The 70,566-nt window shown below is 43.7% G+C and overlaps 6 protein-coding genes and 1 long non-coding RNA gene across 12 annotated transcripts in view; 4 read left to right on the top strand and 3 right to left on the bottom strand.

The window, feature by feature from the left end:
* The window catches only part of LOC119449755 (A-kinase anchor protein 17A), a 17,427-nt gene extending 13,665 nt beyond the window's left edge, over window positions 1–3,762 (top strand). Inside the window, exons 5-6 of the mRNA XM_037713009.2 lie at window positions 1–68; window positions 3,175–3,762. The exon at window positions 1–68 is cut by the window's left edge and continues 698 nt beyond it. Coding sequence (XP_037568937.1) covers window positions 1–68; window positions 3,175–3,381 — 275 coding nt within the window. The 3' untranslated portion in view covers window positions 3,382–3,762. The remainder of the gene's footprint in view (window positions 69–3,174) is intronic.
* Window positions 3,763–12,668: 8,906 nt separating this feature from the next.
* On the bottom strand, window positions 12,669–22,061 carry LOC119449754 (membrane-associated progesterone receptor component 1). Its single transcript, XM_037713008.2, has 3 exons — window positions 21,672–22,061; window positions 18,771–18,920; window positions 12,669–12,932 (listed from the first exon to the last, which is right to left on the bottom strand). Exons 1-3 carry the CDS (start codon window positions 22,000–22,002, stop codon window positions 12,772–12,774), a joined length of 642 nt encoding a protein of 213 aa, XP_037568936.1. The 5' UTR covers window positions 22,003–22,061; the 3' UTR covers window positions 12,669–12,771.
* Window positions 22,062–24,562: 2,501 nt separating this feature from the next.
* On the top strand, window positions 24,563–26,886 carry LOC119449753 (uncharacterized). Its single transcript, XM_037713007.2, has 2 exons — window positions 24,563–24,790; window positions 26,722–26,886. Exons 1-2 carry the CDS (start codon window positions 24,563–24,565, stop codon window positions 26,884–26,886), a joined length of 393 nt encoding a protein of 130 aa, XP_037568935.2.
* A 1,335-nt stretch (window positions 26,887–28,221) lies between these two features.
* LOC119449752 (transcription factor IIIA) lies at window positions 28,222–50,801 on the bottom strand. The gene is made up of 9 exons (XM_037713004.2): window positions 50,576–50,801; window positions 48,655–48,770; window positions 48,495–48,585; window positions 48,290–48,372; window positions 46,206–46,279; window positions 45,282–45,368; window positions 40,081–40,304; window positions 33,195–33,251; window positions 28,222–30,749 (listed from the first exon to the last, which is right to left on the bottom strand). The coding sequence occupies exons 1-9, from the start codon at window positions 50,705–50,707 to the stop codon at window positions 30,117–30,119; spliced, it is 1,497 nt and encodes a 498-aa protein (XP_037568932.1). The 5' UTR covers window positions 50,708–50,801; the 3' UTR covers window positions 28,222–30,116.
* A 388-nt stretch (window positions 50,802–51,189) lies between these two features.
* Window positions 51,190–51,550, top strand: LOC125944676 (uncharacterized). Its single transcript, XR_007466351.1, has 2 exons — window positions 51,190–51,293; window positions 51,424–51,550. It is a non-coding gene; the product is annotated as an uncharacterized LOC125944676 (long non-coding RNA).
* Window positions 51,551–54,900: 3,350 nt separating this feature from the next.
* On the bottom strand, window positions 54,901–67,121 carry LOC119449750 (short coiled-coil protein A). 3 transcript variants are annotated; one of them, XM_037713001.2, is made up of 5 exons: window positions 66,983–67,121; window positions 64,645–64,720; window positions 63,408–63,512; window positions 61,758–61,844; window positions 54,901–58,426 (listed from the first exon to the last, which is right to left on the bottom strand). In XM_037713001.2, the coding sequence occupies exons 2-5, from the start codon at window positions 64,718–64,720 to the stop codon at window positions 58,284–58,286; spliced, it is 411 nt and encodes a 136-aa protein (XP_037568929.1). In that variant the 5' UTR covers window positions 66,983–67,121; the 3' UTR covers window positions 54,901–58,283. The 3 variants fall into 3 exon arrangements, with proteins under 3 accessions (XP_037568929.1, XP_037568928.1, XP_049521379.1); XM_037713000.2 differs by lacking the exon at window positions 66,983–67,121 and adding an exon at window positions 64,980–65,176; XM_049665422.1 differs by lacking the exon at window positions 66,983–67,121 and adding an exon at window positions 64,796–64,970.
* LOC119449743 (uncharacterized) overlaps window positions 65,819–70,566 on the top strand; it is a 392,329-nt gene continuing 387,581 nt past the window's right edge. For 3 of the 4 annotated variants that reach the window (XM_049665418.1, XM_037712988.2, XM_049665417.1), the window contains exon 1: window positions 65,819–65,976. The gene's annotated coding sequence lies outside the window, so the exon portion shown is untranslated. The remainder of the gene's footprint in view (window positions 65,977–70,566) is intronic. The other variant, XM_049665419.1, reaches the window with a different exon arrangement.

Below are 70,566 nucleotides of genomic sequence, written 5' to 3'. Positions count from 1 at the left end.
GTGCTGCTGAGGCAACACGCAAGCTCCAGGCAACTCACTTGCTTCAGGAACTTTTTGATCTTGTTCGGGTGAGCATGTTCTGTGTAGTGTGATGCTCATTGAAGTTGAATTGTATTTGGAGTTGTAGATGTTAGAAAATGCTTCTTTTTTTCCTCACTTCATTACAAGCCATATCTGGAACAGAATTGAAACTCTTAGCTTACACAAAGATATTGTAGCAAGTAGATTGTATGATTGCCTTTAGAAAGTTGTCTGTTATTATATGAAGCAATGAGCAAGCAGTAAAAATGAGCTTGTTTGGGCTATCTGCTGTAAAAGGCTTGTGATGCTATGGCATAAGCAGTTATTTAGCATCAAGCTGTGCTTTTGCATGCATTACATAGAGCCCAAAACCTAGAAGCTGGCCTACAATGACCCCTGTTCATTCATGGCAAGTGAAGTTTGAAAGTAAATGCTTAAGAAAAGTGGCATCCTTTCCATTATCAAATTGTTTCTTTAGCAGACAAGGAGGTGAACATGCTTGCATACTCGGATAGCAATTGCTGAACGCCTCTTGCTTTCTTTCACCACCCTAATTACTTTATTTTTAAATGGCCCAGCTGTTTGGTACAATTTTCCTTCAATGTCACTGTTGTAGGCATGATTTTCAGTCATTCCCATTTGTTCAGAAGGAGCCAAGTGTGTCCTTTAAGAGCTCAGTATGAAGTGCTGAACGCTAAAAATCAATGCCTGTATCTTTTTCCACACTATTGCACATGAGTGCAGTTTTAACCAGCGTTGGTGGTGCTCTATTGTGATTAGTATTCTATATTAGCTTTGTTGGCTGGGTACACATTTACTAATATCAAATATTGGAGTAGTTGGTTTTGCATAATGTAAAATGTAGGAGCGTGACTTGGGACAAGAACAAAAACTAAAGAACAGACATAGACGAGCACCAACTTTCAGAAACAATAACTTTCAGCACACGACAACGGGACAGGCACAAACATGCATACAATGCTGACTCAGTGCTGTATGTATGTTTGTGGGTCTCTTTGTCCCATTGTCGTGCACTGCAATTTATTGATCATGAACCAATGAACCCAACAGTCTATTCTTGCGACAGCACTAAATCAACATTGTATGTATGTTCGTGTCTCTCTTTGTCCCATTGTCCGGCACTGCAAGTTGGACCAATGAGCCCAACAGTCTATTTTTGTGAGTTTCAAAAAAAACCTTTGCAGAGGTATGCCAATCCAAGCAACTCATACGTCAAAGACACAGCAAAGCTGTGTAACGGAGTTCCCACACCTTTCGGAAGTCCCAGAAGTCTGTTTTGCCATGCCAAAAATCTATGCAATACTTTGCAAATGCTTCACTGTATCCGCTGCAGTTCCTTTGCTATTGGCCTCGAGGACATGCCGTGGCGCCATCTGCTGGAATTCACGTAATACTGGTCGCAAAGTGTTAGGCATCTCCAACGGGTTAGCCACGGTTAACTCCGGGTGTTTTCAGGTTTTAAGCATTGTACGTTTGGCGTCTTGGCTGCAGAAAAACCTAGCCCCGTCTAGTCTGTAGGGAAGCAAAAGTTTTTAGCGAGCAAACAGCCTGATGCTTTCACATTGGTTATTCAGTTCACATGATCTTTCATAAAAGTAGCCATACGCACTTTTGCCACAAGAACAGTACTGTTCACGACATTCGTTGCGGGGAGTGCGGCTCGCCACTTTTCCCAGAATTATCGCAGGACAATGATTCATCACCGGTCTATTAGAATACAGGGAGCTTCAACCGCTTATATTTATATTTCTAATTATATATATCAAGCGACCGCGCTACAAGCCTTGTGCGCATTGCTTGCTCGACTCTTATGATTACCGTGTTATTTCGTTTTCAGCTACTTTATCAGCCAAGCATCTCGCTGCCGCTGTTTTGGGGTATGCATAAAAACTTGCACCAGGCTCGATCGAATACATCCGGCACTGCAGAACAGAGCAGTAAACCATGCTGCAAAAGTGGGCAGCTAAATTTCTGCATCAGAAATGAAACACGTATTTTAAAATCCTACAATCAAGGCTTCAATCGCCCAGCCAGCAAGCTGCATTGGCTGCGGCAAAGGCGTGAAAGCGAGTCACGTGATGTCACTTTGCACGTCATAGTGTTAGCAGCGCTGGTCTCTCCAGTGGTGGCCCTCGAGGTCAATACCTGAGCCCTTTCAAATGCTTCACTATATCTGAGCTTAGTACTTTTATACTCTCCATTATATCCTACTCACATTCCTGTATAGTGCACTGGCTCTACCGAAGCCGGTGTCTGGCTGTGCGTTCCAACGGCATGGTAGAGCTGTGGGTACATGATGCCCTTTGTGATAGCCAGCTGCAGGTTCTCATTGACGCCCTGGTCTTACGGCTGTTTTGGGACTCTGGCTCAGGCTGTGTTGCTGGCTACTGTTTAATTGACATTTCATACCGACCACTCCACAGCACATGAATCATTGTGGAACACCTCATAAGAGCTTCGCTGCAAAAGTCACTCTTGTCTAAAAAATGCAAAGTTGCCTTTATCTGCACTGCTTGTGGTGTCCACACTGCATCCATTGTGATGGTTCCTTTAGAGTAATGGAAACTATTCTCAAAGGCCATGCTTTGCCATACTGCTCGCACCAAATGCGACCGGTGATGTCATGGCTGCCATTTTTTGGACACGACTTATGGCCGAGGTGTGCAGGTGAAGCCAACTTTGAATTTCTTTTCTAAACAAACCAGGAAAGTAAGTTTAAAGTGTTATATAGTGAATGATCTGGACAATAATAATGTGATTTGCTGCGTAATTTTAGCGATAACAAAGTAAGTGCATTTAGTTTTCTTTTTTTAATTTTATAGATAAAATGCCGGTACATAATTGTACGAACTATGAGCTTCAGCACTGTTGGAGTGCACTTCCCTCATTGCAGTGGAATCTTTGGGGCGTCTCCACTCTTAACCAAATGCTGCTGTAACGAGGTCCATGTTTCTGTCCCAATTGTTATGATGGAGGTTTGCTCTTTACTTTTCAAGAATAATGACCGACACTTTGGAGCCATTAGAAATGCTTTTCTGGGGAAAACTTGTTGTGTAGTAGTGATACAATAATATTCCACTTGATGGCTTTTTCTGCCTCTCAATTTTTTTTATTTTTTGTTTTGTTCTGCAGACACAGAAACATAAAGAGGAGGAGGAGAAGAATGCTGAAGCTGAAGAAGAGGAGAGCAAACTTCGTGAGCACCTTCTGCGGCAAGAGCAGCTGCTGCGAGAGAAGTTGCTGCGAAACCTAGAAGCCAAAAAGCGTCAAAAGGCACTCGAGGCCAAAGTGCAGTCTGGCAAGAATTCCACTGTCCTCATTCGGGCGAGCCAAAGCTGACAGGGGTGCAGCCTGTTCCTCTCAGGACGTTGGTCTGCTTTGTAAATACATGCACATGTGTACGACCATGAGCCGGTGCAGCAGTTGTCGAGTGTTCTGTGATCTCAGCAGTCGTGTGGTCCGTGGCCTTATTTTAGAATGCACGGTGTGGAACAATGCTGTGGGCGGTAGGAAAGAAGAAGGCTTGACAACACAACAAACTGACAGAATCGTGCAGTCCATTAAATGAGTGTCCATACCAAGTTTCCGACACTTCACTTCTGCCATTGTTTGCATCTTCTTTGATTCATCTACCAAAGGAAGTGTGATCTACAAAACGTGGATGAAAACTAGTGAAAAGCTTGCACGACTGGTAGCAAACTAATAAAATCACTTCACGTATGCAGTGGTCCATGTCTTCTCTTGCTCATCTACCAAGGAAATAGCTCTAGCACTTCCAGAACATGCAGGTGAAAACTAATGAAAAGCTTCTTAACTTGTAGCTGATAAGGAAATGTACGCCCGTGAGGAAAAGCCTACGGACCAAAGGCTCGTTGAAAAAAGTGAAGGTATTCATAATTCAGATGCACAAACTGAAATTCATGAGTACACTGGAAAGTTTGAAATGCTAAGTTTGGAGTTATACATTCAAGTTATATTTCAAGTTATACATTCGTAGGCGGAAAAGAAAATCGGCTTTATTGCAGAATCCCTGGTCTGTACATGTATTGCTCGGAGTAGTACAATTGGCAGTAGAAACTTTTTTTGCGTTCTGAACTGAGCCTTGCTTTTTCACCCCACATATATATGGTTTCCCATGCCAAGTGTCTGACTCAGCAGGCCGTTATTCATTTCATTCTGTCTAGTCAATGAAACTATATTTTGCAAATGGCATGCCTAGGCAAGAAAGCATCTGTCAAAAGATGCATTGTTCAAGGTGCCAAACCGTTGGCCCGTTTCCTTTCGAATATTGCATGATTGTAATAGGAAACAGGTCGTTTGAGTGCAGTACCCGTCCGTTTGATCCAGAATGCACTGGAGGTATGCATCGTCTGTGACGATGGCAGGCCAATAAAGATACTAAGAAGCCTTCTCACTTCATTAGTCAACAGTGGCACCGTCTGCAACTACAAAAGCAAGATGCCTGCCACTGAGATGATGGAGCACGAGGCAGTTATGACCTTATAACTGCAGATAGTGCCACCTTTCTTTTCATTGAGTAAATCAACATTTCTTTTGCCATGAATCGCCACAAACTGTGCCTTGCGATTCATTCTGCACAAAAAGGGCAAGCTGTACATCCACATGTGGCATCGTAAAGCAAAAAAGCATAGCAAAATGCCAGCTCTGTGTGAAATTTAAGTGCAAAGAAGCAGCCGTCTAGCCAGGACAGCAATTTACAGCCGTCTTCCTGGGTGATGGCACATTTGGCAAGTAGAGGGGCATCGAATGGGAGGAATGGAGAGTAAAGGATGCCCAATATAACAAGTAACAGCACAGCACAGAGAGCGCAGGTGAAGGTGGAGGGTCCAACAGCACTGATTGTTGTCCCGCTGCTTTCGTGCCCTGTCAATTTTCCACGCTGGACAGTGAATTGTGCTATACCAACCAGCCCAAGTTCTCTACGCTCGCAGAGTGTGTAGAGTGCGACTCCTCTAGTGACTGGTGCCCAGCAGATAGTTGTTTTACACAACACCAATATCCCCCACCTATATTTAGATTGTGGGTTGGAAATATTTGCTGCTGTTTGGGCTAGTTCGTAGGTTTGTAGCAGAAAACCACAGAAGTGAATATGTAGGACAGAACATTGCATTAATGTTGCATCCTACTTGCGGCTTCGCAATACAAGCCTACAAAACGCTCGTACCTCATCAAGGCTGACCCTCCAACTTTATCAAGTGCATGTTACATAAACCAAGAAGCACAAAATGGTTGGCTAAAATGTAGGTGACGGGAGTACCCTTGAATGGAATGTTCTTAACGTAGGCAGAGGACGGAGGTGAGCAAAACAAACGCTACTTTTTAATAATAGGGAGTTTTAGAAATAGTGCATCCAGGCATCTTTGCGTACCCAAAGCCCCATGGCCTACTTGCATTCTTTTGCATGTGTGGCAGTTCGCATCCTTTAAATTTGGGTGCGCAAAACCTAAAACTCCTTAGCGGTGGGCTGGAGAAGGACGTACTGCTCGGTCACTTCGTCTTCTATAGACGAGAGGGTGTGAAAGCCTATATTCTTGTGTCGATATGTAATAATGTTCAACAAAAGGGTAATTTGGCTTGCATAAATCTACAGAATCCATTATAAAGTTTCAGTATTGCAGCATTTATACTGACTGCACTTTTTACTTCTGGTGGCCACTGTGATTCACATTTCCAGAAATGTTTTTACCATGCAGTAAGCAGTTCTTTTGCACCATCAGCTACATATCGGAATCGATACCACAGCCCAGAATCCACTGAAAAGGGACTTGATGGCCAGCTAATGATGCAGTCAGTAATGCTTTTGAGATTTCAGAGGGTAATTAACAATGATCATCATAATAGTGTGATATAGTGAACATCTCCAATGCTGTCACTGAGTCTGAGTAGATTACCCATCTGCCGATGCTTCTGGAAGATGCGCATGTTGGGTTGAAATGCAGAACCTATACTGGGCGTTTTACTTTAATGTTAACAGAATGTGTAATTATCACTTGTGGTATATAGTACAACTCTGCCTTTTGAGCTGGATTACCCAAAGAGGCAGACATTACTTTCACAGAAAACCAAATGCATAATTGACTAATCAACAAAAATTTGATAATTAATGTTTTAACTAATTACTTTGGCGTATATATTGCAATGTATGGACTGAAGCCAGTGAAACAATTTTGAAACTGAGATCCCAAGCCTATGCCTTGGTAATAAGGGATGTCACACTCTAAATTGATTTTAACTGTCTCAGGCTCTGTAACGAGTGCGAATACCTTAGCCCACAAGCATTTTACAGTCACGGCCGCTGGATAAAAAAAAAGGTGCGGCCTGCCGCGTGCATCGAAAACGGTGTGATCCGCCGCGGCGCCACACGCCGGGGTCTGTTGTCTGGCATCGACACAGAAAATGCGTCAGGAACGCGCTTGGAACGCCGTCGCGCGTGCAAGCCGAAGCGTTCCATCCCCCTCAGCTAGCGCCGTTCGGCACAGCCAAGCGGCCGACAATGCAACTACGGCCGTCACGTTCGCTCCCATAGCAGCGCGTCCGACACGGCAGGCCGCACCTTTTTTTTTAACCAGCGGCCGTGTTACAGTGATAGACATCTCTGATGCACTTCTACTGTCGCCATAAAATATTGTTGCTGCAGTAGGCCATAGTGGCAGCTCCCCAATAATCCTAATCTCATCATGCCAACAATGAAGGACTGAAGAAATAAAAGTACCTTACTTAAGCAACAAACCTAGGACCTTCACTACTGAAAATTGGTGCTCTGACCAACTGTGTCGCCAATACACCCAATGACGTGCAAGTGCCATAAACTGATCAAGCAGACAGTTATATGTGTTGGCTCATGGACGATAAGTTCTACAAGTCACTACTTTAATTCATGCATGAGCAGGGCATGTGCCACAGGGCAAGCTGTCCAAATTAAAAAAAAAAAAAATTTTAATGCCAAGAGCAGCTTGCCTTACGAGGCAGTGGTTGCAGTTTATAGTTTGATGCACGAAACACAATGGACTAACCTGCAACAGTGTTATGGGAGTTAAGGCAGCACATAGTTGAATGCAAGATAGAAAAAAGAAGTAAGCAAAAACTATGCAACTCCAATGTACACTGTTTATACATCTCTCTTTAAGCGCTCAATACTATGTGAAATGGTTGAAATTTTTTTGTACTACATTAAATAGTGCGCTAGCTAAATCCATCACTGCCTGATGGAGTTCACATAGTGCCTAAAACACCCAATTGTTTAAGGATGTGTGCAGCCTTTAAAAAGGGCAAAATCTCGGTGTGCACATATACCACGAATAACGGAACAACTGTGATTAGGTTTTTCCTGTAAAACTGCTTAACGGTATCGGCCATAACCAAGGTCGAGGTGCTCATGTAACCATAGAGCTTCCTACAATAAAATTCCTTCAGAACCCATCTCACGATGACTGTCAATGTTAATGCAATTAGCATTCAAGCAATACAGAAACACACTGTGTTGCTGCGGACACCTTTATAATTTGCACTGATCATTCTGAGAATTCTATTGCTTCAGCTATATGGGACATACACTGTCTCCAGTATTGGCCCACTTTACTATGACACTCACTTGCCAGGATCAGCCATGACCATGAAGGCATCACGACTGTATGACAATAACACAGTGACGATAGTGGAACGAAGAAGGAATGACGTCGATAGAACAACAAAGAGCATAGGAATGACGACGACAGCATGGGCATTCTGAAGTGATGACAATGGTATAACAATGATGGGATTGGGTACATCAAACTCGAGGCTCGCCGCTGCAAAAAGTGGTGCACAAACTTCACTGAGTAGCTGCCGTATACCAGCGCCACAACATGGGTGCCAAGAAAAGAGGGACAATGACCTTTATTGGCCCTATAACGTAAAACTATTCCGATCTGTTTTTATGCCAATCTCCTGACGTCAAATTTACATTATCGCCGACGCAATCATCGGGTGGTGACCCGCAGCATTGTCTGAACAGCCCAATCAGACGCTCTCCACATTCATGGGAGATCACCTCTGTTCACTTTCAAAATGAATAACGATTCCTACACTGAGTGGTTTTTCATATCTGATTGGCTGACAAGAGGGAAGCAGCACGCTCAAGCGGAGAGGGTTTCGATAGGGCCAAGCCAGTGCAGTGAAAATAACCGGAAGAAGAGGGTGGTGCTGGCGTCTCCAATTGGTCCGCTTCCCCTTAAAAAAAATTATAAAGAACTCTCTGCAATTATCTCGTCATGTACGCACTTAGCTTGCGGTGGCTGGTCGAAAATCACGGCAGCGTGCAATGGAAGGTTAAGAATGCTGCTAAAACGGATCCTCAGCAAGCAAGAGTTGGCAGAGCGACGTTGTATATGTGCCAAAAGGGTTCGATAACGTTTTACTGCCACGGAAAAAGTTTTATTATACGCAAGTAAATCCATGCTCAACGGCAGGTGTGAGTAGCAAGTGCCTGAGCAACCGTCGGGCAGCCATCTTCTATGCCTTTCGGAACGGGGCAGTCTCTGGCTATTCAGAAAAAAAATCAGTTTTGTTCGGCATATTAATGCATTTTTAACGCGTAAACATAACTTTGACGCGGTGAGTTTTCACAGTTCTGTGACATCGCGTGACAGACAGGGGAAGTGGGCGCAGCCCAAAATCTTTTCACCAATAGCAGAGGGCTAATGGCGAAAAGGCGTCAAATGAGAATAATTATTTTTCTTTTGTTCGGATTGATCATGCGTAATCAATGTGTACACGTCATATTGGATGGGGAGCTATCGGGGGTTTTTGTGACGTCACGTGACAGACAGGCGAAGTTAGGGGTGGCCCGAAACTTTGTTGACCAATCCTGGAGGGCTGATTGCAGAACTGGAATAGAAAAGTTTGGAACAGCTTGACCTTATAGCACCCCATAACTGATGGCTCTTCACCATAGGTCTTGTGATGAAATAAAGCAGCTTTAACACTGGCGATGAGGGAAATGAGACACAAGGAAGACTTCGGAAAGCCTCGCAAGTAATGCCCAAATACAAGATAACAGGATTTGTTCCCGGTGCCAACTGGACATCTTGGGTGGAGCGGCTGGAGTTTTTTTTTGAAGCGAATGACATTGTGGAGTCTTCCAAAAAAACGGGTTGTGCTGCTCTGCGGGTATCAGACGTTCGAGACTTTGAGAGCTCTTTTTTCACCGCAGAAGCCATCAGTGGTCGACTTCACGAAAATAATCAAGCTCCTGGGTCATCACTTTAATCCCAAGCCTTTGGAGCTATTGGGCCGGTATCATTTTCAGAAAGAAGCAATGAAAACACAATGGGGTAATGGAGATGTATGGCATGTCAAACGAAGACAGTAGAAAAGAAGTGTAGTGATGGCTGCAAGCCGTGGCTTGGTGTGGTTATGACAGTGCAACACATTAAAAAGTGATGCAGGCACATTAATTGCAATTTTATCAAGTGCTTTCCAGCTTAATACCACATTATTGAAACACTGCAAGTGAAATAGTTTTGCAAGATCTCCGAGAATACAGTGCGTTACACGACACACATCTCGTAGGGTTATAATTGGGGTTCAGCATTTTCAGTATTTATTCACCCAAAATTCAATCAACTTTCTTCGGTTTTCATTTCCACCAGAAAATTTGTTTTATGGCAAATGTGTTTCTTCAGATGAACTATCACTGCCTTTTTTGAGCAAATTTTTGGTGGATACAAAGCTCCAACGAATAATAGAGAAAAAATTACAATGTAGACAACGCCGCATAACCATCTGTAAATTTGGCCAGTTCATCCACCACAGTGCAATGGCCCGTGCCTGAGCTCGCCTGGGCTCACCTGGTTTAAACCAAAAACCAAACCCCTTTTCAGGTTCGGTTTAACTGAAGTGTTTTCGGTTTAAACCAAAAATGCTGAACCCTAGGTGCGATTTTGGTATGCCGTGAATTTTTTCACTTGCATCTCAAGAGCAGAGATCATCCTGATCCAAATAAATTTTTGGCATCAAAGTTATGGCTCGATAGGAGTGAACCCCTAAACACCCATAGGCATTTGCACACCAAGACAACTATACATGCAAACAGGCAGTAATGATGACCAAGTTGCCATAGACATATAGTGACGCCATGTTTCAACACCACATATGGGGTCTGCCCATAGAGCTTCCTACAAAAATTACTGGAGGGAACTCTGGCACTAGCATCTATGGGAATTGCAAGCATGGCAGTGGAGCCAACATGGGAATGATGGCTAGTTCTTGGCCCTCATCAATGGCTCACACCCACCATGGGGGATAGGCCAAGAAGCAGACAGTTTTACAAGTTTTTTCTTTTTTAACAAGATTGTAGGCAAAATAAAACTTGAGATATTATAGCACGGGTGAGAGAAAAAATAAATGCAGAAATGAGAATAAAGCTACAACAAATTTTGAGATAAAGTTTAAATCAAGAAACTCGTGTAATCGATAATTTTAATAAGGTAATTGTTCTATGTCCTTTATAAAATTATGAATTGCAAGAAAGACGTCCCCATGAATGAATCTCGCTACCTGAATTAGGCTAAACTGTCCTTCTGGCTTCGAGCAGCTTTGCAACTGCAAATGACTATTCATATTGAACAACATATTGACATAAATGCAACAATTCGCAATGATTATGCATGTGAGCCAAGTCTTGTTGCCTTCTGCGTTTAGAAATATAGTATTGTTAAAGCACAACAAGTAGGGCCGCAAGAATGACATGTAGTAGCCACAGGCACGAAGACTGTACAAATCCATGCTACTAGCCAACATTCCTGTGTTAAGTGAACAACCACAGCACCAGAGTTATCTCTACTAATTTTAGCAGGGAACTACATCGGCCTGCCCAATAAGCTTGTGCGAGATAATGATTTGCTTTTGCTCCTCCTGACCATGTGCTTTTGAGGCCCTCGACCAAGCTCCTGAATGAAAAGTCTCTCTTTCTCTCTGCGAGATGCAAGGCGTGCGAGCACTTCAAGTGAAAGGCAACAAGATAAACAGGATATGCACTTAAACCCTGTTGACAATTTCTTGCAACAGGCTTGTGAAAAGTATAATCATCCCGAGTTAGCAAATGCTCCCATATGCAGCCAGACCCTTGAATGTACAACAGAAGTATTTTTTTTGTGTGTGTGTGTGTGTGCATGTGAACATTCAGGCCAGAAGAAGCGTAAGAAAAAGAACACATTCTTTTGAATATCCCACATCTTTTTTTTAATCACACAGACAACCACCATGCACACAAGTAGCTTTTCTATACACACACTGCAGATAATAGTCACAGTTGTGTCCATTGTCATCTAAAAGAAAGGATTCAGAACTAAGGACATGCCCATGAGGAAATTAATAATTATGTACAAGTCTGTGCGTGGAAACGGGAAGACAAGCAGCAAAAACATGCAGTTCTCACTCTTCGTATGCAAGACCCAACCGACGCTTGATAAGGTACATACACAGGGTCAACCCAGCGCTGCACTGGTGCAACACTATGGCAACGGGAAAACTAGGAAGCTGCCATGTTGTACTGGCACTCGAACATCGAGTGCAGCAGGAGTAGCAGCAGCGTCCCAGCATTCTTGGCAAGTTTTCCCTTGCTTGTACAATAAAGCTTCAATGGGGTGGGATGAGGGAAGAGGCAGCTCGAAAAAATAAGACATGCATTCACTTAAAACTCACAATGAGGCCTGAAAATGTGCCACATTAGTGCTGCTGCACTGGCAATCATCAACACAGTGGCAGGTCAGAGTGCCGCATTACGCAACTGCAAGTCCATCATGAATTTTTCGCTGGCTGTAAAGTGCCCAGCAACAACAAATTATGCACTCCTCTTCACACCGGCCTGGGCATGCAACCGCAGTCCATGGAGATTGTAAAGCGTGAAGTCTGATCCCAAGTGCTTGGTGGTAGGTAGTAGGCCATTGCGAGTGTAGAAATGTCCGTACCTACGTGTCTATAATGATCTTTAGCTTTTAAACCATTGACTAACGCGAGTCTGTAGCTCACCACACCACTCTGTCCCGCTCGCTGTATCAAAAATCGCAGCAGCACCACATGCAAACTTTGCCAAAAGAGGCAGATGAGAGCCAACCGTAAGTGGCGCAGAGTTTCCCCTGAGCTGTAGCTAAAGAAAGGCACAGCTGCTCAAGATACGGAATCAACTCAACAGCTGCATCCACTTAAATTCAGAGATTACACACTTCTGGAAGTGCCGGTGTAAAGCACAGAATGATGCCACAGTGTACAGTGCAAACGTCTGCACTAAGAAAGTGGCATTTACACACCACTCGTTTCAAACTTGGACAGCAAGAGCACAGTAACGCCCTGCTATCGTGTTGGACCATCTTGTTAGGTCTTGTCCATTTGAAACCTTTATCTACATCAAATTGAAAAAATACATTTGCCTTCATTTACACTTAAAAAAAGCAGATCATTCGAGCTGAACATATTAGTTCGGACAGTCCCTGCTGTGGTACATCGATTCTCTCGTAATTTTGCGCAAAGAAGGCGGGAAGTGTACGCAGGGTGCGTTTCTCTGCATCTTGACAAATTCTAGCAGCATGACTTCCTCTAGGCACGCTGTAAGAAACCTGGCCATGCATACACACATGTTGGAGAAGCAAACAAACAGTGACAAAATGAAAACATGTTCCCATGGCAGTTGGGCGACGGCAGAGGCAGCAACGTGTGTATAAGTGGGACCTCTCAGTCCGCGTGTGCCTTAGCATCACCCCCCGAGACAGCAGCTGACGGATCACCACCGTCTTTCTTGGCAGGGCTGTCAGCGGCAGACGACTCCTCTTCGTCAGAGTAATCAGTTGGCTCTTCACCTGGTTTTAGCAGGCGTCCCACGTAGTGATACTTCTCTGCAGGGAGATCAAAGCGGGAACGATAAGTTGCTGAAAACATGGATCAATTGAGCACATTTTCATGGTGAACAGTAAATACACCTGAAACCACTCATATTGACACGTGTACTTGTTTATCTTTCTTTGTGACCGCGTTTCACCGCCTAACAAATGTTATCGCTCAGCGCAGGACGCACCTGCATGTAGTGGAAGTTTCTCGGATGTTATTGAAAGTTCTATCCGCTGTCTGTTGTCACCGAACCTTGTGTAATCTGATTGCATGTATGCGCAACGAGAATTGTGTAGTACGTTTTGGAAGACACGCAAGCACCAGCGATTACTCGGGAACCTTCGATGACTCATGTATAAAAGCCGACACGCTTGACCCCCAGATCAGATTTCGACGATCGCCGACTGTGTTCGCCGCTATCGTTGTGGCTGTGCCTCGAGTGTAGCCCGTTTTTCTGGTTCGCCTAATAAAGCCGTGTTTTTGACTGTCACTACCACATGACAATATCATAACCGCTTGTAGTGAGGGAATTGATACAATGTGGTGTTTTCTGAATTTTGGAGGCCATATTCTGCCCCGGTCGCTTCTCTTATTGTGCATATTGTTACGTGTAGCTGATGCCCAAGGCTATTTACAATTTACTTACACGGAAGTCAACGGAGGCCAAGATGGCGACGGTATATCAAGCGGGAACACGTCGTCTTCCTTCTCTTCAGTGGAGCCACACTGTGGTGGCTGTTCCGCATCATCACCCCCGGCAGTAGAAGCACCGTCCCCAGTGCTTCTTTACTCTATCCTACTCCTCCCCTCCCTCTTCACTGCTGATCACGGTTCAGGTGTCAGCAGACTGCGCTACACAGTTACTGTGATCTGTAGCAATTTTTCCCTACCCTCCTTTTCCTTTAATCTAGTTATTTAAAATGAACAACCAATTACTATGCTTCTCAGCAGCAAATGCTCCATGACAAATGCTCTTCGATTTTTCAGTTTGTATGGGAAAAGTAAATACTTTATTTTTTTGCACTCTTTTTCTGTGTTGTTTCATCTGCTTCATGCAAAGATTGTGTAAAGGCCAGTCCTCAGGCGTGCAATTTTTGATGTTTACAAATTTAAAAGAACGTAAACATCCTTGTGTATGGTTTAATTGTCGAATCCATGTAGCTGCTTGATCTACATGTTTTTAACATGTGAAGGCTTTGAAAATTGTTTTTGTTCTAGTACAGTACTGCTTATGAATTTCATGACTCTGGTAAATTATCTTATCGGTCGTCTATGCTGTATGTCTGAATTAGCTGTACAAACAGGCTTTCTTCATGCAACATTTCTTTTATGAACACGCGTTCATATTAGCGTGAAACCCGCAAAGTGCTGTGTAGGATAGACAATGTTGTAATTAGTGTCCTTTTAACCACCACAATTGCAATGCACACAGGCAGTGATGTCGAAGTTCCCTCTTAAATTTGTTGGAATGAAACTAAGTCTTTATTGTCCACTTGAGCCATTTGTGCAAGGCTGGCAGGTTGTCCCCGCGCAGAAGTGTGCCACATGTGCAGGAAGTCTGACAGCTGCATGCAACGAGAGCAGCACAGCTGCTCCAACTGGCTTGGGAGAACAAACAAGCTTGTCAGCTACCTCCCTAACATGTGAGGAGTGCACCTTGCTGGAAGTGTGCACAAAAGGTTCACATAATATGGCAACTAGGGCTGGTATAATGCAAGAATTCCTTTTGCTAAATTCTATTCCTTTATTATCATACGCAGTTCATGGCTGGCCAATCCCTGCAATAGTGTGGGCACTGCTCAAACCACTGACGAAGTGCACAATAAACAAGCATTGGATTAGAATTGTTGCATTATCCTGGCCTAGACATTACACTTTTTTTTTTCTTGTGTCAGGGTGCCAAGGAAATGATTGTTTCCTTTTTTTCTTTATCTGTGCCTTTTGCCGTGTACAAGATCATTAAAATTATACAAAAACATGAAAATAATTTTAAGCAAGCTGAAAAACTCCACAACGAGATCGAAACCAGAACGGAAAGTTCCGCTTCTCAAGATTTCGCTCATGGCGTCAATGGCGACAATACAGTAGGTATGCAACAAGAACAGGAGCACTAACAGTGGTATTTTGAGACAATGCGTTCCAACTACGACAAACTAAACATATAAATGACGATGACACCATGTCTGGCATTTCAAGACCAACTTTAGTATCAAATTATAATATCTCATGTTTTCCCAACTTTCATACCTGCTAAGTGTCATCCTTTTACATGCGAGTAGCTGGTAACAAGTTTCTATTACTTCGAAAATATCTTGTCGTAGACTCCTTAATGCAAGCTGAGCAACAGCAATAGCAACCACTAATGAGCAACCAGCCATCGCTTTGGTAAAGAGTGGAACACCGGTCTCACAGGCTTACAAATGAGTCACACAGTGGAAGTCGTATCCCATAAGTGAAACTGCATGTGTTGAACTTTTCTCAGACGGCCACTTTCATATAAAAAGCAATAAAAAACATTTTTTTTTGTACATTGACTTTAAAGGCTTGATGTCACAGCACAGGAAACCGTTTCGAAAAAAAAAAAAAAAAACACAGGATGCACACAGACTGCTGGCACTAGTCAGGACGGCAGTAAAACAACTTTAATGTGCAAGCTCAGAATCGAATGTCCGGTCACTATCTACCGTATAGACTCGTGTAAGGGCCACACCCCCAACTTGGTGGCCCAAAATTTAGAAAAAAATTTCCAACAGAGAAGCAATCACATTCAGTGCCTCGATGCCACGTGCATCCATCGGTAAATTTTCGCAAGTTGCGTACTTCCGTGTGCCCCTACTAGATGGCGAGAGCTGCGCGGTCACCTCCGATGCAACAGTACATCCGGGGATCTGGCGTGTGCACAAGTGAAGGCTATGCCGGCACCATTTTGACCAAAAGGTTCAGTCCCGTGCAAGGGCCGCACCTCGTCAAATTTGTGAAAAAACAAAGTGCAGCCCTTACACGAGTCTATACGATAAGCATAGTGCTCATTTGCACCATCATGAACACCCACAGCGGCCTGTACACAAGGGGTGTGTGAATATTTGGAATTATGAATATCAACAGAGCACTTCTGGCTCGAATAAATAATCGACTTGAGAACCCAATATTCAATTTCACTGAATATTCTAATATGACTTAATGCACAGAGTAAGGATGAGTCTGCCATGGACACAGGGCCCATGCTTATTAGGCACACCTGCCACACTAAGAGCTTGCCTGTAAGCAAACAAAAATATAGGTGACCTTTAACTTTTTAGTTCAGTTACAAGCTGCCCAGTTAACAGACATTTTAACTGCAGTGTTTATATTAAAAGAAATAATTCAACCATTTTCTATCTCCGTTTCTTTCACAATGACAGGTCAGCAATAATTTATAGGGTTTAAATAGACACTAAAGAGCAACATGATAAAGTATCCTATATAAGCCCATTTTCATCCGCATCTGGTTGAAAACGATTATTAATGGAGAAAATGAAGGCTAAACTTGCAACTTTCAAATTTTGCACCAAATCCTCAGCAATGGTAGGTCAGGGTGACAAAGCAAATTTAAGTATTTTCTTATACCTGAGCCATTTCAGCACAGGAAAGTTTTCAAAAGTTGATAGGTGGAGTCTCTGGTGCCTTTAGAATGCAATGTAGTCATCCTTTACTGACCAGAGTTAGGTACTGTCAAAATCCATGTCGTTAAGGCAAGCTAGCGCTGAATTTCCAGGACAATGTTGGCACAGTCTTTTGAGTCCTTACGTCACAATCAGCAGGCACACGCCTACGCCCGAGCGCATGCACACCGGGAGCCGCGAGATGACCGCGCCGAGCAGTTCCAACCAGAGCCCATACCATTAACCTACACTCACATCCTACAACACTATCGCCTTTCACGAAGAACACTACCTCCACCTCATAATGCTCTGACGCGAGAGGAAGCCGTAATATGGCGAAAACTCCAAACAAACACATATCCACATTTGAGTCTTTACCACGCCATACACCCTGCGCAGTATTCCTATAAATGTCCACACTGTGATCAATGTGCAACACTTTACCACATGGCATGGGCTTGCGCAAACACACCACAGCTAACACCCATAACACACCCCACCACAAGGCAATGGGAGGCAGCGCTGTCCAGCTCCGACTCGACGGACCAGCTCAACCTGGTCAATCGAGCGAGAAGGGCAGCTAAGGCCGCTGGACTCCTGGACTGAGGGCACCACCCACTGCAGAGCGGAGGAGCTACCTACGCTCGCGTGATCTTTGGATTAAAGTTTATTCTCTCTCTCTCTTGGCACAGTCTTTCGCGTTTGGTTTCTTTTCTCGCTTAGCAAGCCTCCTTTCACTTTAGAAGTGGCCATTTTATTATTGCAGAAGCGTAATTTACAACAGTTCAGCATAACACTATTCCTCATTAGCACCCCTTTAACATCCCAGACCATCAAAAGAGCTACGAAGAACACCATAGTGGAAAGGTCCAGGTTAATTTTGACAACCTCATGTAACTTATACCCCTGTCAAGCGGGCAAGTTAAGTGCACTTACGGGGAGTGCACTTCGGGACCTAGAGTGACACTTTAGGCTACGCGGTACTAAATGGAAAACAGCGCGCACTCGTAGTGAAAAAAAAAAAAAAAAAAAAAATCCATAGATTACGAGCGCGTTTTGTGAAGATGTAGATTAAAAAGAAAAATACTTCTAGAAAATTATTGTTTTACGTCGTATTATTAATAAAAACAAACTTAATCATACTTAATCTATGTTTTTTTCAACCAAAAACGAAAATATTTTTTGTTAGAGTGTTACAAGTCAATGCCAGCAAAGACAAATGCCAAGCCAATTCAGAACGAGATAGCTGCGTGCGACGAGGTGGCATTTGATCCTGCTAGAATGGAATATGAGCAAGTTTTAGGCTATTACCTGTGCACAAAAGCTGTTCAACCACTAAAATGAACTTTGTGTCTATTTTTTATGCACTACATTTTGTACCATTGAAACCGCTGGTGGCGAGGCTACGCACTCAGCCAGAAAAGTGTGTTCCGTGAACGCACTTCGGCCGGAGTGCACTCTGTGAGCGACACCCCACTTGCGACGTTTAGATTTGGAAAAGTGCACTTAAACCGAGTGACACACTCCGTAAGTGCACTTAACGTGCCCGCATGACAGGGGTATTAATGTGCCCCTAAAGTATGGTACACATGTCATTTAGCATTTTGCCCCCCCCCCCCTCAGAATTGAAAATACCATGTACAGACAGACGCCACTTCATGTAGGTGCCACTGAACAGGTCGCATTTGTGGCTCCAATACCCCAAATGTGTACATGCCGAGACTCTTTCTGTGCCGTAAAAGTTGTCTGAACAGTTTCCAGCTCTTGCATATTGTTTTGAGTACGTAATTTGTCCATACAATTCTGCTGTTGGCCATCAACCATGCCATGCTATTGAATAGCCCAGCTATAACAGATCACTGAAGCTAAGTAGCATTGTGCACAGTGGCGTTGGGACGGAAACAATCTACGAACACTTAGCAGCATTGGCTCCTCTACTGCTGCATGACTGTTTAGGTGTCCGATTTGGTGTACGGCAGTTACGGTGTCGTCAGCAGATGTTCCCCTTGCCCAAACCCTTAACAAGCACTCTTTATATCTCAAACAAAATTTGTGGTCAGCAGAAGTTTGAATTATTTTGAGTAGAATTGCGTACATCAAAGATTAACGTAATTATGTTTCCAGAGCTGCTCCATAGGCGCTTAAACAGTCCAGGTGTTCCTTCGAAATGTCAGACCCCATGTATTATCAGACAGAGCTGCTTGCCTGTGAACTGCATCTCCCACTCTCGCACACTCTCCATCTCCATTGGGTTCAGGTCAGAGAGGTCATCGTAGCCGTCCTTGGGTCGCTCCACAGAGAAAGTGGCCAGACCACGGGAGGCGTCGTAGCCCGCAAAGGCATGGTAGGGCCCACCTGAAATGCCGCCACATTTTCTCGAGACAAGCACAAAGCTGCTGATGCGAAGTGTAGCACTGACCTCCTTCAGCTTATATTACAAATAAATTGAATGCGCTTCTGCAGTCGCACTGCTAGCTTTTGTGTCACTGGTAAAGGCAGTGTCCCAGGCATGAACAAAGAATGTCAACAGGAAGTAGGACACAAACATCGCACTAGTAACAACAGAATTTAATACCGGTGTCACACGTATACTTCTGATTGCGATTGGGGCCGATCCGGATTGGATTTCGTGATCATGACCAACAATGGTCGCTGCTACATGGTCCAACGATGTGGATCGTGTTATCGTCTACTGATTGTTGGCAACAATCAAAACTGCATAATGCCTTGGCAACAAATTCAGATTTGAAAAATATGGTTAAATTTGAATATTTAAATTTTACAGCTTATTATTGCTGATAAAAAGTTGTTAATTTTTATTGAGCTGCCTTCATTTTGTGTTTTTAGAGTTTTCAGAATTTTCAGAGTTTTCAGCCTGCTATCGCGAGGCCTGATCGTAATTCACGGATCACGATTGTCTGGATCCCGCAAGATTACGATCGCAAATGACTGCAGCAACACTCGATCCGGATCAAGCTCGATCCAGATCGGCCCCAATTGCGATCAGAAGTGTTCGTGTGACACCAGTATAATCTCAAGAACACAATGCCCCAAGGCACAGAGAAATGGATGGCAACCCACATGATCCTGCCATACACTGGTGGATCCAGAGCCCACCCTTCCTTCTTGTTCACTGGATTTTTCCATGAGGGTGCACCCCTAGAGGCTACCCTTATTCTGCCACTGTTTCTATACCATGGAAAGTCAAAATAGGGCTACAGTAGTAACCAAGTGGTATTAGGTTGCTCTTGAGTGGTGCATCTGGCACAGCACTGTCACTGCAAAGTTCAAACAGTACAGCAACAGGCTGCATAAACAATTTGTGGTAGTTAGCAGTATAAATACAATGAAATTTACTCAGCACACCTGCCTTTATTTTAACATGATAGTATTTAGAAGTCCTCTTAGGCATTACATAAAATGTATTTACAAGATACTCTCACTGTTTTCCTAAGAAGACAAATTAACAAAAGTACAGGCAAAACTAACAACAGACCAACTTCTGTTTGCACTGTTACAAAGGATCTGGCTTGTACACTGGACACTTATTAAAAAAACAATTTCAGATCTTCATAATAGCAGAGCCACATACACTGTCCATCTAAAGCCTTCAGTTATAGTCAAAAGCAACATATTACTAATAATAGTGTTTCCTTAATGTCAGCACAACCGAAACAGGGGTTGTGTTGGGGGAAAAAAAAAAAAAAAAAAAGGAAAGAAATAGGTATCACACACCATGACCGAGGTTCTGAAGCGTGTATCACACGGCATGCTTATGGGCAGTATCATTTTTTTTTTTTTTTGCCACCTTGACAAATGTAAAATTCTGTAGTCATAAGCAATCTTGTTGAAATGCTGCAATTCATGTCAAAAACATTAAGCAGCAGTTGTGATAAATCAAAACAATTAGCTCCACTTCAAGACCTGTTGGAAACGTTGCAATTTAGGCCAGCCAGAAGCAAGCTATCAACAGGTGCACAGAAAAATGCTTTTTATTTGCAGCGAGATACACTGCTGCCCTGTGTCAGATTTGGTTTCTTGCAATTACTGTTTCAAAAGTTGTGAACCAAGCACTCCACACTTTGCTAGATCATCATTAGCTTCTGTAATAAGGACAGTTTTATGCCGCACCCCTCACAATGTCCGATAAAAGAAACATAAACACAGGGAACCAGACAGCTGTTTCTATACAGAACCTTAACCTGACATCAGCGAATATGAGTATTGCACCAATGTTTGTTATAAAAATAGGCGGTAAACGTGTAAGACGAAAGGGAACATGGAAATGTGCGGGAACAAGCTTTCCTTTTGACATTCAAGTTAGAGCTACGAGACGTGTAAGCAAGTGATGCAGGTTGGCGATCGGAGTATCGTGCGAAAGAAGCAAAAAAAAAAAAAAAATGTATGACGCACGCGTTTAATGAACGATTTACTTTGGTTAGTTTAAGCGATCAGAGGAAAACAATGATATGCACAAGAAAATCCCGCTGTCAGCTGGTTGGGGAATGCGAACGCCCCATTTAAGGCTTGTAATCAGTGCTGTCAATGACAGACGTTCCGCCAAGCCTGCTCCCGATAAAGTCGCGACGGACACGCGCTATTGTAGAGCCAGATTAGAGTTCAAACGTACTAGACGCGTCGTTTCACACCACACTCGGCACACTGATATCCAGGGTTAAAAAACTGAGATAATGTGCAATGTGAACCAAATACACGCGAACGTTCTTCCTATCCCTGCTAGGCGTCTCCTAAGCGGCAGGGACGACGTGTTATGTAATGTGCCGGGCGCAGCTCCGGGGCCTAGTTTTTACTGGGTGTTGAATCTATTGTCAACGTTCTCCGAGCTACCTCTGTCGTTTCCTTGTAGAGACAATAGCAGCTTTTCAGCGACGAAACAAGCCGGGTCAGACGGAGGAAAAAAGCGACTCGGCACAAGCGAGCGTCTCGGCTTACGATTAGCGAGTGCTGGTCAGTAATACAGTAGCGTGCTCAACAAAAATACGCTGCACGCAGATAAATCCTTGAAGTCGGTACGCATCACACAAAACGGCAGCCGAGGAACAGCAGCAGCTGCCTACGTGTCTTAACCCGAAAATAATCGCTTACCTGGACCGTAGAAGTGCCGTCCTCTTGTGACATCGAAAACCTTTCCGTTTACAGCTACGAGGACCCGGCCGTCTTCACCAGTGCCGTCGTATTTACGAATTTCCTCGAGAGTCATGTCCCGCTTCTTCATACGAGGAAGCTCGGGCTCACGCTTCACTTCGGAGCTCCGGCTGTGGTGTCTGCTGAAGAATATCTTGTATATCAAGTAAATGCATATGGAGGCAAGGACCAAGTTCAGTGGGCTCAGGAAGACCTCTGACAAAACGCCGCTCCACGACGCCTCCTCTGTGTTTGAAGCGTCGGCCGCTTTCGCCGCCTTGTGCTCCGCCATGACTGCTACGGCCTAGCCGCCGCTGCGATCGCCGCTTTTACGCTTTTGTCAACTTTCTGCGAGGAGGGCAGTTGAAAGGCATCATGGGCAAGCGCGAGTTCACGTAGTTTCGATTTCGCTTTGCGGAAAGAGCTCACAGCGTCGTTAGCACGAAACGACACAGTTTGAGTACATGTAGAAGTGCAAAATTGTTAAGATCAACAACTGAAGCTTACCATAATACAGTATTGCACAGCTATACTTAAAAAGACAGAAGTTTACTGGTACAAGGAGACGAAGTGATGAGCAGTAGTTGAACAAGGAGTGTCGCTCCAGCGATACTTAAGATATTCAAAATTTCCCCCTAAAATTTCAATTATTTACGTTGTGGCCTTCTCTGGTCTTTGCTGGTATGTTCTTTCTATGTAGTTTGGATTTCAATATGGAAATACATGGTGCTGTATTTGAGATACACACAGGGTCTGAAGCTGACGCGCGTACGAATTATTCTTGATCCGTACGTCTTGTACGATTTCAAACTTTCGCAAAGGCATTTTTATTTCATTGATGAAGAAGGCACTTCGAAGCACAGTGCTAGGTCACTCTAACGGTGCGTGAAAAGTCAAGTTTCGTAGTCAAGTTGTTGGCGGTCGTTGCCACTGATTGCCACGCAGGGGCGCAAAGTTGCGTTTGTCAATCTCGGAGGCCAAATCAGGCCAAAGTCATGTGCACAACACTGGCTGTGTTTACATTATTCTATGGTTTACATATTGTTCGTGATGTTCTTAGCAAGATGTCTAGCTCTGCGACTGCACAGTTTTACTACTTATGCTGTGAAGACGGTAAACATATGCGTTGCGCAGTCGGCTTTTGAGCCGACGGCAAGTTCCCCGCATTTGGCGAGAGTTGCTGCTAGTAGCAACGTGCTCGTACGCCGATATTGCCAAGACTCTGCAAAGCCAGATAAACAGAAAGTTGAATTTGTCTTGCTGTTAAACACCGATGACAAAGTTCTTGGAACAAGAACAAAGGACGAAGCAATCGCGTTTGCCAAGAAACATGATTGTCAGTGAGTGTCACCTTATCGTCGTGCTTGTGTCGCGTGCTTTAAGTGAGCATCGCGCGTGTAGATATGTGCTGTGCCCTCCGGCCACGAGAAAGCATGGCCCCACTGGTTGCATTCATAAGTTTCGTTTCATACAAGAATGGTTGCATTCAATTACAGCAAATAACCCCGCCCTTACTCCCCTCGCCTCTGTGTGTTTACGACCGCATCAAATAAACAAAAAGCAGCATTAATGACCGCGGACTCTAGGATTGTTTCACCAGCATAGATTTATGGGCTAGGTCAATTAATTGAAATTCTTGAGCCAGTTCAGTAGCTTTTAATCTTAGAATAATGTTGCACATTCTGTTGGCCACACACCTTAGTATCCGCAGGGCGAGTGCATGTAAAGACCTTTCCGTACGCCCGTTACCGTAATGAACATTGATCTGTTGAAAGTGCGTACTTACGATCTTGAAATACACAGGAGGCAGCTCGCACTGCAGCGTATTTGCAAAGTAGCTACGTAAGAGAGGTTTCTGTATCGCCATATAATAAAATGTAAATACTGACAGTTGAGGCCAAGGCAATGTTGGTTTTTCATGCTTCCTGAGAGATATTGCTGTCACTTTGTACAAATAAATTAAATTGTATACACTGCGAACGAAATTAACTCGGGCAATGTAGACGTGTTTTGCACAAACGTGTTTTGCACAAGTTAGGTTGAGAGGCAAGGAAGTGTACAAGTGAAAACGCAGGAGGATGCTTATGCAGGTTGATTAAAAGATGCAACATTAGCTGTTGGAAAGTGTGAAATCTGGAAAGCAGGCAATATCTGCCATGGCAGTGTTTAACCCAATGTTCAAGGAGATCGCATCCACTGTTACTCGAAAGGAAACACAAAATCCATAGTGGATATGGTTGGTGTTGAGTTACAGCCTTGTTGGTACAACACGTGAACTGGTGCATAGCGCAAAAAATCTGGAGATGAAGACAAAAGGAAGACAGACACACAAGCACTAACTGTCAAGTTTTATGACTTACGTGTACATCTTTCTTTGTCCTTGTCTCAAGTTTTTTTTTTTTTTTTTCCAAACACCAGCCTACAGTGAAATTGCACATGTCTTAACCACATCGCTTTTGCCAGCACTACATAGCCTAAATAGCGGTATGTCAGAACAGGTAGTCTATCAGAAAGAGTCAAGGCCACTGTGTATGTAATTAGAGTTGACACCTCTATGTGAACTTTATTACTGAAAGCATTCAAAGTAGAGCAGGTGAAAGCTCCTCAATCACTAAAGCTTCAGAGGACCAGACATAGAGCCTTGCTACTGGGCCTAATGGCAGTCTGGTATTCTTGCACACAGAGTGGCTTCATAATTTTCGAGAAAGGCTGTACCTGGAAATGCTATGCCTACTACACTGTGCACAGACAGTGTTGAACAAATATATCTTTTTTGCACAACTACTTGTAGCTTGGTCAAGCTTGAAGACGATAAACATGCTGAAGCTAAGAAGAGGAAAATATACAAGGTCATGACATCGCAGCAGATGGTTGAATACGAAGAAAAGCTAGCAAATGCTGCTGGAGCAACGAGGGCTCCAAGTGCAGCAAAGCAACGGACTGTGAAGCATGTGATTGCTAACAGCAAGATAACTGAAAATGACCTCAACACTAAGCTCAAGAGCATAGGAAAGTGGCTGGAAAAGAAATGTGAAATACGTGTTGGCATAACGGGCACTCCAGATTCGACGAAACAGTTGGTGAGTTGACACAAGGCATTATAGTAGTCTCTTTGCACAAAAACTGCATGCTTAAACCAGAACTATAGCTCATTGATCAAGTCAGATTTCCCTATTCAAACAGATGTGAAATGAAATGTAGAACGGTCTCAAAAAAATCTGAGAACAAATGTTCATCTAATGCATTGCATTTAAAAGAAAATGCTTAAGTCTAGTCACCGCTGCGAGCAGACCTTCAGTTCAGGCCCTGATGTATGTTTCGAGGGTGGTTGAAAAAACAAATTTTGAAAGAAATTGAAGCCCACACAAAAGACGCATTACAGTTCTGTAAAATGTCTGTATTGGTGCACCTAAAATCGCACGATTTAAGTTAGTATTATACAGTCAAACACCGAGATAATAAACACTGATATAACAAAGTGAGTCTAAAATGTTTCTCAAGAGAATGGCCGAAGTGCCCTATATGTGGGCTTGAAACCACACCACATTTGAAGCACATTTTGTGGGAGTGCTGACCATTGGCCGCCCAGAGACAGCAGGCCCCCCATGGACTTTCTCTCCATGGTGCAGACGACGAGGTCCGTAAGCAATAGTACACTACAGACAGCAAGCCTGTCTACACGAACCTTCTTAAGTCTTATAATGAGAAACCAGCTTTATGAATTCATTTAATGCTTAGGCCACGTGTAAACTTATTTTCCAATTAATTATTCATTTATTCGTTTAATTCTTGATAAGGGAATTTTATCACTGACATCAGCAAGTAATGACTATATGCTTATAATGAATATCAGATATAATGAAGGTACTTTCGTGTAATATGCAACGTCAATATAACAACGTTCAACTACATGGTGCCTGCTCACGAATAGTACAGCAGAGCAGAGTTGCAAGTCAGCAACTCGTCTTTGTTTTTGTTTGTTCATATCTCACGGGTATCAAGTACCAATTTTACCTAACTTCTGTACTTTTACACACTATTTTATAGTTTGAATTGTTTGCTTCTTCAACATGGTCAAAGGGTTAACATAATTGCTGTTACATAGCTTTGTAATTTTGGAAGTGTGTTTCATGTGCCCACTATTGCATAGTTTTGTGTGAACATGCAGTTTGATTGATGGCGATAATGATTTGGTGTTTTGTGGCGCAAGGGCCAGATATGGCCAAAGAGCGCCAAGCCAGTGGTAACGTGTTTTCAATGTAGCAATGAATTGCAATGAATAGAAGTAATATGGCTGTATAGAGGCCTAAAAATTTGTTGTTCTAAAGTGCTTAAAATATATAGTCTATTAAAGAATGACAATGATTAGTGAGGTGTGCTATGAACACAGAAAAAGTATGTTGCAAAGGGATGATATACTAAAATATGTCTGTGCTAGTAGCATGTTGCTATGTTGAATCTGTCCCATCATGAATATAAATTGCTTGTAAATTTTAGGATGATGCATAACGTATGAATTTTGTCCACTCTTGGAAGCCCTAATAGATGCAGTTTACAGAATTAGTGATTTAGGTTGTTGCAAAGTGGATGCTTCAGTTTTATAGAATATAATTTGTTACTTTTTCGAGAACATTGCCAAGTGAGAAAAATGTGCTCCAGAAAGTCTTTAGAATTTATCTTTTTCTTTTAATTGTAAGAAATTTGAATCGCTTCAGGTGGTCACCAGACTTATTTCTGCATTGTACATTTATTTGAATAAGAGGGTAAGAGCTAGTCCTCCACACCACATACGTCTAACTTTGGTAGTGTTGCTACCTAAATTATGCCTTCAAGCAGCAAAGGTCACTGCTCCTAATAATGCCTTGATCAAAATGTCAGTGTTAACCAACCTGCAATAGACAGTAGCCTATCTCAAACACCACTTATTTCGCAAAGGAACCTTTTTGTTCAGGAGTGTGAAAGGAGTGAAAAATGCGTTCTGTCCATCAACTCCAGTCTCCCTTTCTTTCAGGAAAGCATCTACCAGAAGTTTGAGACTTTCCTAGCAGGCGAAGCAAGGTTTCTGCAGAAGAGAATTCACAACGGAGTTCTGAAATTTGTTATTGTGCCACCTTCGGAAAAAAAGAACTCTCAAAAGCCCCACTCATCTGAAAAAGAAGTCTCGGAAGAGGAGTGACTGTACTTTCGAGTCCTTTTTTGCATAGTGCATGACATTGTGCAACCGTCTTGAAGTATAAGGTGGCAGGGTAAGAGATCAAAACAGCCAAAGGTGTGTTCACTGTGAATAAACAGACCCTTTTAATTGTGTGGCTGATATCAAAGTTTGCTCCTCCACACTAACGTAAATAGAGAAGCACCTTTTTGATGGGACCACCGCTACTAACCCAGGTGGCAAGTCGGTTAAAGTGTTGCCAGTTCTTCCCACACAAGCCTGCAAATGTACAGCGCTTGATTACCCACCATAATGGCTCACTGGATATGGTGTTGTGCTGCTGCTGAGCCAGAGGTCACATGTTCATTTTCTGGCCGTGGTGGACGCAATCGATTGAAGTGGAATGCAAGAACACTCACATATTTAGATTTAAGTTCAGAGATTATGAACACATGTTCTACACATTGAACTCTCACTCGAGAGATCCATCCAGGGACATGTTTAGGGCCCTTTAAAGGGATGCTAAAGATAAATATTATGTCCAGCTAGATTGAAACATTAAGCATCTTTAACAACGAATTAGTCACTCGTAGAAAGGACAGAGCTTTTGTGTAAGTGATAAGATGATGAAAATGGAAAATCAGAGTGGCAGCACCTGTCATCGAGTATGACACCTATTTCTTGTGAAGCATGGTGCAAGTGTGATGTCCGGGCACCTGGCGGCTCGCACTGCCCGCTAGCTGGGAGCCGAAGTGAGGGGCAGGCGGTTCAAGCAACACTGCCAACACAAGGTGAGAGGGTAGTGGCTGATTCGCAGAAAGCAGCAGATATGGGAATGGGGAGATTACATCATGGCCTCAGTTTTGGCGCAGGTGATTAAAATTGAGGAGCGGCAGCAGGACATTTGGTGGCAGTTTTCTATGCAACTAAGTCTTATGTTGGCGCTCAGAAAAAGAAGATAGACTTTAAGACAGATAAGCTATCGAATTAACTCAACTTATTATTTTCCTTTAGTGTCCCTTTAAATACTGGCTGTTTATGTTGCCTTGCAGGTAAGCTAGCTCAGCAATTTGGAAAGAAAAAGAGGCAGAGAAACAAAGTAACTTGTTTGCATAATCTGCATGACAAGTACATAATGTGGTGGACTTTTAGTATGACTGTCAAGGGACTTGAGAAATCTGTTGATCTTATCAAAAGTTCCAATTACCAGAAGTTCACTAAATGTACAGGAAGCTAAGCAGAGGGCACTTATAAAGGAGTCTGCTGTATTGCTGGAGAATGTGAACTACAAGGACCTGATGTTCAGGGTTAATTAATAAACTGCACAACTAGGCACTGCAGCAAGCATATTGAAGAAAGTAACAAAGCAATACCATTGGATTTTATTATATTTTACACTTTCTTTCCTCTTATGCTATCAACAATAAGCACTGCAGTTTGAGGCAGCAACAGAGCCAACATTAAGTTATCACCATACATTCCATAACAGCATTAGAGAAAACAAAACACATGTTCACTTAGTTTTACACATTTGTCCTTTGCCATAAGATATGTCACCACCTATGGAATTAGTATATTTTTTATATGAAAAAGGCTTTTTCTATTTGGCATTAACACTAAAACATTCAGAAATGTGCCGCTAAAAAAATGTTTCCTGCTTCATTCAAATGTTGCCAACAATTTTTGAACTGCCAGCGAGTGCGTCTGTGCAGTGTTAAAATAGAATTTCTCAACAACCCAATTTTCTGCAATTTCATGTTTGTAAACACCGATAATTTTGTTGTTAATTTCTTGCTCAATCTTTCTATGCTTGCTCTCTAAACATTAGGCTGCAAAATGAACTAGACTAATTGAAAACTTTAACTGTTATGGTGCTTCATTTGATCAACACCCTTCTGCAACGCAGGCTAATGAGCCATCCCTACAGGGTAAAGTGCACTGCTTATTGCACTGAGCGACACACAAGAGCAATTGAACGTAAAAGAGACACGGATGAAACGAAGCACAAGCTAGCTCGTTTTAACAGTTGTGACTGTTTTTAGAAACAGTTTTTAACTATAAAAACACTTCTTTGCTCTTCATTTCGTCTATGCTTTCCTTACGTTGAAATGTGTGTTCACATCCCTCAGTGCCATAAGCAGTGCACTTTACCACTGAATGTCACCAACTAGTTGCATTTGTGGCCTTGCTAGCCATACCTATTTGAAAAATTACTAAAATGGCAGATTTGTTTAGTGCTTATTCATTTTCTGGCTATAAAGCACTCACGTTAGTCAAATGGCAGACAACTTGCTTGTTTGATAGTATTAGTAGCAAATCATTTGCTGTTCAAACGCGTATGACTGCAAATTTGGGTCTTTATAGCAATCAAGAATAAGTTACAGCAATCAAGAATAAGTCTCAATTTTTTTCGTTTTTCAGTGTACTAGACAAGCCTTTGAAACCATCCTTTAGAAGCAAAACATACAATAGTTCAATTAATTTTAAGATGGAAATAAAGAGAAATTCTCTGAAAGGTGGTGGCATATCTTCAAACTAAAACTATGTCTGAAGGGGAAAGACAAATGTTCAAGGCATATTACAGGTGATCATTGGTCTAACAGGCTCTTGTCACGTTACATGTACTTCTTTCTTCTTTTTGGGGTTTTACGTGCCAAAACCAGTTCTGATTATGAGGCACGCCGTAGTGGAGGGCTCCGCATTAATTTTGACCACCTGGGGTTCTTTAACGTGCACTACAACGCAAGCACACTGGCGTTCTTGCATTTCGCCTCCATTGAAATGCAGCCGCCGCAGCTGGGATTCGATCCCACGACCTCGTGCTCAGCAGTGCAATGCCTTAGCTAACTGAGCCACCGCGGGGGGTCACTTTACATGTAAGACTCTACAGCTAGGTATTTGCATAACATGCTGTTAACTTACGAAAGCTGCTGCTACCTGTTAAAAACTGACCAGGCAGGAAAACTTGCAGAAGCGTTTCCAATAACATCAAACCAAGCCTCATTTTGGCATGATGACGATGGCACAGACACTAAGCATATTTATAGTATGCAAGACAACTCTTGGGAGAGTTAGCAGTGAAACGTATGTTGCTAAAAGAAAGTTATTGCACCATGACACAGGTACTATGTACAAATGTTACTGCCCTGATCTAAGCACTGGGATGGTGTCTTTAAAAAAAACAATAAAAACTGCAAAACTGCTAGCTGTGCATGTAACATTCCAGTTCCAAGCATCTTTCACATTCTCATATGTTAAACGGTTACACGCTGTGCTGTTACTGCAGACACTATAAAACTATTTTCATGCCTGCCTTGGAATTCGCTCGCGATTTCACTGCACTCGGAATTCAGTCCACCATCAACGAGACCTCCACGAGCTGAGCCCTCATCACATGTACCAATCACCGGCAGTGTTTCCTTGATGTGCATACACAATTCTTGGTTGGACAATTGTGATCTATGCTGTTCGCCTGCGAGATGAGCATATTCTGGCACTGCATGCAGCACTGCCACCTCCAACGAGTCTCTTTGCGCAGATGGTTGTTCTAGTCCGTCGGCTAGGCTGTCAGCAGGCGATGGAAACATGTGGCCATGCTGAGTGCAATCCTCTGGGGGTGACATTGCATCAGCGTCTTTGTTCGTGCTGGAGGTTGGCTCTAAGCATGTTCTTAATACACCAAGGCTGGATGCAGGTTTTTGCAACTCCAAAGTGCTCTCTTTGTCTTCCTGCCCTTGCTCCAATTCCACTTCGTCAGCCGCTGTGACGCATGGTGACAGAAGTCTCTGCTCACTTTCAGCTGGTGGAGTATGCCCTGACAAGATGGCTGCTGCACTCTTGCTGGGGAAGTTTTTTCTGCGGCACGTCACTGTGGTCTTGTTGGGCTTCTGCAATTAAAAAGAACATACTTTTGTAACGGGTTGGGTGACACTCTTTTCTTTTAGAGGAAATTTAATGATGCCCTCTAATATTTCATAACAGTTATTCAAGGTCATATTATTTAACTGGAAATGGTCTGGGTGGTTGCTTAGGTGAAAAGCTGTCATTGTACAGTTCCATGAACTGCAAGAAAACTTGCAGAGAGAAGTCCCCCCCCCCTTTTTTTTTTAGAACAGCATGCACACACTGCCTCAACGCCCTTGCCACCTACTGTAAGCCTACTCATTGTGCGCCTGTTACTGCATGCAGTTACCAAGAAAAAAAATACCCGTACAAGCTACACAACAGACTTAAAAGCAGCAAAGCAGGTTTAGGCTGCTGTGCTTCTAATAGTCATAATGACTTTAAGACTAGCTTACAGCCAGTGATGTAGACAGAAAGAAGGCGAGGGGAGTTCAGGGTGAAAATCTACCTGCCATATGCCAAAATTCTTGGCATGCTGTATGCATATGTGCTTCAGATATATGTGGCATGCAGTAAAAATAAAAATAATAAAAAAAAAATGCTTAACCTTGCACTCGGCCACACAACGCTTGAAACCTCGAAGCTGGGCAATAGTAGCCCAGCATTTTCCGGAAGTGCACGCAAACTTTTCATCTTATTACTCATGATGATGATAATTTCTTTTCGTGCGTCTCGGACTTACGACCGTCACTGTGCGTTACATAGCGCAGCTTGCAACACCGACACCGGGTTGCAATGCCGACAATGCGTTCCAGCAGACCCGCACTGTGAATGCATGTCTCTCTCTCTCGGACTTATGGCCGTCACTGCATGTTGCATAGCGCAGCTTGCAACACCGACATCGCGTTCCACCGCATTGCAATGCCGACAACGCGTTCCAGCAGACCCGCTCCATGAATGCGTCTCTCTCTCTCATTCTCCCTCTCTCGCTCTCATTTTCTTTATCTCTCTCCCGAGCATGGCGCGCAAAACCTCTTTTTCACCTCGCAGAGCATTGGCAGGAGCGTGTGCGCACCCGCCAGCTGTGGACGAAGATGGCGACGCTCGAATGCAATCATATGGTTTGCATAAATGCATGTTCTGCAAGCGTGGCTGCATAGACTTATGGTTACGACGCTCGCATTGGGACCCTGGGTACCCAATCTTGTTGGTTAACAAGAAAGTTTACTTTCTTTTATTTCTTTCTTCATTGCTGATGATGATAGTTTCTTGATACGAACCACAAATTACGGCTGGCTTAAACAGCTTCGCTGTTAAAAATTCTGGCTGTGCCAAGTTACATGCTCTTGATAGAAGTTTTCGAGTATGGCAGGACAACTGTGCAGCATTTTATACTTTTCCTTCTCCTCACCTCGAGCAGTATATGTACTTAAAAAAAATCATACAGATCACATGCACTGTGTGAATCACTGTAAGTGAAGCTGTGGTGCTTCGGCAAGACAAAAAAGCACATCTCAATAACGCATGTGCAGCGGACTTCGGTAACGAATGCACCCCACAACCGTCAGCCAAGGCGGCGGAGAAACAACACGTCGTCAACACAGACTGCATCATCTAAACGTTCAGACACCACAAAGTTCCCGCACGAGAGCATGCGCGTTTCAAAGAGCAAGTCAGCGCCAGCATGAGAGAAGTATGCCTGCAATTGTAGTCTAATGGTTGGAGCAGTGGGCTGTAGTGCTGGGAGATTCAAGGTTCAATACCACCATTGGAGGTGTAACTATATTTTCTGTGCGAGCCTATTTGACAAGACAGCAACAACCATGATCAGGCCAGAGGGGGTTTGCAAAGAAAGCTTCGCTTTAAAAACAGAGATAACATTACAGATAACAGCGATAACAAACAGAGACAACAGATAGTTATAACATTTCACTCACTGGATAACTCGCTTCTAGCTGCACAACTGTCTACACATCAGTTTTGATTGGGTGTCACACTGGCACCGCAGCGGAGAGCATTGATATTTTTGACGAGAGATGGCTGTTGGTCACATGCGCTATCATCATCAGCTGGAGCGAGTAAATTGGGGAAACTAAAGCATGCCTGTTCATTCACGGGACTGCACGAGACCAAAATTTTGGGTGCAATTTATTACGAGAGGGAAAAAAAAAAAAAAAAAAGCTAATTTTGATGAGCAAAGTTGGGGGGGGGGGGGGGGGGATTTATTATGCGAGTGCAATCACTGCGCGAGTAAATACAGCATGTGTGAAGCTGCATGACCACGTAATGTAGGGCATGGTGTACAAGTTGTAAAACAGGTAGGGTTTTATCGTAGCTTGTCATACCAGAAATATTTCGAGTTTATTTTGACGTACAGCTTTGTCTCATGTTTGTGTGCAATCCTGCTCACCCTGCTACCATTCAGTTTGCCCACTTGTACACCCAGAAATCAAACCATGCATTAAAAAATTTTGAGGACGCATACATACCTTTTGAGGCAGAGGTTTATTTGGGTCATGGCTTGCTTTGTGCTTCTTCAATGATTGCTAGAAACAAGAACAAGGTAATGAGAAACTAGGTAGGTATTTAACAAAGGAAATATACAAGGTAATCCAAAAGTCACAGAAAAAGTAGGAATGCAATCAAAGTGCATGGATAATAGCACAATGCAGTTTAAACAAGAATGCCCAGAAAGAGGCGATTCTTTCTTTTTAATAAAAACACATTTCACTGCAACAAGAACAGTTACATTCATCCCCAACATGTGCCACTTCAGTTGTGTCAATAACTTGTACAGTGGCACACAGTGCTACCTGTCGGCGACAAATAGAGCTATTCAGGCAATAAAAATTTTCACTATTAAAAAAAAAAAAAAAAAAAACAATTCCCCATATCTCTGAAAATTACCGTAGAAATTGCACCATGCCTATACTTCTTTAATTGTATAATTTTTACTTTTTGTTACTTTTGGATTGCCATGTATAGGAGGCTAGACTTTTCTACATGACACCTACCCATTTTGTATAACCTCAACTGAACTAAACAGCTTCCTGTTACATCTTAGGAAACTTCAATGGAGCGTTATATAAAAGCTTAAAAGTTTGAAATTGTCGGTGCACTGTACCAACATAAATTTTGTGCGAATTAAAATTGCACTTTTATTGCTTATCTCTGGCCCAATGATTCACATTGCAAGGCAACCAATGGGGAGTGGCTTCAGAATCACACCTTCATTCTGGTGTATTCAAGCAGACATCAACAGCGATTGCTAAAACTATTTGCTTGCTTAGGAATTGATGTGCTGTGCCATTAAAGCACAGTGACTACTTTCCTCGAAGGTTGGCCCTGATATTTAGCACTTTTTAAAACAATGTATTTAACCAAACGAAAACAAATCCCCTTCACTGTCCTTGTGCTACGAACGGCACAAACTAATGGCGGCAAAATGAACACAGACTAAGAAGAAAAAGACAAACGGACATGAAAACGTGCTACTACTTCGTATCCATTTCGTTCTGCGTCTACCCACTAGCTCAGTTCATCGCTCTGCTGCAAATCCCGTTGTCTAAACACTGGTTCCATGCTCCAATGATGAAACATTGTGCCATTTATAGGTGGCAAATTGTATTTAGCTAGTAGTAATTTAAAAGGTTAACACTTCACACTTCACAACAAGATAAAATGAAGTTTGGCCAAATTTTAAATTTTCCTACAGAAAAAACTGATGCTACCTCTTCAAGCAGCTTTTTCTGTGCTATTTGTGGGACAGTGGCACCCTCTCTGTTCAGTTATTTGACTCAAGAGTGGGTGGCATTGCACGATAGGTTATGGCCTTATCTGATGTATTCAAGCAGACGTCAACAGAGATTGCTAACAAACTATTTGCTTACTCAGGAACTGATGTGCTGTGCCATTAAACCACAGTGACTACTTTCCATATACTTCCATTTAAATCACTTTATTCACGAAGGGCATCTTGAATTTCAGAACTGTGCATCATCTTACATCGCTATTCTATGTGCGAGAGACAAATTGCTTCCCTTGGCACAAAACAAATGTTGCAAGGTTTCTGAAAGGATAATCCAAGTCTAGACTGATTAAACCCTTTAGTTATTATGAAACAATTGTGCTGGTGAGGCACCCCAATCTCTGTTGAAGTAGCGTTTTGACTTCTGCATGAATACAGAATGACAATCTTCATCGAGGTTAGAAAGATTTAAAGATTTTTGCAGCAGGCTCACCAGATTCTGAGCAATGCAAGCCTCACCATTTAGAACCCCTGACTTCTTAAATTTTTTGTAGACAGGATCAGAAGGCAAAGCTGCAGATGCTGGAGTTAAAAAATTTAGTTGATTACAAAAACACTTCTGCTGATTAATACTAAATCCAATGTTATAGTGCAACATATCAGTCTGGTCTAATAATATCGTACAATGCACATTTGTATAGTTGTACTTTTTTCATACAGCCTAGTAGAACTAGCATAATAAAGTGAAAAGCAAGAGTGCAAGTGATGCACTCTGCTCTAAGTAAAACCAGAAAACTGCTTTGCGAAACTCTTCAATAAAAAGGGCACACTTTGCAAAGCTGCCTACATATCTCAGAGTCATAATCTAAAGTTCTCAAAAAACTGCACTTATAATTCTCTCCACTAATTTTTCTGTTCTCCTTTCTCAAACATAAAGAATAAAATATAAGTGTTAAAAAGAGAGAAAGACATGCTGATGAAAAATGCGAAATACGAATGTTATCAAGAGTTTCCAGCTATTAAATGCTGTTTATGCAATGATAGTTCGGGCTGATATTTGAGCTTTAGAAGCGGAACAACCATCTGAAAAAAAGGGGACGAAGTCAGCAAGCAGAGCCATAGTTATGTGGGCCCCCTCAATTGCAGTTTTCGTGGAAATTTGACATCTTGCAGTGGTCAGCGGATGTCTTTTGCAAGGACACTACCACCAAAGCCAACACAGGTGATGTTACACCTTACCAAAAACTGCTCCTACCCTCTACTTCAGAGGTCAAGAAGCAGTTCAGTGAAAAAACAGGCTATTTATACAGCTCCTCTTGAGTTTATTAGATGGGATGTTTCAAGTGACTTATCTTTATAGCCAAGCTGTTCTTATACAGCAGGTCGTGGTGTACATGTGCCTGCCTCTGTTTTCCAAGTCTCTCTTAAGTGCTCATAATCTGATAAGTGCTCATAAGATCTGCAAGATTACTTTCATTTTACTGCAGCAAAGCTTTTCATATCTAAAAGAGCGCACATGTTCACAGACTGTGCTGACAGAAATGACTAGCCAAGTAGAGAGCACATCGTTACAGTGTGCCCTGATGTGTCCACGTTTGTTTCTTATTCTTAAATATTGTGCCAATATTGAAATGTCTTCTTTTAGTGCTGAGCAAGGTAAGTTAGCGTGGAGACAAACATGAAGAAACATTGAAAATTTGTCTTATCAAAAGCTGCAAAATTTGTCTGGACAAATTCAGCTGGACAAAGTTAATCTTAAAAGCCTTTGTCTATGCTCACTTGACTTAGAATGTGGCTAGTGTTGACTGCTCGGACTTGAAGCCCTGAAGCAACAAGGGGCTACAAGAGAAGCCGCAGTGGAGAGTTATCGCTTATAAAATTTTGACCCCTTGGGGCTCTCTAACCCATTAAAATAGAAAAAAAAAAATTGTTTTCTTATTATCTATTACGATCTGATTATTAGGCACACCATCAAGGGGACTCTAAATTAACTTTAATTACCTGCACCTAAATTTAAGTACACGAGCGTTTTTGCATTTCGCCCTGTCAAAATGCGGCTGCTGCAACCCGGATCAAACTCGCGACCTCAAGCTCAGCAGCGCTAAGCCATAGCCACTAAGCTACCGAGGCGAGTGTTCTTTAATATGCGCCTAAATAAAAGTACATAAGCATTTCTGCATCCCATCACCACTTGAACGCAGCTGCCTTTGCAGGGTACCGAGCCCACAACCTTGTGCTCCAGCAGCAGAATGCTGTAACCATGAAGGTAGGCAATGACTAAGCTGCAGCAGCGGGTGGACGCCCATTGTCTTAACAGCATGTTCACTTGGGCTGGTTGGTACACCTTGTCAAACAGCAGAACTTTGAACAGCGCTTTGGCGCGTGCCTCCTTTCTTTGTCCTGTGTCACAAGGTTAAAAAATCTCTTGTTTGATCCATTGTCTTCATTCCAAAGCGGAAAGCGCCTGTGTACCAAATATTGTAGAAGACAGCTTTAAAGCAATCCTGAGCCACCCCTTGGGCTTGGCGAAAAAACACAGTTCGCAGATAGCATACGCTGCTGTAAACATCTCAGCCAAATTTTGCAATTGTGCGTGGCGGCGCATGGAGCTCACAAGAAGAGCACAAAGTTTCTGTTTTCTCAAACGCTCTCTTTTCAAATGAGGCCTTCTCCTCACCCGCTTCGAATCTGCCAGCAGCTTGCATATGTTGTCATATGCAAGAAGCCCTCAGACAGCTGCTGTAGGCTGATAGCTAATGTCAATAAAGGTGTTTGGACCAGTGTGATTGTTGCTACTGTTCCTGCGTGTATTTATTGATGCAGTTTACTAAACAGGCTGACGTGAGCGAAAATCTGTGTTTCGAATTCACATAAGAATTACCTATTCCTGGAAGAAGTCGACTATCGTCTGCTCACACTTGGGCGCAACCACTCGCGTAGGAATTAAACTTTGGCTACACTATTTATCGGTGTTGTAGCTGTTGGGTCTCGCTAATTTCGATTAGTTCTGAACACAACTAGCCTCGAACCATGCGATACTTAAAGTCAGACCATGCATACGCTTCCAGCGTGCGCTCACTCCTGGCTGCTCCTAGATAGAAGCCTTGTCAGACATCGCTTTGTATGGAGCTATTGAGAGAAATGCTCAAGTTGGATGTGGCTACTATACATCGGTCAAGCTTGTGCAGGACAAAGCCAGTTTGCACCACGTAGCACGGCCAGACTGGAGCACATGAGCTGTAGCGTGCACTGAAGCGTAGTTACGCACATAGCAAACACTGTGCATACGCACATAGCAAACACTGTGCATACGCACTACAGTTGCATATTGCTGCGTCTGCTATGTAGCATAGATACTGCGGCCGACATGGGGTGATGCCACGAGCCCACTCGCCGAGCTCACTGAGGAAAACCACGTTGGGTGTTTGGCTTGTCGTAGGTGCCAAAATCAGAAATAGTGGCACACGTGAACATCCAAAATCCAATTTGAAGTGCGCGCTACGGTGACGTTCAATAGGCAGAGCATTGTGGGCACGCCCCACTCAGCCGTAGACTTCACAGAGCACGGGATCGAAGAAGGAATGGGAGCACCGCGAAGGGGGATTACACCGCTGTCTAGCTCTTTCAAACTAGACAACGGCAATTTCAGCGACATTTTAGCGCTGAAGGATCGCTGTTTGCTTTTTTGACCCGCCACCACTATACAAGGCAGCTGACGTGCCCATGGTCAATACATTGTGCTGCAGCAAGACTAAGAGAAGCGCTGGTTGTCACGATGATTGTTGGCCGTTGTCTCGTAGAAAAAGGAGCCAGCTTCGCCATTTCTGGGTGAAGCGGCGCTGTAGTCTCTGATGTCACTAACACAGGGTTGCCAGTAAAATGTCATACATTTGTGGGCACGAGTCGGGAACACACAACCAAACATTAAAATTAATTTTCAGGAAAACTGAATGACTTACAATCATATCGTTTAGCACAGATAATCAGAGTGGAAAAGAGAATGTATATTCAAACATTTATTAAGGTCAGTGGACATCGAAAAATCCCAGGAGTTGCATTTTAAGGGGTACTGACATGACATCGTCGACTATTTACCTGAAAACCTTAGAAAAGATAGTGACAAGCCTCAGAGTGACATAAATGATTTAATACAACAGTTTTTCTACAGCCAGTTTCGGTTTCATTTCCCAGGAGGATACTGTGTTGTGACAACACGACACAGTATGTGGTCACATGAGAGCAGGACATTGTGACGTTTGGACTCTCTCTCCAGCTCGCTTGGTTGCCTCGTGTGCTGCTATTCGTTGTAAGGGCCGATTAACAGCATAGCGAACCACGAAAGAACCCGGAGCGAATGTCAAAACGCCGCTGTCACAAAAGTGCACACAATTAAACGCGCGTCGCTCAAGCCAGCGAAGAAGCAAGCCAGCCCCACAGCAGCTTCGACAGAGGGAGATACGCCACAGACAGCTGACGCGATCAACGGAGACTAGAAGCTTCGACAAGATACGCGAAGGCTACGGTAACGAGAGAGATAGTGCGCGTGCCGTAACATCCTCTCACCTGGCGAGCAGAGAGAGAGGAGGGCGACAGCCCGAGCGTGCGCCAACGGATGAGTCACCACCCTTCACGAAGACTTCGGCAAAAACGCGAGAATGTCTAGAAGATTCCCAGGCTTTGTTCATGGATGAGTCAGTACCCTCCTCGAAGACTTCGGTGGCCGCGGTCGAAAACGCAAGAAATGTCTAGAATATTCCCAGGCTTTCTTCATGCTATGGGATCACGACTCCGTCAGAAGGTTCGAGAAGCGCCGGCGAAGGCAATAAAAGCACCGTGCGGGAATCAGCAGGGGGATCAGACCGCGCCGGTGAAGAGATGTGACGTGAAGACTGACCGTCTGCGGAAGAAGGGGATTCCCCGGCAAGCTAACCGACGAGTTCATCGAGCGTCTGCATTTCCACACGAAGTTCTTTCTTCGAGATTTGCATCGAGCTACGCCGAGATCGTCCGGCTCAGGACTAGCACGTGTTGGGCTCTTAGTGCTTGTCGTTAATTATTTTCAAGAGTTTTTTTAACACCCATCTGAATTGCATTGTGTTGTGCCTAGCCGAAGTGTGTACATAACTGCCTTATTTAAAGAGCATGTTTTGTTGTGCTTTGACAACTCTGGGCTCTGACTTGGTCCACCACCGGCGTTTGCTGGCACACCAGTGGGCCCCTTTTAATTGTCCTTGCTTTCATAGGGTTATTTTCGGAAGCTGATAAGTCGACTTTGTAATTTGGCCCGGCGTTGGCGCCTCGTTCAGAGGGTGTGTGACAGTCACAATGTCCTGCTCCCATGTGACCACATACTCCACGATGACGTCCCAACACAGACGAAACAAAATCAATACTGGCTGTAGAAAAGCTATCATATTAAGTGATTTACGTCACTGTCAGGCTTGAGAGCATTTTTTCTGGTAGTTTAGAGTTGCCTGACTTTCACTTAAAGCAAAAAAAAAAAAAGAGCATTTGAAAATATTGTGTCAGTAGTACTCCTTTGATGCTTTGCGTGATGCATTTGTTTCACGCTTTGCGCTATGAAAAGCACAAGAGCTGTGGGAGCAACTTCACCAAAGCCGGCTCACCTTGGCAAAAAATGTCCTCGTGCACCCTGGAACATCGCAGGAGTACCGCTTGTTTTCGTGCGCGCTGGAAATGTGGTGCCGGAGGTTCTTCTCCTGGAAGTAGAAACGGCTGCAGCCCTCGTGAGGGCAGCAGAAGCTCTCGCGGCCAGTGCTGTGCGTCTCTGCATGAGTGGTGAGGTTCCACTTGGTGAAGAACATCCGGCCACATGTGGGACATGGAAACTCTGCACACAAAAAAATACAGGACAACTTCATATGACTGCAACAAAAGTTATAGATAATCGCAACACAGAGAACAGCGATGCAATGAAACACAGTAAAACCACGCTCCCCACGTGGCTAGAGCCTTCAACATAAAGCAAATGTACATTGCAAACCTGGCTCCCACTACTGAGCTGCCATAAAATTAGGGTCCTTCGTTCTTGGGTAAAACCCGACAATTTGCAGCTTTTGCATAACAAGCAAGTTTTATAAAAATTGGGTTAGACCCAATTTGTCCCTGGATTTTAGCTCTTTCGTAAAAGGTAAGAATGAATGCAGATGTCATAAAACAAATGACACAAAACAAAAGTAGCGTCATCACAAGCAGCTGGATCCACAACAGCTATTGGCTAATTTCGTGATCGCGAGAACATTCTCAGTAGCACAATTACAGTGGAATCTCGTTGATACAATCTTCACGGGAACCGGGAAATAATATGTATAATCCGAAAATCGCATTATCCAAATCAAGCTCCAAAAAGTATGATAATAGGTATGCTCGGCAGCAAACGCAATAGCAAAGGTTAGTGTGACACCGAATGACACTGCTCTGCATAACACAGTTAGGCGAAGTAGTATCCCTTGCCGCCACACAAACTGCAGCTGACGTACTTTTCTTCATCAAGGTTGAAATAGCTGGCAGTTTGCGCTGAATTTCTTTTCAATGTCCGCAAAAAAGTTCTTCTGGAACTTAAAAAAAGAAGCCACAGTTTTTTTCACTAAATTGAGCAGCGGCGCACCGCCAGTTGGTGTGGCCGCACTGCCGCAGCAGTGTTTTACTGCCACCAGCAGACCGCGTGCGTTTTTCCTCCAGTGTAGCTGGGGCTTAACAGGTTGTTTGTGGGTCGTCGGAATGTTATTTAAGCTAGTACACTGGAATATAAAGCTATGAGCTTTAGAAATACTAGTAGGAGACAACTTCTCCAGCCATATTATCTAATTCAAGGTGAAAATGCGATCACAATACCCGTATGAAAATATGCAGTTCCTATGAGATGCTAGCCGGGGAAAAAAAAACATTTATTATCCCGAAAAACATATTATGCAGAATTGCATCAACGAGATTCCACTGTACTGTCCATTTTAGTTAAATAAATTAAATATATATTATATATATATATATATATATATATATATATATATATATATATTATATATATATATTTATATACATGTCTGTGACCTCAAAAAGACAGAAAAACTATTTCATTTTTGTTTTGCCGGTCTAAACACGACAGTTTCGCGTTGCTGCATCTGCTGTGCATGGCTTCCAAGATGAAAAGCATAGCGTAGATGCCATGGCTGCCAGCAGGTGCTGCCACGAGCCATCTCACGTACAACCTTCGGGTAGAACATTACTCCCTTGGAAAGAGGAAATGAAAGGAGACTGAAAGCCACTGATCGGTGTGATAACTACGTGTAACTTCACTTGTGCTTGAAGGATTCAAAAAATGTTTGCAGCAGGAGATTCGTGAGGCAACGTAATAGTGATGTCATTCTATGGATTAGTTAGAAAAGTGTTTCATGGACCCTTTAATATTATTCATATATAAAAATACAATATGTGCTTCCTTTTCGCTTAACACAAGCAAGCCCCTGCACAGGTAATATAGTATTCAGTGCCTGCTGGCCTTGAAAGAACAAAGTTCTGCTGCCCTTTTAGTAGCCATTGTTACATTTCAACCTGGAAAAGCACGTTCCTTGGACATTTCCCACGAGGTGGTCCATTCATAAGCGCGCGCACCGACAGCGACCGCGCGTGTCATAGACTGCGACGCGTTAACAAAGGAGCTCGCGTCGAGACGACCACAAACACCGCCATCTGTGGATACACTAATTAACGTGAAGAGGACTCTAATCCTGACCCTGACGAGCGGACCATCACGCAGTGCCCACTAATTGATGAAAAGGGCCAATGTCGATCAAGACCATGAGGACAGCACAGAGCTCGGTTTCCCAGATAGCCATGCAGATTCAAGAATGTGGGGGCAAGGGTGCAACATAGAGGGCGGATCTGGCGGGACGGTGCGGCGTTCTGAGAGGGATATTGCGACCGATTCAACGATTGTGATTGGCTGAGCAACAGTCATCAAATTCCCTAGTCCAGTCTTCTAGGGAAGACGACGGTATTAAAGTGGACACCTGTGGTGCAGTGGAGTGGTTCTGATGTGTCCTGATGTGAACTCAGACGTTTAATATGCTCCTGATGGAGTGGGCTTCTGTACCAAGGGCCAGTGTAAATACGGTGAAACCTCGTTGACACGATTCTGCGTAATACGTTTTTCGGGATGATAAGTTCTTTTTTTGTTTTGTTTCCCAGCCAACGTAGGAGCAATGTATTTTCATGCGGTTGATACGATCGCGTTTTCACCTTAAATTGAATGATACGACTGCAAACTGGTATTTCTGAAACTCGTAGCTTTATAGTATTCAAGTGTACTAGATAAAATTACATTTCAACGACCCACGAACAACGTGTTAAGGGCCGATGACACTAGCGGAAAAACGTGCGCCACAATAGCTATCGCGAAGCAGGTTTTTCGTGCCATGGGAGGAATCGGTCCCGGACCGATTTAAATTGCCGCGCGCCGCAGCGGCAAACGAGCTGCGAGCGAAGCAGACCAATGAGAGCTGCCCACTTCGCTGATCACGCGCAAGCACGGCCGGTCTGGAGGCTTGCGCTCGCTCTTTAAAGAAGGAAGGGAGAGCGCGTATGGTCCCCTAGCGTGCGCCTCCAGACCGGACGTGGCGTGGGCAACTGGTGTCATGTGGACCCGCCCGACCGCTATTTTCGCACTCGTAGTATCGTCTGCTCATGTCAGCTTTTGCTCGCGCTTGTTTTGGCTGAATTTTCAGGCGAGCTCTTTATGCGGTCACATGGCTGAATGAAGCGCCTGCCCTCGTCCGCCAGTCGTATCGCTCGTTGTGTGGTGTTCCTTTGTTTCGGAATTCGTAGCCTCGTGGTGCCGTGACCTCTGTAGCTATGTCAAGGAACTTGTAATCTTTAAAAATAACTTGTTTACGGACTTTGAAAACAAGAAAGTTCAGCGAGAACTGGCGAGCTGTTTTAACGTTGCTCAATAAAAGTGTGTTGGCTGCGGTTCGCATGGTGTGATGCGCTCCGCATAACACGTGTGTTATGCGGAGCAGTATTACTTGACGCCACAGGAAGCTTTGCTAGCGAGTTTGTCGCCAAGTAAGCCTGTTTTCTTATGTTTTAGGGCTTGCTTGGGATGATACGATTTTTGTATGATACGTTTTATTTTCTGGTTCCCACGAAGATCGTATCAATGAGGTTCCACTGCAATATAAATTAAACCCTTTTTCCTTCATGCCTACTACCAGACATACTCATCAATGGGCTTGATGGATTCTTGGTCCCAAACGCCACCTCGAGCCGAACCACCATGTTTACATGAATACGACAATGACACATTGCATTGCATTTTTCGCACATCACTGGTGTTACTCTGCACTGTGAATGGTAGCTATGACTCCGAGAGGATGTTTTTCCAACTAAGGTACATTGAATGAAGGATGGGAGATTGGGATAGTCGGTGTTCTATTAATTTCGTTGCAGCGGCATATAGCACGAAGCAAATGATAAGGACGAACGACTCAACACATCTAAGATGGACACAGAAATGCTCAATATGCACATTATAATTATAAGGTACGTTAACAAGGGCTTTTGGATCCTGCAAACACTAGGAGTGACTGCAGGAGCTGGAAGTATGTCATGGACTCATGGCTGCCACGCATTGTTTTATTTTCACATGTGCATTTTTACGGTTTGCTACTACTTTTTATCACACAAGTGAACTAATTGCTGGCACAATCCAACAGCGACACCCTTGATGCACCGTTGGATGCCAGAGTGTGTGCAGTAAAACGTCTCATGTGGACTTCAAGTGCTTCAACGCAGACGACACAGCGGTGACCCCTCATTTCCTGACGTCACATAGCCCATGCCACAAATGTGGTCGCTGTCAATGGGAGGAGTTTAGAGGCAGCGATTTCAAATTGAAATTTTGAGTTACAATATGTACTGAAAGCCCAGTTTTCTTGTGTGTATAACCATATTGGCCCCTCTACTCTCAGGTACAATGATAAACTGAGAATAGTCGGACGGCCATGTTATGGCCCCATCAGGGTTTTCAGCACACCCATACAGCAGTGAGGATATAACACGGTGCAATCTCCATCAACTGCTCAGCCTTCTTAAGGAGCTCCTAACCACACCTAATTATCTTCGCCGTCAGATCCCTGGAGTATTCCCCTGTGCCAACATCACAGGACCAGTATTCCAGGCAAATCCCTCTATGTGTGCTTTTCCTGCTCTGACCACTTTCTGATACCCCGCACTTAGTATGTGCCACACTGCGAGCCCTCTCAGTCCCCTCTCGAAGAGCTTGTTCTTTCTTGGCGACCACCAGCGTATATCCACACTTGCACTTGGCACTGTCACAACATGCACTCGTACGAAGTTGAGTAGCATCACTGGTCAAAGCCCCAAAAAAGTCATAGCAGTTAGCAGTGCCTTCGTGGCTGGCAACACGCATGCTGGTCCCCATTTTGTTAGTATATTATCACATGGCTACAGTATGGTAAGACTGGCCCACCAGCAGTGACACCTTCTCGTCTTCACACCATAGCTATCTGCTCTCCATGCTGCCCCAGCCCTTTGAACTCATTCACAATGCATGTGCAGTCTCTCAGCTCGCCACCTCGAAGAAACTGCCTTGACATTCGCCAGAAGAGCTATGTACTTCCAATGCTCCTGCAGCCTGTCGTCACTTGCTGTTGCACTGGTGCAGCCTTCTGCACCACTTATTCATAATAGCCTCATCAGATGCTGCTACTATGTGCTTTGCAAGTATCTATTAGATCTATTATAACACAAACGTAAAAATTTAAGGTTAACTATTTGAAAAACTTACGCTTCTGGTGATCCATTTTTCTGTGTTTCTGGAGAAGAGTCCACTTAGCAAACACTGCTTCACAACCTTCCACATCGCATGGGTAACCTAGAATACAAATCAAAATTGGATTCCAATGTTCTGGTTATCTTTTTTTAAAAACTTATTTAAGCTGCATTAACAGGAAAATGCTTTCTAGGCACTGCAGTTCTTGGAACTTTAAAGTGTGCATTTCAGTAACAGCTAATGTATTGGTGGCATAGCCTTCAGTGCTTATTCTCTTTCATTTTTAGACAAAGAATATATAAAGTGCTCATGGGAAATGGCCATCCTGACATATCATCTTGATATGTCAGGATGGCTTTTCAAGTTTTGGCTACAGTATGGAGCAAATAATAAAGCTAACTTGTGTTTTCTTCAGCACAACCACGTGGAATGGTCATATACCTTCTGCTTGAAAAGTCGTAAAAATAACCGTATTTGCTCGCACAATGAGTGCACTCCCCTAATTGGTTGCTACAAATTTACATGCCCCCCCCCCCCCGCCGACACACACACACACACATAATGATTGCACCAGCAACTCTACCCCACAAGCAGTGCCCGATTTTAATTTTGGATGATGATGATGGCTGACTGCGGATGCTGCATGTTCCTTAGCACTACCTAGGCTCAGTGGTGGCCACATACGTTAGACTTAGTGGTGCTGTATAAAAAAATTCCCTCAAAACTTTACCGTGCATAAATAAACATACCCCCGTACTTCTGGGCAAATTCATGGGGAAAAAAAGGGGGGTGTTCGTTAGTAAGTAGTACGGTTAACGCTTCAGCGGCCAAGCAGACTTTTTTCAAATGAGTGTGGCATCAACGTCAAAAAAAGCAACAATGTGAACATTTTGAGCTCTGTAAAGACATCTGTGACCATGTGCATGGCTTTCCGCTCACCTTTATGTGTATTTTGATGAGCTCTGAGCTTGCTTGGCAGCAAAAAAGCCTTGTCACATCCTGGCTCTGGGCAGCTGTGAATAGTGAATTGTATTACGCAAGGTTATTAATGCCTTTACTGCAGCTTCCAAAAAGTGAGCTACTTGTTACATAATACTGTCGTAGAAAAATCGGCTGTAATTATTCACCGATGAAGGCAAGGAAATGTTCCACATGCTACAAAATTATGGCTTGTGGGCTCTTTTTAAGTCTGCAGTCTGTGACAACCTAAGAATGCAGCAGCAAGTATACCGTTGTCTAACTTGGAGAACTTCTATGGATGTGCCAGAAAATTGTGCTTGCCCGTTTCTGTGATGTCAAGGCACAGCCAAACTTCTTTCTATATCCGCTTCTCTACTCTAGGTAACTGTTTCAAAGTATCAAGGCAAAAAGGGCAGGTGTGGTTTTGTGGGTTGAGCTTGTACAGATTTTTTATTAGCTCATCCCCAGGTACAGTTGCAACTTGGCTGGCTACTCACAGGCAGTCACTGTCAACTACATTATAAGCGTGTGCAGTATTCAAATTAAAAGTTTAACCTTTATTCCAATATCCGGGATGCTGAGGGATGTTGTGAAAAAGCCGCTATGTACAGAGGTGTGACTAGGACCTATTGTGCTTGACAATTTAGCACCACTCCAGTGCCCAGCTGCCATTTTCAGAAACTAAACCAGTGCCACCTAGTCAGGAGAACAAGCAGTCATAAGGCAGCCAATGGCATTAAGGTCTGTAACTCCTGTGCTTTTCTGTGGCTTTTGAACAATACAATGAACTCATCTGTGGTTCTTTTTTCTGGCCACACCTGCAATAAACTCTATGAAAAAATTGTTCCCACACTGTGTTGGCAATTTCACTCATTGTTTCTCGGAGTGTATACCAGAGTAGATTTATTTTACTGTATCTACATGGAGCATGATCCACTGCTTCCTGGTAGTGTGCTCTCTGCAAAATATCGAGAAGAGTGGCCTACAAACTTTTTTGTGGTGTCCACAATGTGACTTGAGATCTCTACAAATCTTGAATACCAGATGGCCCCCTGTCCAATTTTACTGCATCTCCGCACATCTTAATTTATATTTAAGGCGTCCTCTCATTCTTAGGGCAATAACCTGTGTACACCCATCGACGATTGACACACGATTAGCCTTTCCATTCCCTTCCTGCTGGTCTCCTTTTATTTTCCATTTCTTATTTACAAACAGGTTGTGAACACCTTGGAATTAGTGTACAACCAGTCACAACTACCTATCTCCTTTCGTGGCATTGTGCACATTGGGCATATATGTATACATCAATTTGCAGAGCAGAAAAATCACAAATTAAATTATGGGGTTTAGTGCCTCAAAGCATCTCGTGGGCTATGAGAGATGCCATAGTGTGGGGCTGCAGAATAATTTTCACCATCAGGAGTTATTTAACTCACATCCAAAGCACGGCACATAAGCATTTCTTCATTTCACCCTTATGGGAGTGTGGCTTGGAAATGAACCCGCAACCTTGCACTAAGCAGCAGAACACCATAGCCACTGTACTTTGCTGTGCAATTTGAGTCCGTATTTCTAAAGAGCGGTGCACAGAGTTTCCAGCAAATGATTTGCTTTCTGTGCTGGCTGACTGCAATTCTGCAATTACAATGTCCCTCTTAATGTCATCACGTAGGGCTATTAATTCATGAAATTATTTATTGGTAATATTGGCACTTATTAATGAATTCTGATGCCTTACACATGTGAATCTTGGACAGCCAAAAAAATAATTGTGCCTCGAATCACATTTTTAATAATCAGATAGTCACTGAAATACTCGGTGTAGTTTAGGACTGTTCGGCACTTTTGCTAGTGCGCAGTGATGCGGAAGAAAGACAAGAGTTGTTAGCGAACATTTATAGAAATCAAAAGAACCTTAAAAAATATATAAAGATGTACATAAATATAATAAGAATATTTTACACACAGCACTCCTGCATAATAATTAGCTCTCCAATTGCCGCCCGTGCTGCATGCTTGGAAGAAAGGTAACAGCGATACAAAGAGATATTTATACTCACGGATAGGGCAACACCTTAGTGTGTTCGAAGCTGTGGACTTTAAGGTGTTGATGTTTCACAAATGCCTTTGGACAATGTTCACACTAACAGTACAAAAGAATAATAAAAGAAAAATCATTAGAATTTCATTTTGCAGAAACCCTTTCCAACAGGTTATGGAAAGTGTGATCAGACAACAACAAAAGGCTTAGCTCTTAATACTCACCTGGAACTTCCGCTTCTCATGAGAATACTTCATGTGCTTATATAATGCATTTTCACAAGAGAACACCTTGTCACAGTTGCCGTGTACACATCTGTGCAGAAAATAATACACATTATGACTTTGCACCTTTCAAAAAGGAGGATCTGTTTTGCATACTCACTTGAAAGATTTTACTTGATCCTTATTGCTTTCATGTGACTTCTTCATGTGCCGTGTAAGGTGAAACTGCCGTGTGTACTTCTTGTTGCAGCCTGCATATGTGCACTCAAAGGGCCGCTGCATAATAAAATCAATGGAAAAAAAAGTTGAACACCATTTAGGCACGATGAAATATCAGGCATAATACTCCAGCTTTCCCATAGTTTAAGATTAAATCACATACCCCAGCCTCCCTGGGCAACAGATTAGCCTAGCCACCACAACCACACCTAAGCATGAAGCAAGATACCAAGAACTTGGATTCTATTACAGAGGAGGGAAGCAACAGCATCAAAGGTTTAGTTGTTGACATTGTAGGTCACCAAGCACAAAAATGTTAGCTTTAAGTCTCCTGTTCCGTGCATTGGCATCTTAAACTACCAGGAGCAACCTGAATAACTGTTCGATCCCCGAGTGCCCTTACATATATAGGCTATGAACTATCTTTGCGTATTCAGAAGCTGAGGAGCTCAGGTTCGTTGCATGCTCACACGTCACGGCTGTCATGAAGGTGTGTGAAAAAGCTTTGCCCCAAGTGCACATTGTGCGCTGAAGTCACGTGATGAGATGTAAGCACATCTCGCGTGATTACTGGGGCTGTATTTTGAAACGATCCACTTCGACGATACTATCGCCTTGGCCAATGGCACGTGCTAATTGGCTCTTTCAGCAAAATTTGATGAGCTGATTGGCTGGTTGAGCACGACGTCATTCAATTTTGCTCAACCAGCCAATCAGCGCACGCCGGCAATATTGTAGCCGAGGCGATACTATCGCCAAAGTGGATCCCCCCCGTTTCAGAATACGGTCCCTGCTCTCCGGACACTAAACTGACGATCACTTTGCCAGCTGCCCATTGGTTGCCCTGAAGGTCCTGTGCCGCTGCCTCTTCATTATAAGCTCACGTGCTCTTGCGAAGTATAGCAAGACTTCTGCGGCAAGGTTCTGACTGGTGTTGAAGTCACGGGGCGCTTTTTTCGTTGCTGGGTGTACGTCGGACAGACTTTCTCGCGCCTGCAGCGCTCGTGCCGAGTCAGACATGCCGATTACACCTTTCTCGCGGCTGACGGCGCTTTACCTTCAAAATAACATCACCGATTTTCCCGGGGGAGCAGTACAAACTTTCTCGCGCTTGCGGCGCTCGTGCAGAGTCAGTAATGCCGGATCATACTTTGCTTGCGCCTTACGGCGCTTTACCTTAAAAATATAACATCACTGATTTTCACGGGGGAGCAGTAGGAGCCGTAGCAGAGACCGGGAGCAGCATCTTCGCTCGTGCCAAGCTTTTCGTATGCTGCTCTCCGTAACTTTTCAAAAGCATTTTTTAATGGTAAACTTTGAGTTAAATAGACGTTCTTCTGCAAAAACATGTGCAAAAATCAGTAGGCGGGAGCCGCCGAGCTAGCGAAACGGAAGCAAAGCAAGTACGTCCGACGTACCTTTAGACACAACGTTATTATAATCTCAGGTGCTCTCCTGAGGCCTCCGTTTGCCGGTTACATGTGCCCTCCTGGAGCAGTACTTGTATAAAATCGAATCTATCGTCGCAACGAAAAACACACCCAACAACAAAAAAGGGCCCCGCGACTTTTACAACACCAGTCAGAACCTAGCCTTCTTTTTAATCATACATATGGCAATTTCATACTCCTACCACAGCACCTGCGTTTCAGCATCACACTCTGTGAGGCAAATGCTACTACACAACGCGAACAATCGAGGTCGCACGCTGAACTCAAAAAAAGCTACACAAGACTTTCAGTTAAATTTATATGACAGTCTTTCACGTTCTATGCAAAAGTTCTAACAAAAGCTTGCACCATACAAAAACTTCGCCAATGATATGACACATTCTTTCTTGGCAAAATATGTCAGACACTCACATCACCGTCGTGTACCCGCATGTGCCATTTTAGTTTCTTCCCGTTCGGAAAACTTGCAGAGCAGCCATCAAAGCAACACACGAAGATGGTTTCGTTATTCGTAGAAGGGCTCTTTCCATTAATGCTGGCCATTGTTACAATTCAGCATCAGTAAGCTCTCGGTACTCAAGTGCGCATTGCCAACTTCACGCATGCGGCTTGCTGGCAAGGCACATGTGCACAAACGAAAGCCGGAAGCATAAACTGATGATGACTGTGGATTACGCTCCGGATTCCGTTATAACGAGAAGCCAGAGACTTGTCAAAGCCATTAGCGGTCGCATATGCAAGTTTTGGTTGTGAGCAGCCGCCGCTACATGTGCGAACTATTGTAATGATCTAAGTACCCACGAATGTAAAGAAAATGCCGTTATACACGGAGGAAGACAGTGCACTAGCACCGCACAAATCGTGTGAAGGAGTTCGGGACGATCTGAAGCGCTGCTTACTTGCTACAGACTGTGTTCGAAAGGCAAGCTTACGCTTCAAATCAACTTGTGGCTGGGTTGTAGATTTGCTGCAAATACTTTCATTCAAATTTTAAAATGTGTCGCTGTTTTGTTGTTTTGTTTAACAGGAAAAATTGACGCCAAAGGAATGCTTGCGCGCAAACCATCCGTCGATTCCGATGGAGTGTCACAATTTGAAAACTCTCTTCTTTGAATGCAAGCGCTCGATGGTGAGCTTCGCTTTTGCTATTGATAAAAGCGAAGGGCTACCTTGACATTTAGGGACTGCACTTATGGGTGGCTTATTGCCTGCTTTTTTTTTTTTTTTAATACCTCTTCTCACATGTTTTTTCCAGTTAGACAACAGACAAAGGTTCCGAGGAAGGAAAGGCTACTGACTGTCACGTATTCAAGTCGTAGGATAGCTGAATGACAAGCCGTTATCACGGTGTACGTATGTCATGAATAAACTTTATTTTGCTTTGTAGCCGTGTATTTTGATCGCTGATGAGTACCATAACTGCGTGGCATGGATCGAATTCTAGTGTCGTTTGGTTAAACTTTCACTTGGAATTTCATACTAGTTCTTGGTTGGGCATTTATGAGTATTACAGTGCCAATAAACTGTATTGTTGATGTTTAGTTCAGGTGCATACAATCTTGCATTGAACAGGGCAAAAGTACGCAGTCTTCGTACGTACGTTCTTTGAACAGCGTGTTTGATACGCTGATCAGCTTGCGCCAGCCCTGTGTACTCGTCTCGTCATTTTTCCGCAGTTTTTTTTTTTTTTTTTTTTCCTTCTTACTGACACCTTGGTACTGGCATTTACGTTCTCCGAATTCACAGCAGCATAATGCGATTAAAGCAGGAAATTGTTGTAGTTTATATCGCCTAATGATGTTAAGGTGGGTGCACAATGTAGGAACATTAAATATGGATGAAATATATGAGGCAAAAGCTACTTAACCGCTACATTACTGAGCCAGGAAGTACAGGTACAATCCTCCCTCTGGTTGTTACGTTCTAATGAGGCCAAGTTTGCAAATTTCATTTCTGGCCAGAGCAGTTTCATCTCGATGGAGACTGACTACGAAAATGATCTTCTCAGGTAACCTTTCTATCCATTGTATGGCCAATTAATATTATAATATTCTGTATATCCATGGGAAATCTATGAAATCCCAGTACGAGAAATTTCCTTCAGCAATCCAGTTAATAGTTCTGCATGCCCACATTAGGTTTTAGCAAGAAAGTAGCTACCATTCTAACATAGTTTCAATCTGCAGAATGTAGATTTCATGCATTTTGCACTGAAAAGTAGACGTTAACACATGCACGACACTTTGCAGGAATATACTTTTTATGTAGCTAACACTTAGTATAGAACTGCAAAAATTGTGGCCACATATTTGGTGCTGGTGTCCGAAAACAGAGAAGGAAAAGTTTTAACAGTGAATTTTGATAGTTATAAAAAAACTTGTACATATCCAATGCTCAAATTTGAATCTGCGTGAAGCAGTTATTTAAATGCTATAAAACTGAACGCAGTGCATACAGCTGCAACATTCAATCTCACGTAATGTTTGTTTGTGCACCACAATGTGATAACTTCAATGTCATGCAGTGTTATGGATCACATCGTTCACAAGCTATGCAAAGATGCTGACAGCAGTTCATGCGAATACATACTGTGAGACGTTGACGAAGGTGACATTTTTATTTATTTAGGGAGGAATGGTGAGGAAAGGGATATGCAGAGAGAAGTGCGACATGAAAGACAGTGGTTAGGTTGACTGTTATTTGCCCATTTCATTTCAGCATCTGTGGCCAAATGGAAACTGATACGCACACATGTGCTCTTGTACAAACGTGATCTCTTGTGCACGCGGTGTGCAACGTGACTCGCATAGAAATAGTCTGAAAGAGCTAATTGGTGTTGGCACTAGAGAAGTATGCGTGTGGCTGTGACTTAATGAACAATTATTGGATTAAACTGAAATTTCGAAGAAGTAATGGGCTCAGCACTACATTCCATCATGCGTGTCTTCCGGAAACTATGTAGTCAATTAGGAAAAACATATCAAATGGCGTGTCGCCTTCATAGGATGCAATCAAATATCAGATGGTATGCCGATTCAAAATAAAAACTTTCTTCAGTCCTTTGTAGAACGTCCCTAACAAACAAGGACATGTACGACCTAGAAAATTTTCAGCTGGACTGGTACTACCTCTTGATCGGTTGCCTGTTGTTGCCACTCTTTTAGGTACAAAAATGCTTGTAGCTTTCTGTCTTGCAAGGTGTACACTTCGTGCAATTTAAGTCTTTTTCAGGCCATCAAAGCATAGTGTGTTGGCTAGTGCTTGTGGGGTTGTTGCTTACAGCGTTGCACTTGACACAGTAAGTACAAAAAAAAAAAAAAAAAAAAGATTGTGGCCTAATGGTTAGAGTGTTGGGCTGTTGTGCAGCAAGACGGATTCAATCCCATCTTCAGGCATTAATTTCTTGTATTCTTTTTGCGCGAATTATTTGGCAAGACAGCGGCAGCCACGGTCAGCAAAGTTCGAGAGTTCTCCTAGAAAGCTTAGCTTTAAATTACACATAATGTATAAGGTCCCTGTACACTTAAAAGGTGGTGCCAATGTACCTAAGGTAGACTAAAAGTGGCATCATTGTGCACAGAGTAGTAGCAGCGCTGCTCCATGGTTCAAGAATATCGCGCAGCTCCAATAAGCTGCCTACGTAAATTTAAAGCAGATTTTACGACTGCTCATGTGGCCGCAAAGCGCATGTAGACACACAAAACCTAGTGCAAGTCCTTGCGCACACGTTGGAGCTAGCCACCCCACATAGCAAATGGCTCTTCTACCTCCAAGTCAAGTGAAACTGATGCCTATGTCATAGAGTTTGCTCACTATAGTGAGAAACTCTATGGCCTATCTGTTGCAGTGGCTCATGTGGCTATGGTATTCTGCTGCCGAGCACAAGTCCGCGCATTTGATTCCTGGCCGCAGTGGCTGCATTTTGATGGGGGCAGAATGCAAACATGCTCGTATACCACGCTTTGGGTGCACATTGAAGAACCCCAGGTGGTCAGAATTAACCTTGATCCCTCCACTATGGCGTACCTCAATGCCCACTGTGCAAATTTAAGATGTTCAACTCGACAATGTAATTACAGTTACAAAATGGGTGCCAAAGGAAGGGGAGCACAGTTGAGGATGGCAGAAAATTAGGCAGGTAATGAAATTGGGAAATTTGCAGGCGCAAGTTGGAATCAGCTTGTGCAGGACAGGGATAATTGGAGATCGCCGAGAGAGGCCTTCGTCCTGCAGTGGAGATAAGAATAAGGCTGATGATGATGATAGACAAGCTGCAATCTATAAGCGAACAGGCGTAGTACAGAATAAAAGCGCAGACAACTGTGTCAAAACTTCTCTTTACTGCTTCAAACCAGAATCTTTGCAAAGTAACTTTTGTAAATTTTGCCTGCGCAGAATGTGATGGCAGCAGTGCTGAATATTTGCAATGTCATGCTCTGCAGCTTGTCTGGTATAGCAAGACCTACCAAATCTTGTGCGGTTTTGTGCCCGCTAAAGGCACTCAAATACGCTACAATATAAACACCGCTCTGCCTTCCCTAGTGCTTCTGATGCTTGAAGCATTACACATTTTGCAAAGGATTTCACTGCCAGGCTGCACATGTAATCTAATACTTTCCTATCCTGTACTGGCCCCATTTCTAGAGGCAGTGACATTTGGTTACGCATGCATGAAGAACCCAAAAACCACACAGTGAAATTGTAACAGCTGTTCATTTAAATACAAACACAAACCATTGCAGCATGTAGTGGTCTTTATTGAGATCACACAGGCAGCAATACAAAAAATGCAGAGGTCTGCAACATAAAGCACTTTTTATGTGACTAGAATTGTGTTTTGCACAAGACGCAGAAAAATCATGGTTTGTGCCAGTGAAGCAGGAGTGGTGTGGTATACATGTTCTGTATTCAGCGCACACACAAGCTGTATGGCATGGTCCTTGATGCCAAGCTAAATATGTTCAGCCAACTGGCAGTAAAACCTGTAGTACAGTTTTCTTCTACCTGCAGATTCATTTGCTCCAAATGTTCTCAAAAACAAAGAGCTGCTTCCCTTAACACTGTGGAGAAGAACACTCCAAAGAAGGGATGAAGACATGTGCTGAACAGTTTACCAATAAAGCATCTATATATTGTTGAGAACAAAAGTAGAGACCATGGGGATCGGCAGTCAAACTGTATTGCTGCTCTAAAAGTGTGCCACCTGCATTTGGTACGTGCACACTGCACACACACAATCGTTTTTTTTTAATCTATTAGCATGCTCGTTTACTTGATTCACCCATGTGCATGCATGAATGATGTAGAGAGACTGCTATAGAAAGTTCAAAACAATATGCATGTCATGGGTAGAGAAATGCGCTATATACCTCATTTTATGCAACAAGCTTTGCCCTTTTCCTGGTATGCTAAATAACTTCCCGCCTAACATGGCATTACATGAACGTTTTACTGCAGGATGGTCAGTGAAGCTGTCAACGGGATGCATCGACACTAAGAACCACCCTTATAAGAAGCATGATAGCAACAAAAGTTGAACTTTGCACAGCAAACTCTTTCATTTTCCAACCTGGCTTCATCTGGCCACAAATGTTTGTCCAGTGGTCTTAGATGTTCAATTGAGACACAGAATAGACCTGTATGCCAGTCATCTTAGTTTTGGTTTCGTCTGTTCTCAGCATTCCAACACCATCTGCAATGGTTACCGCACAAAGCCGAGAGGGGAATGGTGAAGCTCACATAGTCCAATTTGAGAAAGCCCATTACCAGCAGCGTTTGAACTTGGAAGCAAAGCACGGCAATTAGTAACACCAGAAGAGACCTTTCAGCAGTGAGTGGCTTTAAGCGGCTGCAAATGCCTGAATAATCAGTTCATACTGTTAATAGCAATCGGAGCTTCATACTAAACTTACTAGAGGAAAATCTGCTACTAGCAGCTTTGCAAGACATCAGTGCAGCGCTGCATCCAGCATAGGACTGACGGGTAGTACATAAGTTTGTCTAAACTTTCTGCCTTTGGCTTTGAACAACCTTCCAAGTATGTGTTTAGGCAGTTTTGCTGCATGGCAATGATTTGCTTCAGTTACCCTCCAATTTCTACCACTGTTTTCGGAACATTTCAAATAAAAATTGCTGTGTAAACAACAAGTGTCATACATTAGAAATGACATAACTAGTTGTCAAGGTGAAAGACTCTACTGCTTTAAAAAACTGTTTCTCTACTTGAGCCAAAAAGAACAATGACAGAAGCCTGTTTGCTTTTTTTAATTAAGCCATGTCCGAATTGTACAAAAGTGTATGGTACCCCCCATCAGTGTTGTAGTGTTTCAATGACTGCAGTGCCTATAGAGTTTCTTACGATGACAGCGCGAGATTTCACTCTAGTAACTTTAGCAGGATACTATAATAGTAATCACCTCAAAGGGTGTATTGTCTTCAAGGTTGACTACAGCGTTCTTAAGTTGTGGAATGGAATGCTATTAAATGGCGGCACTATGCTTCAGCCAGCCAGAAAGGCATGTATTAAGTGACATAACAGAAATGTACAACTAATAACATCTCTAGCAGCTGAAATAAAGTGCATTTCTGCAATGTAATGAACCTCTAACAAGCAGACATGCGTGCTCTGCCCAACACTGAAACTGCTACCCCAGTCAGGTTACACTCTTTCCTCCATTGAATGTTCTGGTCTTTAATTAAAAATCAGATGTGAATTTTTTGGCCTATGACTTAAGGTGTGCCGAAGAAAACACCAAACACTCTCCTGATTTTTGCTGAAAAATTATGTTACACTCTAGTGTAAGGTCCTAGTAAAATGCATCACATTGGAGATTTTCAGTCTCTGCTGGTTGCCTATGGAGCATTTACCATCATCTCTTTGTCAATAATGCCTGCTATCAATGAATATGGGCGTGGAACAAGATTTACATTTACTCGCCATGTAAACTTTTCGGTAAAGTTTCAGTCACGAAGGTCAATGCCCTATTTTTTTTTTTGCTTCTGCCAGCCCGCATACAGAGTGTCAATTTCCAATAACTTAAACGAGAACTTGACAAGTCATGCCACGAGCAAAAAACATGGGCATACACTCAGTTTCGCTGAACTTGCGAGTTCTATTATTCTCCAAGGTGCAAAAATTCCCTATCTTGTGTCACTGTCTGCATCACGTTATATATGGTACATCACGTTATAATAGCACCACCTTCATTATTTTCAAAATTTTCTGTGAAAGGTTGTGTAGGTAATGCACACATACTCGTGCTCGCAGAGATTCTTTTCTGAAAGTGTGCACTTTTTTCTTTAGATCACAATGCCCTATATGCTCACATAGGCCGGGATGGATAACACTGGCTACTATAAAACATACATTCATACAACTATGGCTGTGGCTCGACACAGCCAAGCGGAGTCTGTTTTTTTTCATTGGAAGATGGCTTCCTTATCTCTCTAGGTTTGTGGTAGTTTAAATACAGGTAAAACTAAATTACTGTTCCTTGAAGTTATTGATTACGGTTAGAGGTGCAGCTTTTGCATGAGTCGACACAGTAACTAAAGCAACATCTCTAGCAATACGTATCACTTTTTAACATTTACTGACTTTTCCAGGTTTTATCCAAAAATTTAATGAGTGGTGCGGTGGCAAACTATCCGTAGATTTCATCCATAGAAAATGCCCTTTCTAATCATAGTCCAGCAGTTCAGAGCTGAAACAACACCAAATGTGATGGAAACACAGTCAATAATTTAGAAAGCCTTGTGGGGAATCAGGCACGCCAAACATTAAAAGTTATTCTTTCACCTGGTAATCTCTCAGTATTTCGAGATTTCTTCTGGGCCCTTAAAATTTCCATGACAAACATTACCAGCTTTCCAGGTTGCTACACACCTTGATGAATTGTCCACACTGATGACTACAGACATTGCAATTGACAGCAGTAAGACTAAAAGGACAGCGGGACTCGGAAAGGCAACATCAAAGCATAATTAAAATGGCCGATTGTGTGGGGTCAGCACCGGTTCCCCAGTGTGCATTGTGTCCTCATTTACGCATCGCTAAGCAGGAACAGCAGCAGCAGTGCCTTTTTTTTTTCAACGTACACGGCAATCCTGCATACATTGTTCACTTCTTCTTGGTCTTTGGTGAAGTGGACTGGAACACACTGGAGGCAGACATGAGGTTTTCGATGTACTGCCCCAAGACTTGGTTCTCGGACTTGAGCTTCAAGTTCTCTTCCTTCACACTATCCACACGCTGGGAGAGGTCTGTGGAAAAGTGTACAACAGGTCTTTAGAATCACGAGTCAACTGGTAAGCTACTGTTTCCATCCAACTTAGTTAGAGGGACACTAAACTAAGGTAGAGCTATACTGGTAGGTTACGCTTCTGGCAAACAAAGCAAGCTTGTCCTGCTGTGAGAGGAGGCTTGATAAGCCAGAAAAGATGCAAAAATGAAAAACACATGGCCACACTACATTGAAGTTTGCGTGAACAGGCTCCCCCCTAGTGAAGTTGTAGACTGACAGCACTTTGGGGCTAGTCATTGGTTTGTCTTTGAAGAAGAATTAGACTGAATTTCAAAATAAGCAGAGACAACTTTGCAGCCTCTGGGTGCTTTTACCTCCACAAGAAATATCCAAATTATGCGAAAGCACAGGATTACCACGATGTCAAGAGACGTTGTCGGCACCTCAGTTTGGGCATTAACTTGAATTAAGGCCAACTGCAATGAAATCTTGGAGGATGTATAAGGCCTAGCTTCAGGTAGTGTGAATATAGAGCAGCCTCTACGTCAAATTTTGTTTGGAAACACGAGTGGATACGTCACAAGAAGCTCACAAAAATAAATGGGTTTGATACCAAAACTGAGGGGGTGACGGCAGGGAACAAAAGCTGACATTATCATTAACTTGAAGTGACATGACACAGAACATCCCAGAACAGAGGAGTGCAACTCCTTGGCATAGTCTCAGAAATTATGGGGCGTTCGTAGTATGCTGAAAATCAAAGAGTACTATGTATGAAGATTTCAGTCATATCCACTGACCACCAAACGAAAATATACAATTTGGGAAGATACCCTTCCAGTCTGAAACGACTGTGTGTTTCTCTTTTGTGTCCCTTTAAGGGCAGTGAATGCCAAGGCTGTCGCCATGTAAACTTGAATGGCCATTTCCCTAACTTCCCTAACATCTGTCTACCGCACTGCCATTAAGAAAGCCAATGTGCCCTTCCACCCTAAAACGAGTAGCATGATGGAGACCATGCAAGAATAAAGCTTCGAATTGAATTCAGGGGTTTTACGTGCCAAAACCATTTGATTATGAGGCACGCCGTAGTGGGGGTCTTCCGATTAATTTTGACCATCAGGGGATCCTTAACATGCACAAGACACGGGCGTTCTAGCATTTCACCCCCATCGAAATGAGGCCGCGACGGCCGGGATTTGATCCCGCAAACAAGAATAAAGCTTGTGAAATCAAACAGTGGCGCACGCTCCCTGCACTTCCTCTGCTTCAAATGCTAGGCACTGCAGCTGAGCAGACAAGTACACACTAACAAAGCATTTGTCCATACACAAGATCCACAAAATCCACAGGTTCATTTCTTTACGCAATTGGTTATAGCGTAAGGTTTTTTTCCAAAATGCACTCATCATCTACAACACAGCTTAAAGAAAGCATGCCACAGTGTTTTAAAGGGCAAAATGCAAAGCTCATGTCCTACTTGTGAAGATACGGAAGACTAGTCTCCAATGACATAATAGTACAGTTGTACGTCATGATAAACCGTTGGCTGAATTGCAGAACCCGTAACAATACAATAGAATGAGATACACATTGCTGCAGTGCATTTCATATGCTCGTATTTGTCTGGTGTTCCACGATTCAACTGATGGCCTATTGTGGCTGTATACCAACTGGCTGAGATTCAGACACTCGTGCAGCTACAGCTCAAGTTCACAAAACTTTCACATAAACAGTTTTTCCTGTGTGTTTTCATTTCGTGCATTGGTGCAGCTGATAAAATGTACAGCTAGCCTCAACTGACCTATAGTTGGGTACAACTTTAGAAGGCAGCGGCATTTGCCCCTCAAAGGCGGATGCACACGAGCCTCCATCAAAGGGCGCGCACTCTAGACTGACATCATGAGCTGGACGGCCGGTGAACCCGCTGAAGGAGAACATGGCAGCCCGCGCTTCGAGCTGGGCCGAGCCGCAACAGCAGGACTATTTGTTCAGTCGCGGAGGCAATCGGCTGCCGCACTTCGGTCATCTGAGTGGGGCCTTTCCTGCCTGCTTAAGTTGTACACAACTATAGTCTTAGGCAACTTTACCACTTTTCCAGCCCTAATTCTGCTACTGTGCTGCCTGGAGACAAGTGTGTAGGTGTGTTCTATGTGACCCAATATATGATGTAGTTTGAGACACCTAGCATCCTACAAGGATGCTAGCCTGGTCACTAGCATGCCTTTTCACTCTGCTAGAAGTAGTGAGATGGACAGCTATAGGCACCACGCATTACCATACCTGCCAACCTGAGGACAGCGAAATTAAAGAGATTCACCAAGGACGCCTGAAATAGTGCATAATGGCTACCAGTACAGTTATTACATGTCTTGGCACTTGTACTGAGATCGGAGACAACGCATGGGCATGTGCATAATTAAGGAACACGTCCTATGTTCAGCAACAGTGGCCCTTTTTCACTCTTAATATGCTTCACCGCCTAACAAAACTGTATAACGACGAAGTTGACTTAAGGGAACCGGCCATAATGAAATGCATATCGGACCTTTGTCTCAAGAGCACTCCTCAGGGCACGTCTCGATGTGAAGTGAAGTGAGTTAGGCCAACACTGCCTACAGACAAATGGTTTGGGTTTAAATTTGACTTCAGCTAGCTACCTGGCGCATAATGCTAATTACGATGCAGCTGTGCTACATAACACTTTTTTCTTTCTGTGTTTTATTTTTTCCCGGTTGGGGTAGTTGCAGTTTTTTTTTAGATTTATGGCCGTGCTCATACAATAGGGAAAAACGGTTGGAATTCGATAGTCTCCCGGACAAATCGGGAGAGCTGGCAGGTATGCATTACCGATGCGAGTGTGTCAAGCAAAGTGCATCAGCCGGGCAGGCACCTTACAGATGTCTTTTTCGCAGGGATTCCCATGAATAGCAGCAAGCTGGCAAACAACGGCTGAATCCACCATGTTCGGTTCACTCATTTCTGCAGTCAATAAAATGCTCACTGTCACAAGGCAACATTCAGTAAGCATAGGTCAAGTTCCCTGGATGCGAGTTCGCACATATCAATGTCTAGTTCCTGCACAGTGGACAGGCAGAAATGCCTTCTCCACACATCCTTTCTTATGCATCACATTGTGCCATGTTGAACCAAAGAATGATAAATGAATGAACACAAAAACGAACAAGACTAGTTCATTTCCTAGTTCAGGATTCCTGTTTGCCGTAAAATGCAGGGCTTGAGTGGTCAATGTTACCAGTTTTAAAACCTCGCTCAGGCCACCAGCGATTCATTATGCTTTGCAACTCTGTTGAAAGAGAGAAAAAAGCAAACTGCAGGCTGCAACTGACCATCAAGTGTATTCTGGAGTTCTAGTACTTGTGAAATCAGCCTGGCTTTCTCTTCGGCTTCATCGGGGCTCATGTCCGGATCCAGGGCTATAGACAAGAGTTTTCAATGAGTTCATGCATAGGATGACGATGCAACTGTGGCGGAGCCTGTGCATATACCATAACATAGAAATATCTTATAAACAAGATCACAAGATAGCAAAGCTACAGCACTAAACAGGTACTTAAGGAGCAATCTCAAAGTCATAATACACTTTTTTCAGGGCACCTGAAGCTTGCTCAGTGGGATAATGAGACTATCCCATTTTCACATGAAGAGCTGACGTACTGGATATGCAAACTTTGCTCTCAGCCTTCCGAATACAGATTTTGGTGGCTGCGACTTTTGCATTTGCAATAGATGCAATGCAAGATGCCGTATTTGATAAGTTGTGCTATTGCTTCCCCCAAAATGTGCTGCACAAGTTATTTCACAGAAAAATTCAGTACCACTGTAAATTAAAAAATGGCATGCATGAAGTAGTTGACAGCATATTTTCTGCAGCTGCGGCACCACATGTGTAAAAATCATAATCGAAATCACATCACATGAAATATGCTTACCTAGCCCAGAAATAAAAGCCGGTCATTCAGATCATGAATGACATGTGGGTTTTTGCATGACACAGCTTTTTTGACAGGAAAGCAGCGAGCGCAGAGTTTTACAGATAGAAAACGGAAACAAGACAGATGACGATTATATTGTTTGCAGACAAGATACACCCCATGGGGTGTAAACATTTTCTAGACTGCACTCTTGAAAATGCTTGCACCCTTTGGGGCTTATTTTGCTCCACAACAAGAATTGTCATCTGCCTTGCTTGTGTTACGCGAAGAACGAGTCGGCAAGACGGGCAACTATTTGCAGGATGTATTTACAACAGCGGTTGCAGCGCTGACCGGTTAGGTTCACAGCGCGAGCCCAGCTCGTTCTTCCTCTTCTTTTCTCGAGTGATGGCGCCCGCGCGCCTCGGTGAAACAATCAAATACCACACGCGTGTAGCACTTGCATTTCTTTGCTATTTTCCTCTTGAGAATGCTATGTCGTGGTGATAACAAGCATGTCGTTTGAGACCTTGAAGTACCGGGCGCGCAGCATTATAGGAAGAAAATGCGCTCAAGATAGATGACTATTGTTGTCGGACAAGACAAGACCCAAAGGGTGCAAACTTTTCTTAGAGTGTGTTGTCATGCAAAATTACACCTGGAAAAGTTATTTTTGAACTTTTTGATGCCCACATCAAGGAAATTTAGAACAACTTGTTCAATCGCCTATACTTCTGGCCAAGGAGAGTACATTCGTGCAAAAAAAAAAAAAAACAAAAAAAACAATGAAATGTAATTCGAGCAAAAACATAACTAGTGCAGCTGAATACTCGCTCCAGCACATCAAAAACGCTACTATAGGCTATACGTTACGTTTCTTGTGCTTAAGCAAGAATTTTAGGATATCAAGCCCAGTGTAGCAAAAATAATATGTTGGGTATTACAGGATATTACAGTCGCTCTATCTTTCAAACTTGTGTGAAGAGTGCCACAGCAGTGTTTGACATTGCGCAACTCATTCAGTCAGACAGATGCACCAATAAGGAGTCATCCTACACAACTTACAGGTTAGCGCAGGGCTGCTGCTGCCATTGGTATAAGTGGATGGGATAGACTCTATGCTCTGAGTTCCCATCGCACTGCAAGCTGAAACAGATGTGTCGCTTTCATCTGCACAATAGAAAAGGCAAGATTTTGCAGTAGATGCAATAATGTATAGCTGCGCACACAGCAAGTCAATGAAGAAGCATGAGGCTAAGAGGTGGTTTAATGCCAAAGCATTGAAAAGGAAATGAGCAGAGAGATTTCACAGCAGCACTCTTGTCAGTCAGCTCTTGGCCCTTGCTGCTTTCCAGGTGGCTTATCTGACGGCGATAACATATGAGGCTTTGACACATACTTGCACAATACAGCACTTGCGTAAAACAGATTGGACAGGATTTAATTAGTGATAAATCTGCTTAGCTTTTCTGCAATGAATTCCAATTACCTGAAATTTTGTTGCAATGAGTGCTTGAGAGCCAAGAGCGTGAACGTATCTTCGTATGTATGTCAGGCGTTTTCTTGCAGATGAACTAGTTACAGTTATGGCCTGTCTTTTCTCGTGTTGGTTGTCTTTCATTGTGCTAATGTGTATCAAGTCAATTATAACCAACTAGCCCAACAACAACAACATACAATGCATTTTTGAAGCACACCAGGCATTGTAACAACCTTGGCAAAAATAAAAATGATTATTAAATACTAAAGTGCCTTAGATGTTGATGGATTCAACCAACTTTAAAATCCTGTGGCAATGTTTAAAACGCACTCAACAGTTGTAGATTGTTTTCGCCATTGTTTTGCGAGCTGTGGCAATGTCTCTGAGAACTGAAATCTCAGCACCATGCAAGCGCCCCTTTCATAAAGCGCGAGCGTTATGCAGCTATGAAGATAAAGAAGATTCTAAGATTGTGCGTGTCAGTGGATCGAAGTCAATAAGTAAACATCAAGAAGGGCATTCTTGTTAACCAAACATGCGTTACAAGCAACAAGTCTATATTCATCTGTAAATTCCAAGTCATTCGCTCGTAAGCAGGTCACCGTTGTGTCTTGGTGCTCGGTTGTGTTTTGATGACAGCAGCATGGTCGATGTTAACTAAACGGCCACAATAAAAAGCTGGCTATGTCTTTATTTTTTCAATGTTTTGTTCTAGTGTGAACCATTTCTGCCAGCAACGCACAAGAAAACTAGCGAAACTCCGTGTGGGCTCGACAAAGCACCTGGTCACAGAAAATGCCGTAAATCCACAACGTTTATTACCTTGAGCATCTTCGTCAGCGAGAGGGATATTGTTCATCTCATCCTCAAACCTTGCGATGTTCGTAGTGGCAGACATCTGCGCAAAACAAAGTTGAGATTATTCAAGACCTAGCTTAACATCGGTTACATCACGGCGGAGTCCGCACTGCACCTTTCAAAATCGCACACCGTGGGAGTGAGTTTCGGCGTCGCCTACGTAGGCCTAGAAGCCGCACAAAGCTAAAGAAAGTGAAATGGCGAGCTTGCTGGGAATGTCGCAGAAATACCTGGTACAATGTTGAATGTAAAGATAAAATCTAATCCCCAACCCAAGGCAAACAGAAAAGCTTGCTTACTTTGCTATCTTGATCGTCGCCTGCAGCTGATGAAAGCTCCTCCCAAAACGTGAAACAAACATGCACTAGCGCATCGCTAGGACGCATGAACACGGGTTCAGCAATTGCTCTGTTGAGCATTATTTACTCACACGTCTAAAATATTTTCTAAATTTAAATATAAAAAGTTAAAAGATATAATTGAGACACGTAAAATAACAAGTATGCGGCGCTTGCTAGTAGTAGTTGCTACTGGGGCTGCGCGCGTAGCCTGTAGTGCGAATGAAAACACATACGTGCAGCGTTCGATAAATAGAAAAAAAAAAAAAATGTTGCATGGAATTCTCAGCATTGACGCATGTCGACGCACCGACATATCGTTATCGCTTGTTTTCACTGTAGATTTGCGGATGTAAAATCTTCAATGTATTTTATATTTCGCCGGACCTCCTTACCGTACGCCGATGTTGTCGAGCACATTAGCATGATTAATGCCCAATCTTCATAAAAAAAAAAAGACAGTGTTAAGTGAGGCAAAAGTTCGCGCAATAACTTCGCGCCTAGTGCATGGGCACGCTAGCTGACACCAATACATTTTAATAGCGGCGTCCCATTTGACTGACCACAGGGGCATAGGTTCGTTGACATCGTCGTGCCTTTGAGGTTAGTTACGTCGTTAGCGAAAACGTTAATTTGTTAACCTCTGAGGCACGAGAAATGCGACGTGCACTGCCGCTGATTCGCCGTCGATGCCGCGCTGAGGCGCACGTCGCCGTCCGCCAAAAACGAAACTAGCACAAAAGCCGCGGGCGGACGGAATAGCGCGTCTCGGGTTTTCGCTGGCTACGCATCCCCAGGAAACTGTTGGTTGGCCGTGCTCTCGGCTGGTTGTTCGCTAGTTCGCTGGCCATCCGTTTGTGCGTGTCCGTGTGTGTATGTGTGTGAGTGCGCGTGTGACTTGTCATGTTGAGGTGTCCATTTGCCAGCAGGAAAAAGTTTACCCCCACCAGACATTACGGTAAGTTTCCGAGATGTCTACGTATCTCTCGGCCCGCGAAAATTTCATTGGTTGCGCGACGAGTGGAAGCCGCAGATACTTTGCCGTCAGCCAGCGAGCACATTACAGCGAACGTGCGCCACTTAAACAGAAAAAAACAAACAAAATTAAGCGCTTCTACCTCTAGATTCGGGACGCCAAAAGAACTTGGCAAAAGCATGGACGCTTTCCCTGATGTTGGGAATATGACTTCAGTGTTACGAGATGAGGGGATACCGATGCGTTCCATGTACGGGCCGCCTGGCACGGAAACAACCTGTCGATTTTCTGTCAGGTGTCGGGTGTGAGCTAGCGAGCGCCCCCCTCACCCCCCTCCTCCCTACCCCCCTTTTACTCGGGACGCTTCGACCGGGGGTTTCTGTGCGTGGTTCGGTCATATCTGTTAATTGCTTGGTTTCTTGCACCGGCGGAAAACCGGCGGTGTTCGAGTAAGCGTACCGTCCCGCTCTGCTGAGAAGGAACGCCTTCGACGACGGACGCTCGGCGACGATTACTTCTTTTTTGCTCTCGTCTCGTACGCAGTTGCGACGTCGTCTCCTTGGCCGCTCGGCTTTTGTGATGGTTGGACGCTTCGGCGAGTCCAGCAATAATAAAGTAAGCGTGCTATCGCAGGCAGTGATGCACCACTGTGCACGCAGCAAGAGACATTCCGGCGGACTGCAGCGCGCGGTCTGTCCGAGTAGCGCTTGGGTTTTTTCGCCGATCGGAACCGAAGTGGGAAAAACACGCTTCGGAAACTTGTCCTGTGCTTCGTGCGCAACATTTCGTGTTGTTTATTTCTTCTCCCTCTCGATCTCCGTAGAAGTGAGCCTCTTTAGCCGAGCTGTGGGGGAAAGCAGCGTAGACCGCAGTGCGTGTGTGTGTATCGTCGCGTACGCGTAGGCATGAGTTGCTTTCATCGAGGCATGCGGCCCCGCGTAAGCTGGCTCAGCAGTCGCGAAAGGGCAAAACAACGCCGAACACTCACCGGTCATTTTTGCGGTTGCGCCAACGACTGCGCTCCGCGTTGTGTATCGTCTCGCTTTCACGCACGCCAGCAACTTCGGGCAACCAGCGGACTAGTGACGCCGTCGTTGGGAGGTCGAAAGAAGCGGTTGGCTTTGTGAAAGCCAGCAAACGCGACCTGGTCAGCTGTTTAGTGATTATAGAAAAAAAAAAAAATCTCGAATCAGCGGTTGAAAAACGCTGTCAATGACGCTCCGAGAGGTGGCACGCGCTTGCGCAAAGTTGAAATCTTGTGTCAAGGCCAGTCACGCGTAAGGGGCGGGGTATCACCGATTGCATAGGTAGGACATTCGTTCGGTTGAGCAGAGGGGGCATGTTTTCAGGAAAGTCTGCCGGTTGGTTCATCAATATTCAGTCCCGAAAAAGAAAACTGCGTCGCTCGTGCTTAGTGTCAGCCAAGAAGCCCATTGGTACGCCTTCATGCGCGCTTGTTTGGTCCTGGCATTTCCGCGTGTGTACGAATCAACGCTATCTGGTCAGTTCTGGGAACTCGTCAAACGGCACGACAACAGCTGGCGACACGAGACAGACAGTTGGCTCCTACGAGATATGTATCATGTCGGGAAGATATGTAGTTACTGGCACATAATCGCTGTCTCTTTCCGACCAGTGCGACTGACAACTGGAGATAGCGCCCAGTGCAATGCTAAGCGACCAATGCAAATTGGAAGCCGCTATGTGTAAGATGCCGAGCAACTTTTACACTGTGAGAACATCGTTATTCTGGTACCAGAATTGTGAGAGTCCGATATTTCTTTTTTAATGAGAGGTTAGCCAAATTGACAAGGTAGTAGCATTACGTGATCATTCAGTAATGAATATGGGGACTCCCATAGATGATCGAGTACTTGCCATAAATACCACCAAAACTGCATCAGTGTAGCAGGGTTGTCCAGAGTGAGAGAGGGATATTTTATTTACAGGAAAGGCACAGGTCGGCATGAGCTGACGTGCGCTAGCCCGCTGCCCTGCACTGGGGAAGAGGGAAGGGGGGGCATAGGGATTAATGATGATGATGAGGAGGAAAGGAAGATTCTCCAGCATTTTGTCGTGGGTGCATCCAGTGACAAGGAAGGCGATTGGCGAACGCTGCCGCCTTGGGTGACGGTGGCAGTTGTTCATTTTACGGGTGACGCACGGCTTACAGTGTTCCTGCCGCAATGCCCGCCCCAGTTACACTAACAAACCTGACCTAGTCATACAAGCGTTATTGAAGAGGTACACGAATGGTTCTTTGACTTATTCTATCAGCAAAACAATTTGGCCACGGTTCCCCCGTCCCTGTCAAAACACGAAGCTTGCTATAGATTATCTCGCATCTTGCTAAACCAATAATGGCAAGGTTGGCCCGACTTCAAACTCAGAGGTCCATAACCTCCCAAGTGACGTCGAGGAACGCTATTGGAACATTCTTGATTCTGTAGTCGCGGTATCAGTAAAGGAACGTTCGTCAGAAACGTCTCCCTTCTCAAACATGTTCCACCAGGAGAACTAAGTGCACCAGAGGTCTTAAATGTCCCAGTTTTGTAACGTTCCATCGAGACCGGCAAGAAGTCGGGGTTTGGAGCGTGGGTTGACCCTCAATAACGCTTGTTCAACTTCACAAAAGTGCTGCTCTTTATGTATGTATGTATGCATGTATGTATGTATGTATGTATGTATGTATGTATGTATGTATGTATGTATGTATGTATGTATGTATGTATGTATGTATGTATGTAGTGTATGTATGTAGTATGTGTGTGTGTGTGTGTGTGTGTGTGTGTGTGTGTGTGTGTGTGTGTGTGTGTGTGTGTGTGTGTGTGTGTGTGTGTGTGTGTGTGTGTGTGTGTGTGTGTGTGTGTGTGTGTGTGTGTGTGTGTGTGTGTGTGTGTGTCCTCTACAATGGAAGCGAGCTGAGACCAATAAAGTTTAATGTAGGCCTGTGTTAATTCCCGATGGCTTTCCTGTGCTGATGAGTTTCTGCATCCCTTGTCATCTGCGACATATATAGCAAAATATTAATAGCTAGCAAATCACACGCGTGCAGCGCTAAAACTACGTTTATTCCAACTAAAGTAGCAATCACAGTAACACCATGGACCATTCTGCCAGTTCCGGGGTCCATATAGGATCCTGCCATCCATGTAGAAAAGCCGCATACTTGTGAACAAGCGGGCACATTACGGGCGAGAAGAGCGTACGATTATGATGGTTTCATCTTTGCTGTTGGCCGCTTTGAATTACAAGCTTTGAAAAATAGCTCGGAAACTTGGCCGTGTCTGTTATAACCTTGCCTTGCAAGAAAACGCACGTCAGTAACATTAGCGTAGATGTGCGTATCAAAGCTTCCTGCCCACTGAATGTGACGGCAGGATACCGCCGCATCTTCGTGAAATCGCACTCTGAAGCCTTGAGATCTGCGATCACGTGGGACCTTAGCCGCCTCCGTGTGTCGTCTGGATCTTCATGGCGCACATATACGTCGACTGGCAGCGATTGCGGCTGTGCCGTTCCGTTGAACATCTTGGAGGGGATGAGGCTATAGTCACATATCCGTGGTTATACAAGGCATTCGTTTAAATGAAACAACCGGGATTATAGTCTGCAGTAAGAATCGCATTCTGGAGAGGGCGTCGTGGCCTCGTCACGTGGGCATGCATTGGTAAGCACAGCTACCATGTCTCAATCATGGAGGGTAAAAAAAAAAAAAATGCAAGAGTGGGAATGATGTCTCGTAATTGAAGCCAGACCGCCGCCATCTTAGCAGGGGCACGATAAAATATTAGCTTACGGTGCAGGAAAAGAAGCGCTTTCCTCTCACTCCCCACGAGTTTAGTATGGCTAATTTTGCCGTAAATATTATGATCGACATGCGTCTTTCTGTTACTGGTTTTAGGATGAAGCATGAAAGTCTTGGAAATTTTTTATGGACGTTCACATTATCAATACTCAGCCGAAGATACTTTTGTCGAGAACAGTCAGCTTTTATTTTCTAATTAACCTAGCATTTACAATACCACAGCAATATATACAAGCGGACAGCACCTGACAAGGCTCTATTTCTGAGGTGAAGTAGGGGCAAGCGCTGGTTCACCTCTGCTGGTAAGAAGTTGCGTGCGGGAGCTTCCACTCCAGCATATTTTCCTGTCTTTACTTGGCTTCAATGACCGCCAGGGCCGCACCAAAGGTGAAGCATAGTTGGAGCTTCAGCTGCCGTCGGCCAATCAGGGGTCCGATTGTGCGAAAGCATGTGACCGTTCTCCGCTTTCCCCTGAGGGACTGACGTCGTCTGCTCATTTCCGAGAGCCGTGACGACGCCTCGGAGCTTCGATTCCAGTGTAACGTTAATGTTATTATTGTGAGACCGAGGAGCTCTGTACACTGCACTGAGATGTCGCAATTGTTGCTTGTTGATGGCCTACGGCGTTTCTCGCTCTTTGAGTGCGGCCTTGAGGGGTGAGTGGATTTATGCTCGTGTCTCACGTTCATAACGTCTCATGCTGTCTACTAAGTGGTTCGTGGTGGTTAAAACGCTTTTCCCTTTCTCATTGCGAGCGCGATTGC

Source organism: Dermacentor silvarum, chromosome 4 (genome assembly GCF_013339745.2).
Source record: "Dermacentor silvarum isolate Dsil-2018 chromosome 4, BIME_Dsil_1.4, whole genome shotgun sequence".
Lineage (NCBI taxonomy): Eukaryota > Metazoa > Arthropoda > Arachnida > Ixodida > Ixodidae > Dermacentor > Dermacentor silvarum.
Note: the sequence above shows the minus strand (reverse complement) of the source record. Positions and strands in the feature narration are given on the sequence as shown.

Excerpts from the sequence above, each read along its gene's own strand:
- LOC119449754 (XM_037713008.2), bottom strand. The coding sequence starts at position 22,002 with ATGGCGGAGCACAAGGCGGCGAAAGCGGCCGACGCTTCAAACACAGAG. Across the intron at positions 18,921-21,671 it reads ACGGCACTTCTACGGTCCAG|GTGGGCCCTACCATGCCTTT; the intron begins GTAAGCGATTAT and ends GCGGCATTTCAG. Across the intron at positions 12,933-18,770 it reads GTGGGAGATGCAGTTCACAG|AGAAGTATCACTACGTGGGA; the intron begins GCAAGCAGCTCT and ends ATCTCCCTGCAG.
- LOC119449753 (XM_037713007.2), top strand. The coding sequence starts at position 24,563 with ATGACATCGCAGCAGATGGTTGAATACGAAGAAAAGCTAGCAAATGCT. Across the intron at positions 24,791-26,721 it reads CAGATTCGACGAAACAGTTG|GAAAGCATCTACCAGAAGTT; the intron begins GTGAGTTGACAC and ends CCTTTCTTTCAG.
- LOC119449752 (XM_037713004.2), bottom strand. The coding sequence starts at position 50,707 with ATGGCCAGCATTAATGGAAAGAGCCCTTCTACGAATAACGAAACCATC. Across the intron at positions 48,586-48,654 it reads GATCAAGTAAAATCTTTCAA|ATGTGTACACGGCAACTGTG; the intron begins GTGAGTATGCAA and ends TTTTCTGCACAG. Across the intron at positions 45,369-46,205 it reads TCATCAAAATACACATAAAG|GTTACCCATGCGATGTGGAA; the intron begins GTGAGCGGAAAG and ends TTTGTATTCTAG.
- LOC119449750 (XM_037713000.2), bottom strand. The coding sequence starts at position 65,099 with ATGCTCAACAGAGCAATTGCTGAACCCGTGTTCATGCGTCCTAGCGAT. Across the intron at positions 64,721-64,979 it reads GCGACGATCAAGATAGCAAA|ATGTCTGCCACTACGAACAT; the intron begins GTAAGCAAGCTT and ends TGTTTTGCGCAG. Across the intron at positions 61,845-63,407 it reads CAGCAGCCCTGCGCTAACCT|CCCTGGATCCGGACATGAGC; the intron begins GTAAGTTGTGTA and ends TCTTGTCTATAG.